The 59,586-nt window shown below is 44.8% G+C and overlaps 1 protein-coding gene across 2 annotated transcripts; it reads right to left on the bottom strand.

Moving 5' to 3' along the window:
* Positions 1–15,775: 15,775 nt before the first annotated feature.
* On the bottom strand, positions 15,776–52,659 carry LONRF3 (LON peptidase N-terminal domain and ring finger 3). 2 transcript variants are annotated; one of them, XM_081125012.1, is made up of 11 exons: positions 51,668–52,659; positions 48,917–49,035; positions 45,922–46,044; positions 39,350–39,611; positions 38,483–38,573; positions 29,458–29,572; positions 27,099–27,220; positions 24,801–24,959; positions 23,976–24,138; positions 22,547–22,696; positions 15,776–19,661 (listed from the first exon to the last, which is right to left on the bottom strand). In XM_081125012.1, the coding sequence occupies exons 1-11, from the start codon at positions 52,491–52,493 to the stop codon at positions 19,506–19,508; spliced, it is 2,286 nt and encodes a 761-aa protein (XP_080981138.1). In that variant the 5' UTR covers positions 52,494–52,659; the 3' UTR covers positions 15,776–19,505. The 2 variants fall into 2 exon arrangements, with proteins under 2 accessions (XP_080981138.1, XP_080981137.1); XM_081125011.1 differs by having other exon boundaries at positions 19,220–19,661; positions 23,976–24,141.
* Between the last annotated feature and the right edge of the window lie 6,927 nt (positions 52,660–59,586).

Raw genomic sequence — 59,586 nt, forward strand, 5'->3', positions numbered from 1 at the left:
AGCATCGACCTAGGATCCAGGCGATCGGGGTTCGATTCCCAGTCAGGGCACATGCCCGGGTTGTGGGCTCAATCAATGACTCTCATCATTGATGTTTCTATCTCTCTCTCCCTCTCCCTTCCTCTCTCTTAAATCAATAAAGGTATATTTAAAAAAAAAAGAAAGAAAGAAAATAATTAAAAAAAAATTCATACTCATTGAGTATTTGGTATGTGACTGGGACAATGAAAAATTCTTTACATGATTTATCGCATTTATACTTCATAATAATTTGAGATATGCTATGAGGTACTATTTTCTCCCCACATTTTAGATAAGGAAATTAAGCCTCAGCCAGAGGAAGTAATCTACAGGAGCTTAAAGGACAGATTTATGTGACTCCAAAGACATTATGACATTTATCATAATGATAATAGAAGGCCGAGCCCCTTACTCAAGTAACTAGGCAGAATATGGGGAGGGGATAAGGAAGAAGGCCTATAACCAGAAAACACAAGTCTCTCTTTTTCTGTCTATGACTCAGCTGCAGCTGTGACTCATAGAAGGTCACTCAGCAAGTTGGAAATGACCCTGGACTTGTATTAGAGCCAGCATATGAGTGCTATAGCTCTCGCTGTTATCCCAAACTGACCTCTCTCACCACCACTCCCTCAAAGTTAAACAATCTTCAGTCTTCCACTCCTACCTTCTCTCAGATAAATGTGATCAAAGACAACAAATAAGGTGCCTGACGTGCTATTTGGAGGGTGGGGAGGGCAGAGATGGGTTCTGAGACACAAAGGAGGTTGACAAAGAAGCAATTTCCAGGGTCTAGGAATTGGACAGCATCCCAGCATTTGTGTGGTTGGTGAGAATGGGGACTCTGGCCCCTTTGATGGGGTTGATGTTGACCAGGTGATAGGCTTTCCTCCCACAAGTCACTGAGAAAATAAAATGCATCTCTCTCTCTCTCTCTCTCTCTCTCTCTCTCTCTCTCTCTCTCTCTCTCTCTCTCTCTCTCTCTCTCTCTTTCCTTTTCATTGTATGGCCTAGACTGGAAACAAATTTCTCTACTTCAAACCCTGTTCTCATCAGCAGGTGCAAAATAAAATAGCTGCCTTATGTAATGCTCTGCAATTTCCCACATTAAATGAAAGTATGTTGATTAATCTATTTACATCTGGTTTGCAGAAGTGGTGCTGAGATAAAAGAAACTAATGGTGGGTATTCATTTCCAGCAGTCTCTGTAGTAATCATCAATTTTCTACCTGATGCTTGCAGGCATAGATAGGAATTTACGGTTGTTGTCATAAGCTGTGGAATGAGGGATAATGGGGACTGCAAGGGTTGTATCTACAGTGTAGTTTAGCCCATTATGACCTTGGTAAACCTTCAGATTCCCAGGCCTAGGTTTTTTGTTTTTTAGTGTTTGTTGTTTCTTTTTTGATATCTGCCAGCATGCCCATCCTGGTCTTCCTGTGTTTTCTTACCCACACATTGCTTTACTCTCAAATACAGCTGGCTCATCTCTCCCATCCTCCCCCCCAAAAAGGCCTGCCCACTCTTCCCAGGGTGGCAGACTAGCAGGAATCACCCAGTCTGAGTAGCACCAGGCTTTTCAGACTTAAGCCTTAGGTTTTCTGTTTTCTCAGGTTTTGTCCTTCCACTCCTCAGGGAACCCTCATCATCCTGAAGACATATACACAACATATATACTCTCAACCCCCACTCCCCACCACCAATTGAAGGCTGTAGGGAAAGCGAAAACACTTAGGCTTTCTCGCCACCTTCTCACGGCAGAAGGCTGCAGTTATGTAAACATGATATAGCATAGTCATAACAGATGCTGTGCTGGTTGACTAATGTCTGACCCATCTTTGGCTGAGAGCCACTATTGTCTTGGGTCCTGTAAGACTGGCCCAGGACTTTCAGAGGTGCGGGTTTGTGGTTTGTCCCTCAGGGTTCTGGTCTGTCCTCCACGGTGCAGGTTTGTCTCCCGTGTATGCCGAGCTGGCCGCCACCGAGAGAGAGTGTGGATTTGTCTATCTTGTACATTTGGCCTGCCCAGGCCAAATAAAGAAAATGTCTCATCTTCCTTTGGCACCATGGTCTTCTTCATATTGTCCCTGGATCTAGAGTGAACCTCCCTGGCCCTGAGTGGCCACGACGCTTGGCGCAGTCCTCTGCATTACAAAGGCCCTCGTAATGAAAGGCAGTATGAGCTTCAGACATTTGTAAATACCCACTTGTCTCCTTGATGAGCGGGCTGTAACTTTCACTTATTCCAGTTATATAACCATTGGTCAGACAATTCCCATAAGGCTCTTCTCTGACCTAGCTGCACCTCAGAATTTAATGATTTCATAGGTTACAAGAGGTGTGGCTGTCAGGTTTAGAAACCTTTGCTTTACTGGCCTTTATTTTTTACCCTAATAAAAAAGTTAAAACAAAGTTAAATAACTATTCCATGAGGGATTGAGTAAATTTAAGTATAATGTGCTCTTTCACACTGGGGAAAGCTTGAAAGCCTTCTACCTCAGACAAATTAAATTGTCTCCTGGGTTTTGTTTTGTATGGTATTTTGACATTTTCAATTAAATAATCCTATTGGGTTTCCAAAAAAAAGGGAATTACCTCTTAGTTGTGCATGCTGTTGTTAAAGGACTAACTTCATTGTCATGCTGACACTCCACAGGCTGGAATGAAGTGGCGGAGAATGGAGAGTTAATAAGGAATGGCAAAGGAAGTGTTGGTGGTACCAGAAGTCAGGCAAGTCTGAGGTCACATTAAAAAAATGATCAGCTAAGAGCTATGCTCTAGGTCCAAGGGGTGAGGCCATAAAAGCCCTGAATCCTTTGCTTGGGAGAATAGTGAGCAGAGTTAGGTGTCTGGGCAACCAGAAGTCAGGTCCCAAGCAGGTGGCTGAGGGACAGCATAAGTCCCTAAGAGCAAAAATTGAACTTGGAGCTGAACAACTGCCTTCTGATAAAAGATTGTGAGCCTAGATGCCTCCTGCCCAGGAGTGGTGGCACCAAGCAGTAGGTTGGGGGAGCTATCTCTTAAAGTTGTCCTCAAATAAAAAATAATAAAATCCTTCTTTGACAAGGACAACTTATATTTTTTAATATTAAGTCAAAAGTGAAAAAAAAAGGCATAAAGATGTTTGCTATTTTTGCTCTTCTACCACATGCCATCTAAATAGAAATAGCGTGCTTGCTATGTTAACTCACCTTCAAGATAGCTCCCTGGCCACACACAGTAGCCCTTATTCTTGACCCATCTTTCCCCCTGCCCCACTAGTAACAATTTGCTGTCCTTAATAGATATATAGATATTCTTCCTAATAGATATTACAGAGGTGCCACTGTTTCCCAGAATGACCCTTGGTTTCCAAGTAACAAAGAATAAAAGTTGACACAGTAGTAATATGGTATTATCATTATCTACAAGTCTTCATGACTGAGAGCAAAAAGGCCTGGGATGGGGTGGAGGGAGACACATTTTAAGGCAGCTTTAATTCCCAAGAGAGCTCAGATGGAGTAGGACTCACAGAGGTACCTTACTCCCAAAAGCTCCACTTAAGGCTGAGCAATGTATGTGGAGGCCAGTGGCTTAGCCAAAGCATTGGCCAAAGATGAGGAACAAAAAAGAAGGACCAAAAGAAAAAAAAAGAAGAAGAAAAAACCCCCAGAAAAACGAGAAGGAGGAGGAGAAGGAGGAGAAAGAAAGAGGGAAGGAAAAAGAAAAAAAAACACCTCAGATGAGGTACTCCTCTTGCCAGCATCTCTGATGGCTGGAGCACTGTTCAAAACTGCCTGGCTACTGAGAACCCTGAGGCCTTCATGATCCAATTTTAAATGTTTTTGACACCTGGTAACATTTGCAGTTGAGTTACTCTCAGGATACAGATGTAGACCTGAATCATAGCAGTTGGTGGCCTTAATTATAAGCCACAGAAACCATCTCTAAGTGATTTAGGGAGAAAATGCATTTATTTAAAGGTTTTTGGTAGCTCACAGTGTTTCTAGTAGAGCTAGGGAACCTAGCCCACATCTATGCAAGCCAGAACAATGACCATCATATTGCATTACTAGCTTGATCAGAATACTACTACAGTTGCCACCAATGTGCACTAGACATGGCAGCATGCCCCCTAAAACTCTCGCTATTAAACCAGGAACTTTATCTTGATGCAACCATTGCTCTGCTAGAGAAGCTCTGCCTCCCACCAACATTAATCAATGGGGACTTCCCAAATAAGGGAAGGGCATTTAGAGTCTGGGACATAAAAAAGAAGAACTGTATTAATTTGCTAGAGCTGCCATAACAAATAACACAGGTTGGGTGGCTTAAACAGCATAAATTTATTTTCTCACAGTTCTGGAGGCTAGAACTTCAAGATCAAGGTGTGGTAGGTCTGGTTTCTCTTGATGCCTCTCTCCTTGCCTTGCAGATGGTCACTCTCTCATTGTGTCCTCATATGGCTTTTTCCCTTCTTATAAGGATACCAGTCATATGGGATTGGGGTCCACCTTAATGACCTCATTTAAACTTAATTACCTCCTTAAAGGCCATATTTTCAGGTACAGTCACATTCTGAGGTACTGGGCTTGAAGAGATCAGGGCTTCAACATATGGATTTTGCAGGGAACACAATGCAGCCCACAACAGGGACAAATGTTTATTTCCCCATTTGCCTTGGGTACTACTGACTTGGGATGGCTTCCTACTCTATTCCCTCTACCCTTCTAAGGTCAAACCAGGCTAACTCCCCCCCCCCCCCCAACCAATGTTATCTAATACCAGCTAGTCCTTCTTCTCTATCAGTCCTCTATTGAAACCCCAGCATGCTTTGTGGCTGCACTTACCCAAATTAAAACATCTGGAGTTCTTAAACCTCCTGATCTGATATTTTTCTAGATGAAATATTGGAGTTCAAATTGATTCATCTAATGTAGCTAGTTCTGGTACAAGTAGCAACTCATGTCCCAAGGACCAGATGGGTGGAGATATCTAGAAACATTTGACTATCATGTTCCCCAAGCTAAGCTCTGGAGAAAATGATATAGAATGTGGTCCCACCACCCTTAAAAATATCCTATATACCACTCTTAATCTAAAAAGGCTATGTGTAGATGTAATGTTTTCACTATCAGAAACATACAACTTTGGTTTTGCCATGTAGTTTTAGGTCAATGCAAAGTGTTACCCCAAGAGTTCATCTATCTAGCTCTCATTCAGAAATTTTTCATAATCCTGTTTTGTAAATTGATAGTCATTAATTTTTTCCTAATAAATGGCTGTTAGTAGAAGTGACCTAACTAAAATTCTGTTTGAAAAGAGTAAAACGAAGTTGTTTTGTTTATGGGCCCCCACATATACATCTCTGGCCTCAATCTGATGACCTCTTTTCTTTAGCCAAATAGAATGTTCTGTTCTTTAGCCCCACAGCTAAGGGAAGAGAGGGGAGGGAAGAGATGTAATGTTACTCTTCACAAAGCAGTGGTTTTGAATGGTGGAAACCAATGAAGGATAAAAGGATAGTCAGAACTAGACTTTTAAAATATATATAAAAAAAATAAAATAAAAATACATTAGCATCGCTTCCTGAGTTGTGGGTTTTGTTTTGTTTTTGTGTTTGCAAAGCTGAAATCTATGTGAAATGTGATCAAAATGCAAATGTATATTGGGAAGCCCTAATGAAACTCTTTTGGGGAATAAGGCAAAGTCCATTTGCAGGAGATGCTGGAAACTGTCCAAGGATGACCAGGCAGGTGGTGTTCAGAGATTACTGGGGAAAAAGGGAAGCTGAGGCCAAAAGAACAGAACAGTGTAATGCAAGGCTCAAGAAAGAATAAGAGTTGAAAGAGCAAAAGAGGAAAACCCAGAGGAAATATGGCTATGGATCCAAGATGAGAGAGATCAAGTGTAGTGAGGCAAGGACAGAGACAACTAGATGAATAAAACAGGGAACAAAACTGGAAGTGAATGTCCAATTGGCTTTAGTATGGACTCTAGAGTCAGAGAAAGACTGTTGCCAAGAAGGGCCCAGGTCAGAAGCCAGAGAGCAAATAAGATGGTTCATGAATACATGTCAGGAGGTCGAAGAGCCCCCCAATATATGTGCCCATGTATATGGCCTTTAGCTGACTCTCAAAAGCAGATCAAATTATACACATTTTCTGTTTATGCAGAATGGCCCCACAGAGATTCAATGGCTATTTACATTTTCTTGTTTGCTGAGTCAATTCTAGGCTATAGCCCAATAGCCATCACTCCAGGGAAACTAAGGCAGAGGGAGGTGTTGGGGGCAGTCCTCAAACTTGTCAGACTGGAAGAGTTGGGAGTTTGGATCAATTCAAAATTTAGCATGTTTTCCTGATGTGCTGAACCACAACCAAATCACTGAAACATTAGGGAGCTCTCATGTTAACCTTGGTATCCTCAAACAATTATGTCTTGGAACTTCCTATTCAAGATTGCAGATGTTAGTGCGTAGAGAGTTCTTATACATAGAATCCATGAATGAGCTTCATTGATTCAGAGAAGGTCTGTAAACTGTATGCAATGTGTATTAAGAATTGTGTGTGTGTGCCTTTTTCTAGAAAGCAGATGCATAATGTTCCATGTTTCTGTGTGACACAATAATGGTGATAACCTCCACCAGTTTATTAAGTTCTTTAGATTCCACATATAAGCGAGATCATGTGATATTTGTCTTTCTCTGCCTGGCTTATTTCACTTAGCATAATATTCTCCAGGTCCATCCATACTGTCCCAAAGGGTATGAGATTATATACACATCCCAAGGACATGGACAATGGTGGGGAGAGGGACTGGGGAGGGGGAAGGAACGGGGTGGAATGGGTCATTGGGGAGAAAAAAGGACATCTGTAATATTTTAAACAAAAATAAAATTAAAACAAAAAATAATGGTGATAACCACTAAGACACAACGATAAAAAAGAACAATGAACTAAGGTTAAACTATCTACTCAGATGACCAAAAAGTCAGGACAAGGTTGTCTTGGCCTGGAAGGATTTTCAAGCTTGTGCTACCCTCTGGAAGCTACAGTGAAGCATCAGAGCTATGAAACTGAGTGGCACTGATGGTACTTGTGAGGGGCCCTCTGCTGTTGGGAGCCTTCTGTCAGGGCAGAACTTGGATGGGCAGCTAGGAAAGCTGTTTGATGAAAGCCTTGCATTCATGAAGGGCCTCAGTGTTTGAGGTTATCTCACAACAAGGCTACTTTTCATAGATTCACAGAGTTTCACCGATAAGTCTGTACAGACAATATTTGTTGTACAACTTAAAGCTTGTGTTCCATTTGCAGACCACACTGCATATAGTGCAGTACAAGTTAATTTTTATATAAATCCTGGATTTATCTTGTGAATAGCAAACCCATACTGTGTTAAACTGCTCTGCAATTAAATATATGAAAGTGTCACCACTAATTTTCTAATCTTATCTTTGGCATTTGTTTTTGTTTGTTTTAATACATTGGAAGGATCATAAAATGAAAATGGTCTGAGACTTTCTCAGCTTCTGTGATTTTTCTCACTTAATAACAGTCAAGTTCAGCCATACATCTGAGTCCCTAGGTGTGACATCCTGCAATGAATAGGGAGAGAAAACAGGCTGGCCAGAGAGAGCAAGGGATGAGTCCAAGCTGAGCAGAGCCATAGGAAGGGCCGTGAGGACAGCTTTGATGGAATAAAGCTCCCTGCCACGGTGAGAAGTGAGTGCTCCGGGAGCTGACTACCTGGATTCATATAGCCCTCCACTGTTTGATTGTTCTGTGCCTTTGAGCAGGGTCCTTAACCTCTCTGAGCCACAGTTTTGTCTATAAAATGGGGATGATAATGGTACTTGCCTTATAGGACTGCTGTGAGTGTTAAAAGAGCATTTTGCCTGGTACACAGTAAGCTCAATATATATTAGCTGCTGTGATAATAATAATAATAATTAGTAGTAGTAATAGTAGTAGTATTTATCCTTGTGTGGTGGTGGTAAAAGGCGACCTCTCTATTTGGGAGTTTCTGGGCTGGGGACTTGCAAATCCATTTTGTTATGATTTTAGTGGGATTAATGATGAAGGGTCAACAGCTTCATTCCACTGAAATCCTAGACAGGGGGAATAGTTTCAGTTTTGTGGTTTGAAGGGGGTGGATGTGGAGTGATGACAACCAAAACCAGAGGAAATAGTTGTCTATTATGTACATTTCAACAGCCTCTGCAGAGGCTGGCCCAAAAAATCTTTTAAAATCATACCATCACGGTGTCTCCAGAAGATTTCTGTTAAAGTACAAATTATCTAAGAGCCAAACCCCTAAATCTGGACTGCTAGCACTTCACATGTGCACATGAATTCATTGTAGGTAAGCTTAGAGACCGAGAAAGAAGAAAGACTGAGTCAGTGGTGTGACCCGTACTGATAAAAACGTAGTAATCAGTTTTCTGGGAGGGGAGTCCTGATTTCTAGTGTGGTGTAAATACTCCCACCATGGCTGATCTCGGCTACCGACCTGACATCACTGAACGTGGACTTGGAAAGAGATGCCCAGCAGCATACCATTATACATTTCCCCCTCATGGATGCAGTAGATCTAAATAACTTCAAGAGCATTGATAAGAGTAAAAAATAGTCCAATAATTAGAAAGTGACAAGCTTTGAGTATTTATTACTTTGTTTTTAATGTAATTTATTTAATTGTAAGTTTACATCATATATTTTTAAATAATGGTTAAGTTTAACAACAAATTTCTGAAATCTTAACAATTGGCTTTCATTAGCCAGTGTGAGCCAGCTCGCGCACATCATGGCCAGGGCCCTGGTTTATATTTGGTAGATCAAGGTGAGGACATTGATCTGGGTTCATTGTCCCAAAGCCTTCAAATCTTATAAATCACAAGCCCCTACTCCAGTCCTGTCAGATACTTTCTTTCCCCACTCCACCCCTGCCTTCCCCATTTCTTTGTGTGTTTCTTTAAGTAATTTTTAATTTTCCAATTACAGTTGATATACAATATTATATTAGTTTCAGGTGTGCAACCCAGTGATTAGACATTTATATAACATGTGAAATGATTCTCCCTGATATTTCCAGTACCCACCTGGCTCCATACACAGTTATTAGAATATTATTGACTATATTCCCTATGCTGTGCTTTATATCCCCATAACTATTCTGTAACTACCAATCTGTACTTCTTCTTTTTAAAAACATATATTTTTATTGATTTCAGAGAGAGTAAGGGAGAGGAAGAGATAGAGATAGAAACATCAATGATGAGAGAGTCATGGATCAGCTGCCTCCTGCAAGCCCCCTGCTGGGGATCCAGCCCACAACCCAAGCATGTGCCCTGAATCAAAAACTCAGTCTCCTGGACCATAGGTTGATGCTCAACCACTGAGCCACACAGGCTGGGCCCAATCTGTACTTCTTAACCCTTTCAGTTTTTTCACCCATCCTCCCTCCCTGGCTTCCACCTGGCAACCATCAGCATGTTCTCTGTATCTATGATAAATGGGTAAAGAAAAAATTGGTGCATATATACAATGGAATATGACTCAATCATGTAAAAGAATACAATCTTGCCATCTGCAACAACATGAATAGACCCAGAGGGTATTATGCTAAGTGAAGTAAGTCAGGCAGAGAAAGACAAATGCCATATGATTTCACTTATATGTGGAATCTTAAAACCAAAATAAGTGAACAAGCAGAACAGAAACAGACCGGCTTCCCCATTTCTGAACATTCTACTCCTCAAAATATGTCCAAACCACCAATCCCCACTCTTCTTCCTCTGGTCCAAACAGTAAGGCATCTCCTGGTCTCAGCACCAGGAGTAAGGCTGTGCCGAGAGGACTCACATGGCGGTTACTTGATGAACCTGACTTGACCAGCAGGCTGGATTTTCATACATTTGCCCTCTCCCTGGGTCCCAGAGACTGACTGGTTGTTTCCATCAGGATAAAACAAGCATGTGAGAAATCAGGCCCTGTTTTCCTGTCAGGGACTGCCATGCCTTGAGTCCTGTGCTCTGCAAAGCTGAACTGCTCACAATATTCCCTAGGTCTGGACAGGGCTCTCTCTGTGGACCACCAGATTTTTTCATGTGTTGCTTCTGCCTGGCACGTCCTTCAAACTCTCTCTAGTCTTCTCACCCTTCAGGATTCAGATCCTGTACTACCTCCTTCAGGAAGCCTTCCTTGAACACTTTCCCAAGTAAGATTAAGTGCTTTTCCTTTTTAAAAACATGTTTTATTGATTTTTTAGAGAGATAGGAAGAGAGAGGCATTGATAGATAAAAACATCAATGATGAGAGTAATTGATCGGCTGCTTCCTGCACACCCCCTCACTGGAGATCAGCCCGCAACCCGGGCATGTGCCCTGACTGGGAATTGAACCATGACCTCCTGGTTCATGGGCCAATGTTCAACCACACTGGCCAGGCAAGGTTGAATATGTCTTTATGACCTGCTGGAGAGGGCCATATTTTGACAAATCAAAATCATCTGGGATCTAGCAGATGACTAATGGTTAAGAAGTTAGCACTATTGATAAGTCTCAGCTCATATACTCCTTGCAACAATCTTATAGGGTAGATATTCTTATTACTATCATTTTATGCCTGTGGAAACTGAGACATAGAGACCTGAAGAAACTTCTTTAAGGTCACCTAGGGAGTAAGTGTTGGGGGCAAGATTCTAACCTAAATAGTTTGACTCTAAAGACGGTGTTCTCAACCAAGACACTTTACTAATATTTGATCAATGAATTAATGTAGTGGAAAGCACTGTGGGTTGCAGGGCTGTCTGTACTGGATCAGGATCCCCAAATCTAATTTTCTTCCTTGCTGGGATGTGTAGATCACCTGAATGATTGGGAGTGGACGGGTGTCAGAGCTGACAGATGTGATTCTCAAGGACTTCTCTTGCCCAGCCTAAAGTAGCCTACCTCAGAGCCATCAAACCCAAACTTCTGTGGAGAGGGTGAAGTTTGTCCCAAGCAGCAGGCTGTGTGAGAGAAAACCTCCTTGAACAGAGAAGCAATTTACATAGAAAAGGGGTGGGGTAAGGGGAGTCAGAGAAAGTAATCCCCAAGGAGGCTTTTCCAAATAGGCTGCTGCCACTTTAACAATTGGTCCTCCCAATGAGACCCCCATTTCTAAGACACCCCCCATTAGAACATTCATGCAGTGAGGAGGAGAAGCTATGAGCTCTCCCTAGTGTGTAGAGTGTGCATCAAATATTAGGCTCTGTGTTGGTCACTACTTCATGGAATACCCTAGGACATCGTTGTGCAACTACAGTTCACTTATCTGAAAAATGGGAGAACAATACCAGCCAAAAGCAGGAAGTTGGGCTCAATGACTTCTTAAGGCCTTTTCCAGCTCTGGGATGTATGACTCTAGAACTACAGGGTTGCAGCATTCTAATGTTCTCATACACTTTACCCTTTGAGTCTTCAAATCTATACTCCAAATTTTTTCAGTAACATAAGAATATTCAAAGCAGCCACAGAGGTGGGTCAGGGGAAGAGTGAGCTGGGCAAGCTGTGTTGACAACCATGAGGCCCCTGAGTTTGTAGTCATTAGAGAGAGAAGCCCTCATGGAGGAGGGCTCCAAAGACCAAAGATGGGTAAGACCTTGGGGGACTAGAATGAGAAAGACTATGCACCTGAAACCTGTATAATTTTGTTAAACAGTGTCACCCCAATAATTCAGTAAAAAGGACAAAAATTAAAAAGAGTAAGTGGGCCCGGCCCGGCGTGGCTCAGCGGTTGAGCGTAGACCTAGGATCCAGGCGATCGGGGTTCGATTCCCGGGCAGAGCACATGCCGGGGTTGCGGGCTGCAGCCGATCAATGACTCTCATCATTGATGTTTCTATCTCTCCCTCTCCTTTCCTCTCTCTGAAATCAATAAAGATATATTAAAAAAAAATTAAAAAAATTAAAAAAAATAAAAAGAGTACGTGGTCATTGAAATCAGACTACCCAGGTTTTAATCTGCATGATCACAGGCAAGTAACAACCATCCTGCACTGCAGTTTACTCACCTACAACATGGGAATTGAGATCTATTTCATAGATTAATAGTGAGGAGCTAATGGGAAGCTAAATGCTATAAAAAGACACACAAAAAAAGCACCCAGAAAAGAGTTTGGCACAAAGTGAACATTCAATGAACATTAGCTGGGCCTTTGGCTGCCTAAGAGGGTACGAATATGACATATTTCCTGAAGACATGACTACAGTCTTGTTGTGAGCATTAAGTGGCATTCCCAATCGGGATGGAAGATCAAATCCAGTCAGTACAGGAAAAGGACGCATAAAGTCCTGCCCAGAAGGTAAAAAGGAAGCCGCTTTGGTTGTCATTAGCCATTTCAATCTTTCTCTGCCTCCTTCCCTCCTTCCAACTAGAACTCATCCCTGCAGACTGCCTAAATGGAAGGGCTTAACTCCATTTGTGGACATAATGCTCTCCCACCCCTAACTACTGGTCCTGTGATGAAAGTGCTCATTTGGGCTTGTAGGAGCACGTGGCCCTGAGAATGAAGTGCAGTTGCGTGCTAGGAGTAACTGTGGGCATCTTGATGGACCAAAGGGGTAGCAACTTCCCCTGTTGCGATGACTGTGTTGAATATTCCCATAATGCACCTCTAAAACCCAAGAGAAGCAAGATTTTTAGAGCAAAACTGGACTTACGATAAGTGGACTATTTCAGGACTTAATTTTGTTGCACTCATGGCATCCAGAAATTGTTGCTATTGACTTACTGGAAGGTAGGCAGTGTTCTGCAGGCAGGTTTAGAAGGGAACACTTCAATAAGTGGAGGAAAGGGTTTTTCAGGGCTTTCTAACACAACGACATTTGTTAGTCCATGTGTCTAACTGGACAGGAAACATGGATGGCCAGTCAACCTGAGCATAGGTTGAAATAGGAAAACCAGTAGTAGAAAACTGGAAAGGGTGGGGGAAGTGGGTTCAGAGATCTAGTCAGGGCTCTTTTACTTTCTGCCTTGACCAGGGCATGCCTCTGGCTGGGAAGTTTTTGCATCACCTGGAGGAAGCCAGTACTAGGGAGTATTGCCACCAGCCCCTTTCCATTCCACCTCAGCCTCTCCTGGGGGTGAAGAAATCAAACATAAGAGCAGAAGGGAAAGTTTAAATATCTGGAAGCTTGTGGGCCCAGGGCATTTTCCCTTCCCTTCCCTTGCTCCTATCTCATTTTGAGACTGGGACTTCTTTCTAGAGAGGCATCTTTGGCTGCAGAGAACTTACATTTGCCAAAGTGGATCCCAGAGGAGAGGAAACAGAAAGTGTTGGCTTTGGCTTTGCTCAAGGTCTAGGGGACAGCTGCAAACAAGACCTTCTTTTTAGATGATCCAATCCAGTTCACCAGAGAGTTATGCCAGCATTCTGGGCAGGACTGCCTTGGAGGGAATATTGTGCCTTTGACCGGTGTACTCTATCTTATGAGAGCAGGAGTGTGGCAGACTGGGCACAGAAGGGCAACATCCAACAGAGCCAACCATTCCCTCTGGGACCTAATTGGGCAGGAGTTCTGATTTTTCTCAATTACCCAAAGATCCTGTTACCAAGAACAAGGTCCAGCCCAAGTAGAATTTCTCTATCATTTAATTTTTTAAAATTTTCCCTTCCCATGTCATCTTTTTCTTCAGTGGTAAACTAGAACTTGTATAAAAGTCATCAGTGGAACATGACTAAAATGGGTCATGTCAGTAAGATGAGTTGTTGCTGAAGCTTTCTTGCTAGACTCAGTTTGGTCAGTATCATTCACTGTCACAGTCAATGTTACCAATTTTCTTGTCAAAAGGTTCACACTTTAGGCCTTAGCTTTAGCCCACTGTTAAGAAACTGATTGAAATAAAAGCGTGTAATTTGCTTTCATGAACAGTTTATAATGCCGAAGAAACAGAGTAGGTAGTGTGCTTTGCTTTAAGCAAACCCAATATATGAACAGATTTACAAATAAACTGGGCATAGATTATCGGCGAAAAGCTTCAACATAATTCTTTAAACAACAAGTTTTTCTGGTATATTAAAAAAAAACACACAATTAATTTATGGCCAGGTTTCCAGAACATGTCACATTAATCAGTTCACGCCTTCCCCACAGTCACATACACAAAAGTGTGCTATCTCAGGTCCATTTCCTTGAAAGAGCTTCTGGTCAAAAGTATTACAACCAATAGGAACATGAACAAAATTGATGTTCCAGTAACTTTCCTTTCTATTCGGCTTCCAACAAAATGAGAATGTTTGGATAATTTTTGCCCTAAAGTACAGATGGAGCTGGGTTAGATACAAAATGAGACAATCGGAAACATTTTTTTAATGAACCAACAACTTTCACAGAGACTGTCTATATCACATTGTTATTACAACATAGATGAGCTGAAACTTTTCTTTGTACAGATTTGGAGGAAAGAAAACCCTAAAGAGAAATCAAGCACATAGAGGTAGTTGAATAGCAATATAGAGGAAAAACAGCATTATCTTAATTCCTCTTTCAGTTCATTACAGTATGAAAGTAAAATGGCTGCTCAACAAACAACTGGAATAACAAACAGACACGTTTGCCACTGTTTAAATGGCTTGCTTGATATTTTTTACTCCTGGCATTACTGAGAACTGCAGAAAGTGGTGAAACTAGTTTATTTAAGATAAGCCTATGATGCCACATTGACCTATTTGCTCTCCTTTTATTTTGTTGTTTATTGTTGTTGCTTTGACAATAGATGTATGTTAAAGAACTTTTAAAATGATGTATAAGATACAGCATTGCTTTGTAAACTTCTGTTTATCACATTTGCTGAGACAAATTTTTAAAAGGCTACAAAGTCATGAAGCAAAGCTTTAAAATGACACCAAGAACAGAGATTACAGGCACTTCTCTCTCAAGGTTAACTCAGCACATTTGCAAATACCCATTTGTTAGTGAAAATGTCATTGATTTCACCTCTGGATGTGTATAACCCAGATTATTAAATAGTTGAACATCAGGATCTATCATCCTAGGAGGAACTGAGTGCATACATTTTACATGGCTCCTTTTCCTTCTTCCTCTCTGCACTCAGGAAGGGCCACAAATTGTAACCCATGTAGCCGGCTGCTTTTCAGAATTCTTTGGTCATAAATCAAAACCTCGACCCCCCCCCAAAAAAAAATTCTGCTTGTAAAAAAAATTGAATATTCTGTTCATTACTAATTCGGGGGGGGGGGGGGAAGGCCTCAATCCACGAGCTCAAGAATGCGCTGAAAAAATCTGTCCTTTTCCATTATTTTGGCTGCTTTCCATTTACATCTTTATTACACACTTCTGCTATGATTCTGCTTCAGTAAACTAGGATGGCTGCAAAGTCAGCATGTTGGGAACTCAAGGAATGAGTCCCTGAATAAAACTCCATCTTGGAAATAGAGTCTGCATGGGGCAACATAGTCCCCAATGGATTCCAGTCCATCAGCAGTATGCACTCTGTTGATAGTAAGAGACCTCTGGGTGCTGTGAACCAGCCTAAGGAGATCCACTGCTCCAATGGCCAGTCACAGGGGATTATCTGAGCTCAGATAATCAGGCAGAGATGGAAGTGCCACATGCATAGTGACTTAACTAGCCCCGGGGGGCTAGAAGCAGTCAGCCTTCAGAAAAGGCAAAAATTGTTGAAATAGTCAGTTCCCTGCCCCGTCCCCCAAGTCAGGGGCATGTACACTTTTGTCCAAGCTGTCTACAGAAAATTAGTTTTTTGTTTCCATTTTACACATTTTGCTGGTTGTTAGCTAGCAGCAACAGTACAGTACAAAGCAGAAAGGCATAATGTCTGCTTGGTACTATATATATCTATATCTATATCTATACACACACACACACACACACACATATATACACACATACATACACACATACACAGAAAATAATCTACTAGAAAAAGACTGATTCCTGATAGACAGGAAAAGTAACCAAATAAATGACGCTGCCTACCAAGGAGAAATCTTGTCCTTCTGGCCTAGATTCAACTCTGTCTTTTCTCTGTATACTCTTCATTCTTAAGCTTTGCTGTAAAATCAATTCATAAGAAGTGAAAAGGGTCACATAAGTGATTACCCCGTTCAAGTACATCCCAAAGAAAGCCAAGGCTTAGCCTTGCATCCTGCCTCCCACCGCTACAAAAACAAAAGCTTGCTGTAAAACTACCCAAATGTGTATCTAGGCTACTGGGAGCAAAGTGCAATTCTGCCTCACCAAGATCTGCATTTGCTGGAGTTAAGTATTCACTCAACACAAAGCATTCTATGATGTGGCAGTTTATTTAAAAAATCAAACTTCCCTTTCTACCTAGATTAAGTAGAGATGTGCTGGGTAATTTAATTTTACTTAACCTATAATGTCCCACTGTGAGTTTCTGGGGTGCTTTTGAGTTGATTTGCATGCCTATTTAATAAAATTATGTATAACACAAAATATTTAAAATGTTAAAAATTTGCAAAGTCCTGGGATCAAAAACAAGCTTGGCTACTTACTGGCTGTATTACTCAGGCAAAGTATTTAACATTACAGAGCCTCAGCTTTCTTATTCAACAATATGGAGACAAATGATCTCACAGAGTGGATGTGAGAAATAAAATGATTTAACAGGTTCATGGATATGAAATCACCTGGTTCAGTGTATGGTACATAGTAGGTTCACAATACATTTTTGTTGTGAAGAAAAAGAGAGAGCAGCAGCATAAAGAAATACCATGAACTAAGCATAAAAGTCATAGATTGTAAAACTCACTCACCCTGGCATGGCCAAGATTTTCAATACATTTTGGAGAGCAGGGAGTGATGAGTTGGTTATTCTAATGGAGAAAGATCTTAAGGCTTCCATTTTTTCAGAAATTCTAGACTTGCAAATAATACTACTCTTTAGCTCTATTGAAATAAGAAAAATTTGCTGACACAGAATTCTCCTTATCTCTGACCCTTATTTGTTTTCCAGCCTTTTCACTTTCCCAAACAGACTTGACTCCAAAAGGAATTATCTGCAAAGCTTCAGGTTATGGCCTAAAACTCAGTGGTATGGATTCCCCCAACTGAGTTTCAAGGAGTTAAAAATGGGTATTTTGTGTAACGGTAGCATTTTATGCAAATGTAGGCCCCTGATGAAATTCCATGACAAGGAATAATCTAATCACAGCTATTGTTTGTTGAGTGTCTTCTATATGCTAGGTCCTGTGCGAAGTGGTTTACATATATTATCTTATTTAATGTTTATAACAACCCTATATGTGGTATTTATCATTACTATGTGTCAGATGAGAAAACTGGGGCTCAGAAAAAAATGTTAAACCACAAAAGTAACACATCTAGCAAGTGGAGAAGCTTATGACCCTTTGTGTGTGTGTGTGGGGGGGGTGTTACATTTACACTGAATAATAGGAAACTGTTATACTAGGACTGTGTTATGACCACATGGTTGTGTCCCAAGTCGGAGAGGCAGACTGTAATTTAACCCTTTGTGGTCGTTTGTCTACTCTCAGCCACCAAAGCTTTTTTACTGTTCCGGTCATATGTCTGCTCTCAGCCACCACAGCAAGGAACCGTACGAATCTTAACTCTATTCATTCATGTATCAGTTCATAATTTCTCTTGGTTATCCTTCATAATCTTGCATGTTATGTATCACTGCTCTTTCAATGGAAATTAATTCCGACCAGTATGACACCCATGTCCAAATTTAATACGACCGCAAAGGGTTAATGCTCCCGGAGTCTTGTAGAGTTTGCTTGGGCAGTAACCATGCCTATCCTTCCATTCTTCACTGGCCCAGTCTGGCTCCAAACATCAAACCTGGTAACATGATGCTCTGAAACCATAGTGTCCATTAAAAGTGCAGATCATCTCATTCTGCCTTTTCTGTTTCCAGCCACAGGTGGTGAAAGAAGCCAGAGTGACTACCTGAGGTACTAACCTCTCACCTTAACAGAGTGGACAGGCTTCAAGGAAATAACACACTACTGCTTTCCAGGATCTCAGGGTGTGGGAGGTGCTCATCTGTGTAAAGGTACAAATGGCACAATTCACTTCTTCCCTGCCCAAATCTCTTTTATTATAACGCTCCCATCCTCACGCTATTTTTCAGATTTGTCTGACACTAAAGGAATCACACTAGCTCTAAGCAAGCTAAACCAGGGCTCACTCTCACCTCCTTACCCACCATTCTTTCCCTATATTGAAATCTTTGGCCCACTGCAACTGGGAGAAAAGGCAGTGGTTAGATAAAAGAATGGATTAATTTTCTGGTTCCTTTAAAAAGATTTAAAAACCAGTATGAGAGTTTGGGTTATTTTTTTAAAAAGCATTCGACCAGCTTCTTTACACTTTACTTAATGAACAGTCCTTCACCAATGTTTCCACACATGCTGGCCAGGCTGTGATGCTCAGAACTCCGAGAAGGGGTACGGAAGCTGGTTGGGTCTAGCTGTGATGTGCCAAACTGAAAACCATTCCCTCTGAAGCGTTCAGTATTAGCTTGCCTAAAAATCTCATTCCTAACTGAACTGGGAAGAAATCCGAAACACTTAGAATTAGATTGCTGAGATAAATGTCTATAACAGACTGTAATAAAGGACACTCCTCTGATTCATCGCTTCGTTCCACAAAATTAATTCCTTCAGCTTCGCTCTGTATAACACATAGAAAATGGATTGTTTTACTTTATCCTGGCTTATTCCACAATCTATGCCAAATCCCTTAAGTATTTTATATTGTTGAATTCAAGCTGAAAACAAAATGGAATCTGTGAAGATAAATGATCTTAGCACGATTCTGAATTCCTTGGAGCATCCAATTGGACAAAAATGGTTCAAGAACTGGGATCAAATGTAGTAAAAAAAATGGTTAAAGCAAAAATGGCACATTATTACTTCCCTCTAGTTACATGGTTAACTACATCAATAAATAAAGCAACCGAATTCAGTAACGTACACTTACATAGTTATCAACATACATGTAGAAAAAAAGGATACAGTAGTGCAAAAAATAAATTATTAAAACAGAAAGGAGTATAAATATTATTTTACACAATGCTTTATAAAACCTGAACTATTTGGAATAAGACCTCAAGTCAGTGAAATAATGCAGCAACATCATTAGTATCTTTGCTTCACATTTCAATCACACAGTCATTCAGCGATGAAAGAAAGAGAATTAAAGCAAAACCACTTTAAACTTTCAGAAAATTTTATGTTAAAAGCAAATTTGTTCTGGCCTGTCAAACATCTCTGCTATGCCTATAGTTGTGTAGCATGTCAAGAAGTATTTTAACACAGTTTCTAACAGGTCACATTCTTTGGTCTTTTTACTCAATTTCTCTCTGTAATCAACAGTAGGGTAATGCCTCCGATACTTCCTTCTGTTAAGATGTTATTGCAATTAGATATATTTACAAGATGACTCCCCTAGGCAGTGGGGAGGGTGGTTGCTCCTCTTCATCAATCCCCTCTCACTAGTTTTGGTTTCTGGAAATAAAGGCCAGGATTCGCCGAATACCGTTCAATCTATCCTTTAAGGACCTCATCGCTAGGAACGGGAGCTGAGCTCGGCTTTCCAGGGGAAGAACCGCTAATGTCCACCAGCACCAGGCTGGACCATTAGGGTTAATCTGCAACAGAGAAACAAAATGGGTTCATGCTACTCCCACAGGAAGTGATATCAGTGTGTGCAGGTTTCTAAAGTAGCAAGGTCAATATCTCAGGTGAAACTGTGTGTGTGGCAGAGACTGATAATTGCCCCTGTATCTATTTCCCCTTATCTTAACTGGGTATATAGCCACCCAGAAGATTATATTCCTGAGCCTCCCTTGCAGCTAGGTGAGGCCAGGAGACAAAGTTTTGGCTAATGAGATGTAAAGGGAAGTGATATGTGCCCTCTTCCTTCCTCTTTCTCTCTCTTTCCCCTAGCTAGAACGTGGACATGATGATCAGGAGGACCAGGGCAACATTCAAAGGATGGTAGAGCTTTGTGAGGAAGAAACCTGGGTCTATGAATGATCTCATGGAACAAAGCTGCCCTAGCCCTCCAGGACACATATGCCCGCTATCTTGTTTAAAGCTAGTTATTTTTGGTAGTTGTTAAAGGAAGCAAATCAATATCCTAAAAGATTCACTATACTTCCTACCTAGCCAGTGTGATTTTACGAGCTGGAATATACACTACTCTGTCTCTTCCACTTCTAAGATTCTACTTAAGGTCCTTCGGACTGATGCATACAACTTGTGGGCCTTCAATTCCCCATGTCCCCTTAGGCTTTTCATGTCTCTTAACTCCCCCTTCATTTCCCTGCTGCTGGCTGAAGACACTATAGTCCCCATATGCTATGTCACTATATAGGGCCACGGCTAGCTTTTCCTCTGAAACTAAGCCTATGATGCACAGCCCCAAAGCCCAGCAGTCCCACTTTGCAAAAATTCCAATTAGAAAACACATTCACATGAGAAATGTATTCCAGCCTCAGGTTTCCTTTCACCGAAGAGCTTTCTTATCCCACACAAATCCTTCACCAAAATTATATTTGTCAGCAACTGCCCGGGCACACATTTTAAACATTGGTGACTTATTTCCTACTAAGCCTGAAATGAGCTTTCTGCCCCCAATTTCTTAAAGGTTGGTTTTAGGTCTATAGGGAACCACATTCTGGTCAAACCACCTACACATGTGATTATTTGCCTCCAAATTGGTTCACTTAATTCTTCCCCAAACCTCACTGCCCTCCTGGCTTCCCTGTGTCTCCAGCTTCATCTGGGTTCATTTTTATCCCTCGCTGCAGTCTATAATATGTTCTCCCCCCTGTTATCAGTCTTGAATATTAGATTGACATATTCTGAACTTTCTTTCCCAGGCTGATTAATGAAGATATTTAAGCTGATGTTAATATCTGTGGCTATTTCTAAGAAGCCTCCTCCCGAAGCTTAGAACATTCTTATTAATGGAACCACGGGGGCTGCAGCATTGAATGGATCAAACTGGATGGAATTTCGGCTTTTTGTCTGCTTGTTTGCTAGTGCTGCTGCTACCATGGCAACATGATAACAGTCCTAATAAGAAAGGAAATGAAACCCCAAATTTCGGCTTTGTGTCACTGAGCCCTTATGAATCATTCTGTGGCATCTGTGTTTTTTCTTGTGGAAGATGCTGTTACCGCTGCTGATCACTATCTTCTGCCTGACTGGGGGAGAGTGCTTTCCAGAAGGTGAAGGGGAACATTAAGCTCGATCATGAGCTTGCTCAGGGTTCTGCAGTAGTCCTGAGTCATAGTGGCGCAGAGCCAGGAGCTGGGTTATTGGGAAGCACTACTTGGCCCTCTCCCCTTCAACATTCATGACGCTTTTGCATGAGGAAAGGCAGCCACCTTTGTGGTCTGGAGAGAGCAAGACATTTCAGCCCAGTAGGAACAGACTGGTGTTTTAAAGCCTCAGAATGCAAGAGGAAGAGACTTTAGAGATCTCTTCGTCTACCTGCCTTAATTCAAAGATGGGAGAAAAGCGCAAAAAGGGGAAGGAACTTACCCAAGGTCATACAGCTAGAGAGGTAAGCAGGACTCATCTTTTGGCAGAGAAGTCGGAATATATATATTCTATTTTACTATTGTGACAGGGTCAGGAATAAGTGTGAGTAAAGAATCCAGGAAGTTCTGGAGGTGGTGAGGTAGGAGAGCCAGCTCAGAACGTGGGAAAACTGATTGTGGGGAAATATTTGGCGAGGATATCTCCAGCCTTGTCCTAGAAAGAGAGTGTCCTCTGATTTATACCAGGCAAGCAAAGCTTGCTCAAACTTAACTATCTCCACTTTCCTGGAGAGTTTCTGATCTACAGCTTGATCTTTCAAAGGGACCTGTCCCCCTAGGAAATAGACTGACCCAGTAGAACCCAATGAACTGCTTTTTAGTATAACTCAGCCAATGGCCAATGGCAAATTTAACTATTGGATCAGTTTGCTCAGGTCCTGCTCACCTGGACGACAATGACAAGGGTCTAGACGTTCAGGATTAAACATGGAGGGACCCAGGCGTGAAAAGTTTCTGTGGTCTTGTAGTTGGAATCCTTTAAGGTAGCTGGCCCTATTTCCTAGTTCCTGTAGCAATGGGGGAGAAAATTATGAAGCTCCTTGGAAGCAGGAGCCTTTGGTCTCAGCTCCCAGGATACCCTTTCTCTTAAGCCTGGCCTTTGTATGAATCTTATCACCCTAACACATGACCACAGTGTGAATCTGGACTGTCGACGGTGTCTGTGTTCCCATCTCTCACCTGACTTATCTCTCAAAACCTGTCTTGGATCCAAGCTCCTACTGCTGTGCTTTAGTTCCTCCAGTTCTGACCTGGAGTCCTTTTCCTCTTACCCTGATGCCCATTGCCCAGCCACACAATACCAGATCAGATCCATCTTGCTCTCTGCATTTGATTTACTAGATGACCACACATCCATATAATCACAAACCCTAGGCTCTCTCGTCTGCTGCGGGCAACCAATTACAAAGAGACATTTTATATACCTGGGGATCCGCATCTTTTTCTGGCATTGGACCAAAGTGATTGACTATCCGATTCTTCAGAGATGATTTGAGCGAATGAAACCACAATGATGCTTGCTCATAGACACAGTTATGTAAGCCCATGAGCTCAGCACAATCCTCTCCTTCAACCTGAAATATAAAAGTGAAGTGAAACGTTCTGTACCTTCTCCGTCACCCTTAGACCCACTGTTGGTACCTGACTCTCTGAGCATCCATCCTGTCCCCCTATGGGAAGGCTCACCCACCTAGCTTTCTTTTGTGTGGTATATGAAAGGCTCCTCAGCCAGATGATGGACTGTATGCAAATACTGCTGAGGGCGGAGGAAGGAGAAAGATTCAGCTGGGTAAACTGGCTGAAACAGCAACACATATAGAAAACCAGGAATGCAAACTGGCCTGAGTGGAGGAGTGCTCTTAAACTAGGTTATGCTGGTTTATGCCTCTCCCCTTTTCATTTTTATATCTGCTTTCTCATTGCTCACTGGGAAGAGACACGAATGTGTCTGTGTCTCATTTTATAACTCTACCTTCCAAGTGGAATACATTTTCTCGTTGATCAAATACTTATTAATAGTGTTCCATGTAGTGAACGTAAACATAAGTAAACATGAGATTATTTACCTCTTCAGCCTCTTAGTCCAGAAAACAAAGGATTAACTGGGCATGCCATCTTTCTGCCTTACGGGATGATGTATTATTGGGAAGGGCTCTTAATTAGGTTCCCATTTAAAAATACAAATGCTGCCTTGGCTAGCTGGCTCAGTGGTTAGAGTGTTGCTCTGCACACCACAGGGTTGCAGGTTTGATTTCCGGTCAAGGGCAGTACTTGGGCTGCAAATTCATCCTCACCCCAGTGGGGATGCATGCGGGTGGCAACCAATCGATAAGTCTCTCTCACATCGATGTCTCTCTCTCTCCCCCCCTCCCTCCCTTCCACTCTCTCTAAAAAAAAAAAAGCAATAAAAAAAATTATCCTTGGTGAGGATTAACAACAACAAAAAGTACAAATGCCCATGTGAATCTCCAATTATCTCAAAAGGAAATGTTTTAAAATCTAAATTAATCAATAAAAACAATACATATGTGTAAACCCCGCTCCAGATCTATCCCTTGGTAACCCTGGCAGAGACGTAACTCTTAGCTGAATGGGCCCGAGGGTTGGTCTGGCTTGGCATTTCTTATCCATAAATATAACTCAGAAACTAAGCAGGGAGAACCAGGACAGGGAGTGCTCTCACTGCCGTTCTAGAATCCAATAATAATCTGGTACCATTCAATGTTACTGTATCAATTTCATGAGAAGTCCCAAGGCCCCCAGTGGTGCTGAGAAATCTTTTTGCAACCATCTCCATCTGCCAAGCCACAGGAATAACCTGGCTTTGGGATTCTTGGCACTAGCCACCCTTACCTTTTGGTCTTCTATGTATTCAATATCGGCTGTGTTGTAACCATCCCGCTGGCCCTGATTGAGGACCCTGAAGCGCCTCTTGCCTACGCTGTCAATCACCGAACGGCCATCAGCAAAGAACTGAAGATTCCTGATCTCCAGGATGCAGCCATATTCTGCAAACCTGCTTATTGGAAATAAAGTCAAGAAATTTAAATCTTCACGAGTTGTTTCCCTGGCCTTGCCAAGCTATTTCTATAACACCATGCTATGCCTCGAGAGACTTCTGCCTGTTCACCAGTCCCAAGGTCTACAGCTATAGCTATACAACAGGCAGTGCATGTGTGAAAAAAATCTTGAGGTATTACTATAACTGCTACCATTTATTGAGCACATACTATGTGCTAGATACTGTGCTCAGTGCTTTGTGTGCATTAACTCATCAGTCCTCCCAACAAACCCAATGATGTAGGCATTCTTATTGTATCTACTTTACAGATAAGGAAACTGAGTCACAGAAAGGTTAAGGAACTTGCCCAAAGTCAAACTTGTTCCAAAGCTGAAGCCAGAATGTGTCAGGCAGTTTGACTCCAGGGCCCAAACTCAAAAGAAGTTTTATAGTATACACCACCCATTTAACAAAAGAGTAATCCTGGGGTTCCTTTAAATAGGCAGCCTCTCACATGCTAAACTAGGGGCTAGGGACACCCTGATCCTTATAAATGCTTACGGTTACGACCTGGCTAAGTATCATGAGCTGTACCTCCCAACCTCCTGGGAAAGCCCCAAGGTAAAACAAAAACCTTCTCCACCCACCTTCCTTGACTAGCACAGCTCCTCACTTACCCTTTGACGGGATCTCCAAGGCACATGCCAAACTGTCTTGTGCCTGTCTCAATGCACCTTCGAATCATCAGACGGTAACAAGGCTCAAATATGTGCAGGGGACAAGGAACGGTGGGATAAGCCATAGTGCATACAAAAATAGGCACGTTCTTATTTAAGCTGTTAGGAAGAAGAAATGACACGGTTCTCAGTGCAACGGAGCGCAACACAGAAAGGCTGGTCAGACATCACCATGTGGTCCCCCTCCCCACCAGGAAGGCAAGGAGACATCAAATTTTGATGGCTGATAAAAAATTACTGAAATGCAAGTGATACTGTGGACTAAGTCCCACAGTGGAGCTAGCCTAAGGGCTCCAAGGTGAAACTGACATTGTACGCAATCTAATTTGGCTAAAGTGTTCTAGTACATTAACATGTTAGGTGACAGTTATGTTTCATATTTTTTTCTTTCTTTCATTCTCTCCACTCAGACAATCTCTCTCGGTGTCTTGCTGGCAGTATGGGGAAGGGTACTCGTGGTGGAAGTGGATCCAGATCTCCAGAGGAATGGTGGGAAATTCTCTGCAGTCACCATGAGCATCTCAAGTTTGCAAAGCCCCTAAAAGTCCTGCATGGCAGGTCCAGCTGGGAGGAGGAGGGAGCAATGGAGAGGCAAGAGTAATTTAGCCTAGTGATGCTCAAATACACCTGTGCATCAGAATCACCGGGGGCCCTTCAATCCAGACAAGCAGGCTGCAGCACCTCAGAGACCTTGGTGTACTAGCTCTGAAGTCAGGACCCAGGAGTCTGCCCTTCAACAAAGGCCCATGAAGATTCACACAGTTTGAGTGGGTACCAACAACTGGGCCAGCTCCTCCTGGATCCCTGTTCTCTTATGTGTCTAGTACATCCAATACAGGAACAGCTGAACCTATCAATAGATATAAGGCCATTTGCCCCAAATCGCCAAAGGATTAAGTTTAGGATGCTTTAAAATAGAAACCCTTCTAGTATATTCCAGTTTTTGTTAATAAGACATTAAGTACTATTTGAGATGAGGGCTCAGAGAGATTCAAGACAAACTTAAGAATCAGAAATAAAGATAAAGCCCTGGCCAGTGTGACTCAGTGGTTAGAGTGTCGGTCTGCAGATCAAAGGGTCACGGGTTCAATTCCCAGTCAAGGGCACATACCTCAGTTTCAGGTTTGATCACCAGCCCTGGCCGGGGTATATGTGGAAGGCAACCCATCAGTGTGTCTCCCTCATGTCGATGTTTCTCTCCCTCCCCCTTCCTCTTTCTTTAAAAAAAAATCAATGGGAAAAATATCCTCTGGTGAGGAGTTAAAAAAAAGAGAGAGAGAAAAAAGGAAAAAGATAAAAGTGCCCTGAGTAGATCTAATATAAGTCAATGAGGAAAAAAAGGATTTCATTTCTAGCTTCCCAGGAAAAACATGTTCAAAGTGAGAGGGATATTCAGACAAGCTGGTGGCAGTTTAGAAATGGTTCCCTACAGGGCAGGCATAAAACCAGGACAGCTTTTGCCATCAGGAACCTCGCTCCCAGAAAGCTGTGAGGATCCCACTGGGGATGAGACCGGAGGGCAGCAATGTGAGAGGCAGAAATTAGTGATCACCTTCTGCTTTGTCCGCTAAGTGAGCTGTTCTTCCAGCCAGGCAGAGAGCCTAGAGCCCTGCTTGCACCCCCATCCCTACCTGTCACCTCTCACAACACCTGTGCATGGCAGGGGAAGCAGCACTCTTCCTATTACTGTTTATTAAGTGCTTACTAGCCACTAGCTCATTTGATCTTCACAAGTCCATGAGGTAAGGACGACTATCATCCCCAAACTACAGATGAGGAAACTAAGGGCCAGAGAGGTGAAGTGGCTTGCCTAGAGTCATGAAGCACATTCACTTTGTGGCAAAACTGGGTCATAAGCCCAGGTCCGGCCAACACCAAAGTTCTTAACCTCATAGCAACTCCTTATGTATTTGAAAACAGCATTCTGGACACTTGAGCTACTCCAACCTACTCCAGGCCAGTGACACCCAGTTACTAGTGCCTAGATCTGACCTGGTCAGTGGTTTGGCTTAAGCTTCTTCAGCAGTGTGCTGAAAAACTGACTTGCTTGGGCAGGGCGGAGGGGGGATTCCCTGGTTTATGGCATTTGCCAGTTTCCATGGTGTAAATACTCTCACCATGGCCAATTCCAAGCTACCGACATGATATCACTGAACAAGGAGTTAGGAAGAAATGTGCACATTCAGCTCTATGAGCTGGTATGAGTGAAATTGAAAACAGAAACATGCATATACATACTTAGAAAGTTCTTCCATTTCTTCTTCATAAAGCCTCCTTCGTTCTTTGAATTCTTCTGGAAGGAATTTAGCTATTAGTTCTTCCATTATGATATTTTTGCTGTACTTTTTTGATGCCAAGCACTATATGAGGAATGAGGCAATTAGATGTTATGCAGTCATCAGAAAAACACAAAGCACTTCTTATGCAACCAGCAGAACAGTCAAATGACCCACATAGTGGAGTAATTTGGGCCCACACATTAGCAGCTGATACTATCATAATGTATGTATTCTCTGGATGTTAGAGTTTTTTAAAAAAACAAACAACAGTATGGTGATTACCAGAGGGGAAGAGGGGTTGGGCGCAGGTAGAAGAGGGTAAAGGGGGGGATAAATGGTGACACAAGGAGACTTGACTTTGGGTGGTGAACACAATACAATATACAGATAGTGTATTACAGAATTATACATTGAAACATATAATTTTATTAACCAATGTCACCCCAATAAATTCAGTAAAAATGGAAAACACATGCAGTTGATTATTCTTACAATTAGAAAAAATATTCTAACAAGGGGAAAAGTCCTGTATTTATGTTTTTAAAATCTCATTGTTTTCCCAGAACACTGAAATCGAGACCATGGTCTTGTCAAAGAAGGAGAGAAATCCTTCCCTGTCCCTTTTCTGATTATCGTGTTTACAAGTTCACAGAAACGGTCTCCATCTGGGACATGCTCAGTGTCCATGGTCAAAAGGTTCAGGGAACTAAAAAGTAATTTTCAATCATTTATCTTTTCCTGCCCTGCCCCAACCTCACCCCATCCCAATATTTGGCTTCTGGATATTTCAAGTGCAAGTATTTGTTTCTTCTCTTAGAAAAAAACAGCTAAATCTGGGTGATTTTGTTCGTCTATTTGCTATTTTAATATACCATTTAGTTATCACTGAAATTATGTTATAAACCATGACTTCAGAACTGAACTCAGGCTCAGTTGTCACTATTACTCTCCTCCCAAACACCTCCACCCCATGCATATCCAGGCATCTGTAAGTAGGGGGCATTAAACTGTGTGGACCAGGCAATAGGCATCTGTGAATTGCTCACTATGGAAGCTACCCACATGGGCCCAGCAGGGGGAGCTCGTGAGTATAAAATTGCTACCTTCAGACAGTTTTTCCTTTCCCAGTATGGGGCTATGTCTGTCTATTCTGCAGTGAATATGATTGGAATAAGATATTTATCTCTCTGGGAAAAGGTGTAAGTGTGACCCTGTGTGAAAACAAAGACATCGATAAGAGTGTCTTCTAGCCTGTAAGCTGGGACCCCACAGCACCTGCCTCCAGGATGCCTTATCACCCTCCGCTACTGTGTGGCTGCAGGAAAACCAACTGCTTTGCCCAGTCCCAGTCTTGGGAAAAAGCAATGGCTCAGGAGGTAGTCAATCCAAGAAGGAGGTGACTCCTCTGCTGACGCTCAAACAAAAACCCAGGAAAGGCACATACTAAACCACTAGCGGTGGTTTTCTCCAGGGAATGAGCAGAATGATAGACTTTTGTTTTTCTGTTTATCTGAGTGTTGCAATGTTACCATAACACAAATATATTATTGAAATATAAAGGATCATGGGCATCTTGCCGACAATCAGGCCAGCAAATCCCACCCCTTTACCTAGGCAAGGTATGATGCTGACCCCCCCCCCTAATTCACACCCTCAGGATTACCACGCATGATTATTTCACTCCATTCCCTTAGTTTAAATGTTAGGGTGCTGGGAAAGCTCAACATGTGACTCCTCTGGACGTACATTCACCTACGATAGTCTCCTGGATGTTCTTGTGCTAAAGAAAATTTTATCAGGTGTGATTCATTTTAGAGGATCTAGAAGCCCCAGAGCTTTTCAAGTAGCCAAGGATCTGCTGATAAATAGAGTGGCTTCTGAGGGGCGGAACAAGGACCCCACTGAAGGTCCGTGAGGTTTCTGCAGCCTTGGGAATGATCTCTTCAAACCACAGGATAAACACTGACATCAGAGCTCGTCTAGTCCAAGCCCATAGAGGACACAAAATTCACCCAACATTACAGTGAATTGGGTGCCATGATGGGATTAGAACCAGGATCCATGTTTCTCATCAATCTAATGCTTTTGTTTTCAACAGGAATTTTCATTGGCAACAGTTCATAAAAAGCTAGATGTTGCCTCATTTTTCTGAAGGACTTTGTGCAGAGGGGAGGGGTAGCTATGAGAGGAGAAAGAGATAGAGGGTTTGAGGGGGTATTTTGCCCTAGCACAGTGCAGTGGCTTGGGATCCAACAGGAACACCCTCCTAAGTACCCAATAGCAAATAAGCAACCCAACCAAGAAAGAAACTGTTTTACCTGCGAAAGGGCGTCTTTGCACAGTGGACACTTCGCATTGTGATCTAGGCATCTTTCGAGACATTTTAAGCAAAAGGTGTGCCCACAAGGTGTTGTAACTGGCTCATAGAACAGTCTGAAATTTAGGAATCAAAATGGAAGAAAACTGCAATAAGACCAAAAATAAAAGACAGAGCTACTGAAGGTTAAGCTTTTATAGTATTATTTGGAAATTCTGCGTGTTGGGGGGAGTTCTTTTTTAAAAATCTATGCTGCTGTTGCACTTCAGGAAGGCATTTGCTTTTTATTTCTGAGCTGAATTGTAAAATAAAGCATTTATTAAAGTTGAGGACATAGGCAGTTCATTTTGTAACAGTAGTTCTAGTCAGTCTCTTCTGGAACATCCGGATTTTTTCACTGTTTAGAGATAAATACCCAGAGTGTCTGAATAGATTCTATTCTAAAATATTTAGCCAACTTATTTACCTGGGTATATGTAAACATGCAGAGAGATAAACACACACACATTTATATGTTTACTCATTTAAGTACTTTGTATCACATTACAATTTTAACCTAAGCAATGTCTACTCCCTGAAGGATTTTGAAATTGCACCTGTAAGAAACATATAAATGCCTGTGTCTACGGATGAATCATTTTCCTAGGGGTGGTATAATAATATTGTTAATGTGTTTACTGATAGGTACATACATATATATGTATGCATATACTTCAATTAAATCCTATTTTAATTGTTTTGTGGGGGCTGGATATTTTCAAAGTGATCTGGGGGTCTTTTAAAAAGCTATTCTGTACAATAGCTAAGATCTGGAAACAGCCCAAGTGCCCATCAGCAGATGAGTGGATAAAAAAGCTGTGGGACATTTACACCATGAAATACTATGCAGCTGTAAAAAAGGATCTCTTACCCTTTGGGACAGCATGGATGGAAGTGGAGAGTATTATGCTAAGCTAAATAAGCTAGTCAGAGAAAGACAAGTATCACATGATCTCACTCATATGTGGAGTATAATGAACAAAATAAACTGATGAACAAAACAGATCCAGAGACATAGAAGCATGGAAGGGACTGAGGGATCTCAGAGGGAAGGTGGGAGTGCGAGAGTGGGTGGGGAAAGATTAATCAAAGAACTTATATGTATATATGCATAACCCACGGACACAGACAATGGTATGGGGAAGGCCTGGGGGGGGAAGATGTGGGGTGCAGGGGATCAATGGGGGGGAAAGGGGGACATCTGTAATACTTTCAACAATAAAGATAAATTTTTAAAAAAAGCTATTGATGAACAGAATAGATTCAATGACATGGAAGCATAGATGAGACTCATGAATGTCAGAGGGATGGAGGAGGGCGGGTGGGTGGAGGGAGAGAGAGTAACCAAAGAATTTATGTGCATATATACACAACCCAAGGACACGGACAATGGTGGGGAGAGGGACTGGGGAAGGGGAAGGAACGGGGTGGAACGGGTCATTGGGGAGAAAAAGGGACATCTGTAATATTTTAAACAATAATAAAATTAAAAAAAAAAAAAAAGCTATTCTGTACATTGAGAGATTCATGGATTTACTTTGCTTAAAGAAAGGCTCACCTGCAGCAGAACCACTATGTTGGGGCAGCTGAAAACGATGGTTCAGAAGTGGGGATCCCACTCACCAAGAAGACAGAAAGAAGGGAAAGGCCCTGACCTGGCTATTTTGACCTCTCAGGAGTGTCAGCTGAGAGCAAAGGCCGGCCATTTGCGCAGCCCCCTCGTGTGGCCGTGGCCGGGAAGTGCATCAGCAGCCTGGCCCGCGCTGCCGGGCTGAGCAGGAGAATCAAAATATCCGAGCTGAAAAGTACTTGGGGGAAAATGAAACGCACCAACCGGAATGACGCTGAGATCTAGGGGGGATTCAGTTGCTTATCTACGTGAACACAACCAACTCTTGACAGATGACAGGCCCCCCAGCTTCCACTTCCAGTCGTGTGCTCTTTCTAGGAGGAACGGTGATTCTCAAACGGTTGCTGTGCGCGAGAATCACCTGGGGAGCTTTTTCTTTACACGGCTTCACTGATGTGTAATTGACGTGCAATAAACCGCACGTGCTTAAAGAGTACAGTTTGATAAGTTGTAACATCTGTACACACCTGTGAAATCACTTCCACAGTCAAGATTGTGAACATACCCGTCACCCCCAAATATCTCCTCATGCCCCTTTGTGAACCCTGCCTCCTGCTCCTCCCATACCCCCATTACCTGGGGGACTTTCAAAAACTACAGATGCCTGGCACCAGGGCTCTTTAAAGCTCCTCGGGTAGTTTTAATGTGCAACTAGGGTTGAGAATCACTGTACTACACACTCCTACTAATCTCTGCAGAGATTAGTCTCCAAACTTAATTGTCAATGTCACCTGTGGAGCTTTAAAAACACAGATGTGGGGAACCCCGAGGGATAAGGGGAGGGGCAGAGATATTTTTAACAAAGCAATGAAGGTCTGGAGTAGAAGACTTTTCCTACATTCACTTTTTTCTACTTTTTGAATGTTACAAGCCTGTTTTAAAAGTAGCTAACTTAACAAGGAATGCATTTTAGTCGTTAAATTGGCCAAAAAGTAAAATTAATTTTCAAAAAACCCTCTTTACTGGTGCACTAAGGCAAGAAGAAAAATAAAAGTTTGAGGACTGGGAAGAAAAAACCTAAACCTGCCATTACTCACAAATGGTATGATGGTGAACTCAGAAAAATCTAAAACAATCTACATGATGATGATTAGAATTAATAAGAATTAATAGAATTAGCAAGGATGCTAGATAAATACACATACACAATTGTGTTCTACATACCAGCAACAAACCTGAGAAAATAAATTTTTAAAGATGACCCTTACAATTGCTTTAAAAAATCAAGTACCCAAGAATAAATCTAACCAAAGTTGTATGTCTGAGACTTCTATTGGAAAATACTATAAACACTTCATTGAAAGAAAGTAAAGAAGACCTAAATAAGCACCAATACAAATCCCAACAGGTTATTTCACTTGCTCGTTTGTTTTTGTGCAACTTGACAAGTTGATTTCTACACTTTATAAGGCAAGGCAAAGGGCCAAGAAGAGCCGAGACACTTCTGAATAGCAACAATGTGGGAGGACTTGCTCTACCAGACATCAAAACTTATAAAAGTGCAGTGATTAAAACAGTATAGGATTAGCACAAAGACACACAAATAGAATAGAAAGCCTAGAAATAGACGCAGACGCAGATTCTGATTTATGACAAATGTGGCATTTCAAACCGGAAGGGGGATTTTCAGTACATAAAATAGCATTCTCAATCAATGCTATTTAGGATAGCTGGTGATCCATAGGGGGAAATGAAGTCAAACCACCTCTCATACCATACATAAAAGTCAATTCCATGTGGGCTGTAAAAATAAATGTGAAAGGCAAACAGTAAAGCTTTTAGAAGATAAACAGAATATCTTTGACCTCGAGGTTAAAAAATAAAGATTTCTTAGACAAGACACATACAATAAAGACACTAACTATAAACGAAAGGTTGGTAATTTTTACTTCATTAAATTAAGAACTTGTAAGTTCATCAAAAGATGCCATTAAGAGAGCAAAAAGGTGAGCCACAGAGTAGGAGAGGGTGCCTGCAGCATACATGACTAAGGACTTGTATCTAGAACATACACAGAATTCCTGCAAGTCAGTAAGAAAAAGAGACAACCCAATCAAAACTGGACAAAGACTTACTTGCCCAGTATACATCAAAACTGGTCAGAGCAATGTTCTTCATAATAGCCCCAAACTAGAAACTACCCAAATATCCATCTATAATAAACTAATAAATTGTGGTAGATTCATTCATACAATGGGGCACTATATGGACACTAATGAAAATAAACAAACTTCACCTACCTGCAGTAACATGAATAAATCTTAATACTGAGGGAAGGAAGCCAGAACAAAAGAATACATTCTAGATCATTCCATTAATATGAAGGTGTTTTTAAAAATAGGCAAAACTAAATCACACTGTTTAGGGATGCATACATGCTGGTAAAACTATTTTTTAGAAAAGAAGAGCCCTAGCCAGTTTAGCTCAGTGGTTAGAGAGTCGGCACTCGGACTGAAGGGTCGCGGGTTCGATTCCAGTCAAGGGCACATACCTTGGTTGCATCGATGTTTCTCTCTCTCTCCCCGCCCCCACTCTCTCTGAAAAGCAATGGAAAAAATATCCTTGGGTGAAGATTTAAAAAAAACAAAAAACAATTCAGTAAAGGAAATTTTAAAAAAAGGAGATAAAAGTCGAGATAGTGATTTCAGGAGGAGGAGGGAATTGTGATTTAGAAGTGGCATCTGGGCAGCTTCTGGGGTTCCAACGCTGTTTTATTTCTTGAGCTGAGAGGGGTTGCATGAGTATCCTCTTTAAAGTATTTTAAGAATATACATTTATATTTTTATGTACCTTCCCACTGTGTATATTTCACAATTAAAATGTTTTTCAAAAGTGTGATTTGCAGGCTGACTGGGGAACCATGCTATAATCTAACTATTAGAACAGCCAAACCGGAATATCTCACTTCCTCAGTAATGTCAGCCTCATGAAGCTGAATGCTTTTTACACATCATTCAATGACACTAATGATGAGGAGGATTCATGAATCTGCATCTGCAAAACTATTTTTCCTGAGAATTTCAAAGCTGGGCCCTTAGTTCATTTAACAATGTAATCCACATAAACTAACAATGATATAGCCAGTCAATTAATTGCAATAAATACTGACATCTAATGAGCAGATGAGTAAAACAGACTCAAAAGGATACAGCAACTCTTTCTAAGAGCTACGATTAAAATGCCCCTGATCTGAGTGGTCACAAACAAAAATGCTGCCACAGATGGTGCATAATTATTGCTTTGAAATAATTCAAGGTTCAAATGCTTAGAATATATCACCTTTCAATACTCAATTCACTTCTGTATTCAGGGTGACTCTACTACAGAGGCTGACTGAGTGAAGTGATTAGGAACAGATAAAATACATTTTTCTTGCTATTCTAATGTGTGTAATACTTTTTCACATAAATTTTCAATATTAACAGGAGGTAATTATGATTAGCTCCATTTTCCTAGTGAGGAAATTAAGACCCAGACAGGTTAAATAACTTGCCCAAGGTCACACAGCTAGTTAGGACTTGGATGTGAATTCACATCTGATTCCTGACAGACAGATAACTCACCTGAGGATATGCTTTTATTGATTTTAGAGAGAGAAACATCAATGTGAGAGTGAAACACCGATCAGTTGCCTCTCATATGCGCCCCAACCTGGGATTGGACTGGAAATTTGGGTATGTGCCCTGACCAGGAATTGAACCTGCAACCTTTTGGTGTACGGGACGATGCTCCAACCAATTGAGCTACCCAGCCAGGGCTATTTACCACTTTTGATAATGATTTCAGAAAAAAACTTCAGGGAGACATTTATAAATCAGAGTAGGGCCAGATTTTTTTTCACAAGAAAGCATTTTACATTGTCACATGAGGGATTAAACAATAGTAAGAATAAATGTTTTCAGTTAGATGTCAGCCTGGATAAAATGTTTGGCTTATCTGAAAATAGCTATCTTTTCCCACCAGTTACATCCTTGTATTGTGTTCTTTTGCCGCTATCAAATGAGAGCAGAGGGACCCAAGGGGGGGGGGGGAGATAGAGAGAGGGAGAGAGGCTAGACTAGACTAGACTAGAATGAACTGACTCCCTAAAACCCAGGTAGTTGAGTAGCGAAATCTAGGTTAAATATAAAGTTTTTTGTTTCAATTGACAAAGAGGTCACTAGGCTATTAGGTAACTGGTTCAAATATCAAGCATTCTTTGCTCCACATCTCAAAATATCCTTGTTACCCCCAAAGGTGCTTCTCCATATCAGCCCCAGAGGTGGCCCCCAATATCTAGGATATCGGTATAGGTAAATCTTGAGGGAGGACTTTCAGTCACTAAAGACTGAGGGGGCAGAGGTCTGAGGTGTTGGAATTCGGAGGAAACCTCCCTCAGCAGAGCTCCCCCAATCCAGCAAGGGAGCCTTGGAGCCTGGAAAGCTCCTCATGAATGCAGCCGCCAATTATTGCTCCATTCACTTTCCACCCTTTCCCTTGGAATTTATAAACTGCTCCTTATCTTCTTCCTAGAATCAGAACAGATAAATTCACATTCTGTCTTCTATCAATGGAGCACCACAGGACTGGAATTCATTCTAGAAACTCACATAGGAGATACAGATGTTTAGTTTATGACCCAGCAGATTGTTTAAAAATATCTGTACCCTTGCCCTGGCCAGTTTTGCTCAGTGGTTAGAGAGCTGGCCCGTGGACTGAAGGGTCCCAGGTTTGATTCCGGCCAAGGGCACATACCTTGGTTCCAGGCTCATCCCTGGCCCCCGTCGGGGTGTGAGTGGGAGGCAACCAATCAATGTGTCTCTCTTATCTCCCTCCCTCCCTCCCTCCCTCCCTCCCTCCCTCTCTCTCTCTCTCTCTCTCTCTCTCTCTCTCTCTCTCCCTCCCTCCTTCCCTCCCTTCCACTCTCTTTGAAAAGCTATGGAAAAATATCCTCAGGTGAGAATAAAAATGTCTGTACCCTTAGACCCTCTCCCCCAAAGACACATTAGGGTCATAATACAACCTAATAATAATCCTACCAACACTAAAGAGAAGAAAAAACACTAAAGAGAAGTGAAAACAGGAACTTTTTCAAGACTACAATAATTCCAGCTAAAGCCTGTATATGAAATAGCCCGTCAACATCTGATTTCTGACTTAGAGACAAACCTTGTCGGAAGGGGAACTACATGCTTCTGACCAAGGGCTACAGTTTTAAGAGCCTTGAGATCAGAAGTGCTCCCTGGACTTGGCAGCTGTCCTTTTGCCAGAAAGCAGCTCGATTCCCCTTCAAACTTCCCGGCCTGTACAATAGCTACTCCAGGCAAAGATGGCTTTTTGTTTTGAAGTCTCCCTCATAACAGAGGGGCAGGATAAGGAAATAATGGCTTTTAAAGTCAGAGCAAGCAAACTAAAAGGGGTCTTATCCTCTTGGTGTTTATTTCTTGGACGAGATTTCTAACCCTGCTCTGAAGCCCCCTGTTGAGATCAGGGACAAACAAGATGAAAGGGAGAAAGCAGAGGAAAGGCGACAAAAGAACTTCAACCTCAGGGCTCTTAGTCCTCAGGGAAAACACAAACAGGATGAGTCTGTGTGTTTGATTTTGAATCCCCTGGATGTCGAGAGAAGCGATTAAGTACACCAAGGAGCTGGGCTTTCCGAGCAAGCTGAATCAAAACTCTTAAAGTTGCCATCTGAAAGACCAAGCTCATCTCCCAGGCTGAGAGCCACCGTGGTGTTCCCTGCGGAGGCCCATTTCTCTGTCGGGAAGCGGTTTCTCTGTCCCTTTGGCTCTGGCATGACCCACCTGCCATTCTGTTGTGGAGGAGATGGTGGTGCAAGGAAACAGACTCCTGACAGTGTATGGAAGGCCTGCCTTGAGTGCTCCTACATTCCATCTATTGAACTGTTCACTATCAGGTCTGCCTGAGCTTCTGTGCAAATCTGCTAACTCTCCCTTTTTTTAAGGGAAAGAAAGGTACATGTTCAGGTAATGGCTGCCTCACTTTTATTCGGATGACAGGAAAAGTCATTCTGAACACAAATGCATGGGATCGATACGGAAGGCACACACACTTGTAAGGGGCAATACAATCTCTGAGAACCCTCTGCTGGCTGGATCCCACTGTGTGGTGGACCAGAAGATTTTTCTTCACATATCTTCTTTTTGCTCGACCATCTAAACAACTTTTGTGCAACTATCTCAGCTTCCTTTTAATGATCTTTTGGAAGAAAGACTCACCTGAGAATGTACTGAAAGCAGGGGACCTGGTCCCGGAAAAACACACACACACACACGTGAGACACTTTTACATACAATGTCAGGGAATTCATAGGTCTGTTAGAATGTATACATGGAACCTCCTCATGGACCTAAAGTAAAGAACCTCTGGTTTAGGAGAAAAAATAATTAACATTGATCAGGTACTTGCTATATGTCAGGCACTATTCTAAGTGTTTTAAGTAGATTTTCTCAATTAATCATAACCACCCCATAGGGTAGGGACTACTATTTTCTATTTTACTGATGAGAAAACAATGACAAAGTCACTTGATCTAGGTCAAGCAGCCAGTAAGTGGCAGAGTCAGGGTTCAAGCCCAGGCCATTTGGCTTTGGAGTTCCTCCTCTTAGCTACAAAGTCACAGCTGTGAAATAAAACAAATGAAAGTAATTTTTTTTCACACAGACCATGATTGTAGCAGCTTCTGTTTTTGCTTTTTGTGGGGGGTTGGGGAGGAGACATGGATAATTTGCCTCTCTAGAGATCTGAGAAAGCGGATAAGGCACTGGGTGAAGGAAAGATGCTTGACCAACTAGTACAGGCCCACTACTGATCCTCTTCATGGCACAAAACACTAGGCAGGCCCTCTACTTTGCTTCCAAATAGACCTGTGGCACTGATGTTAGCCCTTGAGCTCTGAGATCTTGATCCAATAGTTGGCATTCGTTTCAGGGTCACAAGCCTAGATACCTACAAAGGCCAGGAAAGTGATGCAAATGTGAGATGCAGGCTAATGTAAGACAGTGAGGGGCAGAGGGGCCATGACCAACTGGAGAGTGCATGTCCTGTGTAAAGACATTCACATTGAACAACAAAAACTCCCGTGAAAACCAAACACAAGACATTCAGACTGTGGGTCACCAGTTTATGACCTCTGAGTAGACCATTTCCTTCCCACTGTGTAGATATTTCCAAGTCAGGAGCAATCTGTAAACAGGGGACACAAGCTAGCCCGTGTGACAATCAACATAATTTCCATCTCGCTAGAGCCATGTTTTTATGTGCTGACCAATGGAACAGTAGGTCACTAGCAGAAAGATCCACGCACCGGAGAGGAAGACCCTTCAGGCAGTAAGTGAATGCACACATCACATACCTCATACACAGGGCGCACTCCAGGTCCGCTGCATCGAAAGATGGAAGGGGAACACTGGGAGCAGGCTTGGCCTCCAGATCAACGGGAGCATCTGCAATTTAGAAAACAGTAAGTCAGAGCTGGACCAATCTTGGTTTCACAGGCAGAACTTGTAAGGCAACAGAGCTGAATTACTTTTTCAGTTTGCCACTCTCACCCCTTTCCAGAGAGTTGATTTAGTTGCCACCACACTCACAGACAATGGGATACCCTGAAATAGTCTCTCGAGGTGTCCAGGAGCCCCAGACAAAGAGAACTGCAAGGCAGGGAATGTCCAGCAGCCCTAGGGACTTCATTCAAGTTCAACAAGCACCTCGTGTAGCAGGAGCAGCAGCGGCAACTCCAGGGACTGAGCCAGGCCTTCAAAGCTGATACTGAATCTTGGCACTGCTCACCTCTCTTGGAAAGCTATTGGGCTGCAGCTGCTGCTTCTCAGATGCCTACCTACAGAAACACAACTGGGAAGGAGCAGAGTGTGGCCTGATCACACGGCTCTGGTCCTCTGTTCCTGGAATAGGGATGGGGGTAGGGAGAGGTTGGCCTGGCAGGAAGTGACACCATCAAGGGCACTGGATATCATCACCTGAGACTCTGCTTGACCTTATGCCTTGGCTTTCCATTATAATTATTCTTGAGCACTAGCAGTACGCTGGGAACTATGCATGCTCACAGAAACTTCATAGCAGCCCCTGAGGTGCCACAGTTCAGTGCCAGAGCTGGGCCACACACCCCGAGCCCGAGGAGCCCTCAGGTGGAGAGCAAGCAACCTGCACACACTGGGGAGCCCAGGCATCTCCAAGCCCCTTTCCCGCTGGGTAGAGTCAGTACCTGGCTTAGAGACTTTATGAGGCACCTCTGGGTCTTGGGGTTCAACTTGACAATGTTTCCTTTTCTTTTCCTGGCATTTGCCAGTCTTGGAGGCAGCTTCAGGGGAGGCAGCGCACCGGCTGTCCTCCTCTTCCCCTTCCTGGTCGTCGGCGCTGCCGTCTTGCTCGCCCTCCTTTGCCTTCTCTGGGTTCCTCGGGATGGCGCAGTCCCCGCTGGCTGCTGCTTCCTCCCGTCTAGAACAATGTGGGAGCTCCTCGTTTTCCTGGAGGAACAAAGAGCTAAAACGTTGGAATCTACTAGGGACCAGTACTGTCCTCTGATATTCCCACCACAGGGGACAGAGAGAGAACTGCACAGCTCTGATCATTTAGTGGACACATGGCTTCACCAGGGGGTGGAGGGCAGTCATAAGACATTATTTCCCATTTCTGTCCACACAGCATCAGTAACAAAGGCATGCCCAGCTTGGGCAGAGTGGGGGGACTTCCCCAGGCGAGGACAGAAGGGCACGTAGGGGAGAGATTCCTTGGGAAGTGGTGAAGGGGAGAAATGTAAAATGTTGCACCAGTCCCCTCTCCTATCCAGGTTGTTCCCCAGTTACTCCATTAGGGAAACCAAGGCTAGATCCTGCCCCTCAGTGCTTCCTCTCACCTCGCTGCCATTCCAGGCCAGCGCATGCCCCACAGCCCAGCTCCGAAAGGACTTTCAGTAACGCTTTGGCACAGGTGCGTCCACAGGCCTGCGAGTTACCTCATGCTCCAGAGCTAGGACAGTGCTCCACTGAATTAGGGCCAAACCGGTCCCTTTACTAGATTTGGGAGAGGGGGGTGTCTGAAAAGGAGACAAACTCATTTGGCAAAACAACCAATAATATCTCTAGCTTTTTAAAGAATGTTCGTCCAGGAGAGGGATATTTGAAAACAGATCTAGAAATAAATCCAATGACAAGGTGTTTATGCAGATTTGCCTGGAGAACCCCTTTCTATTCTAACCCCATAGCCTACAGATCAAAATGCCCATGTTCTTGTTTCCCCTCCAACCCCTACCAAAAAAACCTGGTAGACGGATGAAAAATGAGCGCCATACAGTTGGGAGAAAACAACTAGTTGAGGAGAAAAAGGAAGTGGGTTTTCTCCATCTCCAACCTGGGGATTCAGTTTTTCAGCACCTTAACAATGCTGTGTCCTCACCTTTCCACGAGCCCCAGGTGCTGCCTACATGGGAGTACACTGCTTTGCAAAGCCAGGTTTGGATGGAAACCCTATCCCTGCTCTTCCCCAGCCGGCTCTCACTGGGAAACCAGGGGTGCTCTTTTTCTTCATTTTTGGAATGAGCTGCAATTTGGAGTCACTCCAGGCATCAGTTCAGTGTTAGGGTTCTCAATCATGTAATCGTGATCTCAAACAATTATTGAAATGCACTAGGGGCTCTCTGATTTCAGGAGATACTCTTTGAGTTCTGCCTCTCCCCCCTTTCTGAGTTGAACACACCTGCATTTTCTTCCTTTTCCTGAGCAGGGAGAGAAGCTGGGCAAATGTAAGATTTCCACCTGCCAGAGAATCCAGGAAACTACAGGGATCCCAGGGCTTACATATGGGGAAGAACACCGAGGGGACAGCAGCCCCCCCAGGGGCTGAGGTAGCCAGCTCTAAACTCTGCCTTCAGGGCTGGACTTCTGAACCTCAGCTGCTGCCCACTTGCCCTCTGCTGGGAAAGCCAGGGCCTGGAGCCCATCTCTCCATGGTTCTGTTCCCTGGTTTTCAAAGAAAGGCACAAATACCTATCTTCCTCCCAGGATTTTAACCCCTCCCCAATCGCTTCCCTCTTCTCAGCCTCCAATAGGTACGGAAAGTCTACTTCTGTGTAAGACACGGTGCAGGAGTAGGAAATTACCTCCACTTGGGGATCAAATGGAGTTGTCTTTACACAGGGAACTCAGCTGGTGCTCAAAGACCAGCAGCTTCAACAAAGGGCAGGAAAGGACGAGCTGTCAGGCCCTCTTCCCAGGCCCCACCCCTGGGCTGCTAAAGCCACTTCATTGAATGGCTCCAGTGGAAGTGGGCTGATTCCTTTCCAGTTCTGTCAAATCTCCCTCAGCTGGATTTGACCAGGAACTGAAAAATGAATGTGACAGATCATAAACCCCAGGACCATGCCTGAAACCCAGTTTTTATCGTTAAGAAAGAACTTACTAATAGAGAACATAAGCACTTCATTTCTTCTTTCTCAGGAACTGAATGAAGCAGGAAGGAGAGGGCTCACTCCCCAGATTTGCCCACAAAACAGCCAAATTTGAAGCGTCACAAACAAGCTGGGTGAGTTGAGTTTTACCTGTGACAACTTGGGTAGATTATGGCTGGCGACTTCAGAAGCCATTGACTCTACGTGTTCCTTTAATCTAGGGTGAGGTGCCAACAGCTTCAGGATATCGGGAGAATATTCCTGAGACTCCCCTGGGACTGATGGTGTAAAGAAACTAAGGAGAAGCTGTGACATAAAACAGAAGACTTCACTACTTAAGTTTCTACAGGTGCTCAGGTGAAGGGGGAGGGGGAGGAAGGGGCACAGGGCAAAGCTTTTGGGACAAAACTCCAGGGAGGAAGCCTGGAACCGGGCAGACCAGGGCAGACAGTGGCAGGAGGCCTCACTTCAATGTGCATCAGAATCACCTGGGAGCTTATTCAAAGTCCAGGTTCCCAGTTCCCATGCCTGGCTCCCCAGGTCTAAGTGTGGCCCAGGAATCTGCATTTTGAAAATGCCTCTGTCATTCTAGTCAAACTTAAGATCTATCACTCCAGTGCTATCATCCCATAGAGATACCTGCAGTAGGATTTACAAACCTATGTAGGAAGGAAGAGACAAAGAGGTGAAGTCAGGAGACAAAAACATCAGCTGGGGGACCTGGAGCCATGTCCGTAACACCCCAGTGGGTAGACATCTACAATTGTTTTTTAAGTTCTGATATTTCTTTCCTCTGCCTGCCTATTTCGCTCCCTCTTTCCCCAACCATCATTCCTGGGTCTTTAATCCCTTCTGCACTGAAGTGTTAGCGAAAGCAGAAGCCAACCTTCCTCCCTTTTCCCAGCCTCTCCTCCCCCATCTGACCTTCACTTTCCAGAGAAAAGTAACTTCAAGTACTAGTACTAGTACTGGGGCAGGCAGGTTCCAGTGTATGGCTGGTTCCCTTGCAGTTGCACATGTCCACTGAGTGAGAGGATCCAGAAAGGACTGGAGTCAACGATGGGTGTTCTAGTTCAGGCTGCACCACTGGCTGCCCACCTTCTTTCCTCAATTCACCCTGTACCAGCAGGGATTGTGAATACACATGTGTATATGTTGTATGTAACGTGTAACGCAGGACAGGTCACTTGGCTTCTAAAACATTCAAGATTTTACACTGAGAGACCCCTGCAGTGTTTGGAGACCCACTAAAGTATGTCCCACCCCTTTGCTCAGTAGGGCTGCATAGTCAGGGTATTAATTGATCAAGAGAGCCTGCCAGAAACTCTGACCAAACTCTCTCCAGTTTGATTTGTTCCCTGCTGGCTCCCCACCAGTTCCTTCCCAGTGTTCCTTCAGATGTTGGCACTTGCCACGTAGCCAAACTCTGCTCGGCCTTCAAGGCTCAGCTCCGGTGCTGCCTTCCCCTACTGCTCCAGGCTCCCTGATGTCACCTGTCCTTTCATGTTCTCCACTGCACCATAATATAGTGCCTCACACTACACCGTCTTGTGTTAGCCTCAAATTGTATTGCAGATGTAAGTCTTTCTCTCTAACCAGATGATCAGCTTCTGGAGAGCACATGACAGATGTCCAATAGATACTCATCATGCTGGATGGAGCTGAATTAACACACTTATCCACCCCAGGGCCCAGGCAGAGGCCTTGGGTTCAGGCCCAAAGTCCTCAGACAGAACCCCGTTTCCTGGAAACCTACTTCCCAGGTCTAAGTTGGTAAGAGAGTGGGGTGGGAAGGCACTCACAATTGCCCAGGGTCATAAATTCCAATTTTCAGAGGCCTCTTCTCCACAGAAGCCAAAGTTGGCTCTCTGAAGCCCAATAGGACCAACCCATTTCTGAAGCAATCTCCCTTGCATTCTCCTAAAAACAGTGGATTCACACAACATCCTAAGGTGTGAGGATAAAAGTGTAGAGCGTGGCAAGAGGTAGCAGAGGCAGAAAGGGGAAATCGAAGGAAGCAAGGCAGAAACAACAGCAGAGCTTCACTTCTTCCCTTTACTGCCTAAAATCCCCTTCTAGGCCTTCCCAATGACTTTGGAAAACAGAAGGTCGTGTCCACTTTCAGTGAGAATAATCATTCCATGTAAATGAAAGTCAAACCCACTTCAGTGTTAGCCTTTAAAAGGCCCAAATGGGTCAAGAAGGGAAAAAATAATCTGAGGTCTGTGAGTGTCTAAGGTAACTAATTAATGCCAAGTGAACCTGGACCATCTCTGTCACATCTGAAAATGGAACAATCCAGCACTCATTTAAGCACTCAGTGTCCCTAAATGGCCACCATGTCCTTGTTACACTCAGTGGAAATTTGCCTCTAAATTCTTGCGTCAACTTCTAAACTCCAAAACACTTATTACAGGCATAGGCTCCTACTGTCTGGCATTTATACTGCCTCATGTAACACATGCAGGGCTGTAAGGTCCTTGAGGACTCACACTGTGGCTTATGCCCCTTTGGGTCTCCAGAGCTTAGTACAGTGCCCTGCCCCATTCACTTAGGCAGCTATGATAAAAGCAGCTGGAAGGAAAGGTCAACCCAACTGCTGATACCAGAGCTTCTCAGGCCACCTGCGAAATGGGCAAACGAGAGTAAAGAAACCACTCACGACCCTGGCCAAGTAGCTCAGTTGGTTAGAGTGTCATCCCAATATGTCAAGGTTGCAGGTTCAATACATCCAACCGGGGCACATACAAGAATCAACCAATGAATGCATAAATAAGTGGAACAACAAATCTCTCTTTCTCTCTCTCACCCTCTCTTCCTGTCTCTAAAAATCAATCAATAATAATAATAAAAAATCTTTCAGAAACCGCTCATCCTTAGGACCTGACACCTGCCTCTGTTCGCCTTCGCACTCTGTCCACAAAGTCAAGGTTCTTCTAACCGCCTTTGTCCATCCACTGCAGAACTGGATGGTCCCAGAGCTACTCTCTACCCAGCCCCAGCAATGAGTGCTGAGACTCCTAGCATGTCCTCACAGGACAGCAGGATGGTGAGCCAGCTAGAAGGCCAACTCCAGAAGCAGGTAGAGTTGGGTTTGAATGCTCTTCCACCAATCACTAGCTGCGTAACCTCAGGAAAGTCACCAAGCCTCAGCATCTTTATCCATCTCATCTGTGACATGGAGACAAATTAATAATACCTACTTCCATAGAGATGTTGTGGGGATTAAATTATATCTTCCACAGAGAGCCCTAGCACAGTGCCTGGTGTGCATAGGAAATGCTCAATCAGTGTTAGTAGCTTTTATTATTATTATTATTATTCATGCTACGGACTACACTTAAGATTTGGGGGAGGGTCCACAGCTTGGAGGATCCACCAGTGCTTCTCTCAAGGACACCTTGTCCACATTCCCACACCAGGTCAAAGCAACTCCCCAGAAAAGAAATGTCAGAAGCAGACTATCCAGAGCTCCGCTTCCCCTAGTTCGTTGATTTTTCTAAACATTCATTTCTGAGCCGTCAGAAACCAGTCCTGTCTCGTTCCCTTTATTCATCTCCTGTTCTGCTAACCACACTGGAACAGAAGCACTTGGGGTGTGGTGGTGAATGAGGGGGCAGGGCACAAAGCAAGCAGAGGCCACCACTGACAGTCAGCAACCAACTTCAGGCCAATTAGCCAGGCACGCTGAGAGCCCATTGCAGAAGAGTGAGCAACAAAGTCTGGGAAGCGAGGATGCTTGAGCCTTCACCAATACTCTCAGCACATCATGCAGCTTTTAAAACTAACCACATTCTCCTGGGACTCAGGAGCTGGAATGATTGCTTGGATTATGTTGTAATGGTCACTGACTTATATTTGAGAGACAGTCTGTTTTATTTCTAGCAAAGGAGCTGAAGGTTGGAGTTGTACATATGGCAAGTGGGCTGGGGACCAAGCATCCTTTGAGGAGCTGGCTTCCTGATGTGGCTGGTGAGGCTGTGACTTGGTCCAAGTCAAATTCTACAACTGTAGGCAGCCCCACACCCCTGACCTCTTGTCAGCAGTCAGAATCTCCTCAGTGCACCTCCATCCCAATGTTAACTTGTTTGCATTTATTTTGTCTTGTTTTTTGTCTGATTGACAACCCAGACCCTGTGTCAAAGCAGCAAGAACATTCCTCACAGGTTCCCACAGAAATGCAGCAACTGCTCAATCTGATTGTACACACCAAGAAGATGGTGATTTGGGGGCAATTGGAACTTGTGTCTCCCTCCAGTCCCCTTAGCCCAGGGAGTCACCCACTCAAGACCTCAAATGCCCTGGAAGGCAGTTCCCCCACTCCCCTCGCTGGAGAAGAGAGCAAGGCGGGAGCCCACTGGGCAGCTGGACCTGATGTCATCTCAACTCACCCTTTGGGCTTCAGATCTTGCTCTTTTGTTCTTTCCATCCAGTGACACGCAGTACAGAAACTCTCTTAGTGCTTCCTCCACCTTGCCTAGTGTGGCTAAGGCTTGCGCCTTTCTGAAGTGCGCCTGGAAGAAAACGTTAGCAGTCAATCCCACTCTTACCTACCTTCCTGACAATGCTTTTCCCAACACTAGCTGAACACTTCATGGATATTCACTGTCACCTGAAGTGTTTCAAAGAATTATCTTTTTTTAAAGTATGTTTTTATTGATTTCAGAGAGAGGAAGGAAGAGGGATAGATAGAGACATCGATGAGAGAGTCATTGATCAGCTGCCTCCTGCACGCCCCCTACTGGGGATCAAGCCTGCAACCCGGGCATGTGCCCTGACCAGGAGTCAAACCGTGACCTCCTGGTTCATAGGTCGATGCTCAACCACTGAGCCACACCAACCAGGCAAGGATTATCTTATATACAGCCCTATAATGTAGGCAACTTTTCTGAAACCCAGTTTAAAGAAAACACAACTAAGACTCAGAAAAGTGATTTGCCCAAAGTAACACAGCTGATAAGTTCTGAAATCAGGGTTTGAGCCTGGGACTGACTGATACCAAAGTCCAAGTTCTTAACCACTGGGCAGTACTACCTCCTCCTCCCCACTGCTCCACCATTGTTTTGGAGGGATCACCAAGTAGCAAGAAATCCCACTTGAACACATACTCACCAGCTTTTAGGACCTGCCTTCCTACTAATTAGTCTGTCAAGCAGAGGCCTAGTCCACATTACTGGCTTGAGCGACCACTTGCACTTACTGATCATTTTTCAGAAGAGGCCCAAGAGGAGGGATGTGACCTCTCCAGGACCTTGACAGCAAAACTAGAACTAGAACTTTGGTCTAGTCTAAGATCTCCAGAAAGTTCTTTCCCACAAAGCAGACTGCCTCTCCACTTACCTGTGGGGAATGGAAACTCCTATATAATTCTCCCATCAACCCTTTCTTCACTGGGGAAGACACTTTTCCCATTTCATCCAAAAGGGTCCACTGCTTACTCAGGCCTGTGTCCCACTGCACTATCAAGGCCCCCAGTCTTAGGCCTTAGGTTAAGGGTGGGAGCAGAAAAAGTCGCAAGAGAGGTCCTCCTACCCCCCAGGGCAGCTCCCTGACTTGCACTGCTACAAGGCCTGAAATGCTCCCACTGGAGCTCCTTTGGGTTGACACTGGTGACTTTCATTTTTTATTTATCTTTATTGTTGAAAGTATTACAGACCCCCCCATTGATCCCCCCAACTGCCCCACCCTCAGGCCTTCCCCATTCTATTGTCTGTGGACACTGGTGACTTTTAATAAACTGTAAGTGTGTTCCTTGGGAAAGAGAACATACTAACCCATCATCACCCATGGAAACCTTCTCATGAAAGAACACATAAGATTCACTTCAACATCAGTGGCCCAGTATGCAGGTCCACAATGCTTTATCTGAAGTTCCCAGATAAAAAAAAAAAAAAAAAAGTCTGATAATCCGATATTTTCATAAGCCTGAAATCAAAAGTCATGAGGTGGCAAAACCTGACCTAAAATGATATAAAGTGTATCATTGTCTTTATCTCAGTGTGAATTTTCATGTAATACGGTGCAGAAATATTAGTGTTTGATTATGGGACACTGTCCAAAACTCACTGACAGTGTTACTTCATATAAGGTCTTTTTGAAATTGGAAACATTCTGGATTCTGATCACATCTGGCCCAATGAAATTCATAAAGGGATCATGGACCTGGACTTGGGTAAGTTGGGTGTCCGAGGACGGCATCCTGGGGTTGTGTAGAGTGAGCACTACACCAAGTCCCAGCAAGTGTTAGAGCTCACAGAACGGCTTTGCTCACCTGTGACCCTCACTGCATCCCTGTGAGGCGATCAGGACAGATAGCAATAGCTTGATTTTACAAACAAGGACACTTGGGGTCCAGAAAGTGAAGTCACTTCCCCATGGTTACTTAGTTGGCAAGTAGTAGAGCCCAGGCTCAAATCTAATCTTCTAAACCAAATATTGACATGTGGCTGAGGGCCAGTCCTGAGGCCAGAGATGCACAAAGTGACACTTTGCATCCTAGCATCCTGAGAGATGCCTAGCCTGTCTTTCTCCCCACCCCTCTGTGTGACCTAGATGTTTGTGGATACTGGCAGGCTGACTGATGACTATATTAAATACTTGAAATGGCAAAACGAGCCAGCATTCCTTCTCCTACCCTCCCTTTTCTACTGTCCCTGGAAAATAATGGTGATGATGATGGCACCAAACACTTATACAATGCTATGTGCCCAGGCATTGTTCTAAGCATCTTACATGTTTTAACTGATGTAATCCCCACAAAAAACCCTATTTGAATATCCCCACTTTATAGATGAGAAGATAAAGCACAGGGAGGTTAAGTAATTTGCCCAAGGTCACACAGATTCTAAAAGTTGAAGAGCTGGGCACGGCCGGGCATGGCTCAGCGGTTGAGCATCGACCTGGGATCCAGGCGATCAGGGTTCGATTCCTGGTCAGGGCACATGCCCGGGTTGCGGGCTCGATCCCCAGTCGGCGGCGTGCAGGAGGCAGCCAATCAATGACTCTCTCATCATTGATGTTTCTGTCTCTCTTTCCCTCTCTCCTTTCCTCTCTCTGAAATCAATAAAGATATATTAAATAAATAAATAAATAAATAAATAAATAAATAAGTAGAAGAGCTGGGACATATACTCAGGCAGTTCAGGCTTCCAAGTCCATGTTCTGGAGTGACAAAGCCCAGGCTGCTGTTCAGGTCATCAACGGAAGATCAAATTGGGGAAGAATCCAATTCCCTTGAAGACCCCTAAGTCACCCTTTGTCAAGGGACCCCAGCTCCTTTGCAAAGCCTGCTTGAGCTCTAGTGCCCCTACCCCCCCACCCCAGGCAGCAGCCCTTCAGTTCCTTCTACAGTATAACTCCTGCCCATACCTCCCATCCCATACTCACCTTAAAACCCATTGGGCGGAGCTTACATGCTATTTCTGCATCATGCAGTGCGTCCTCATGAAACTCCAAGGTGAAATAAATTTGAGACCGGTTGCTATAAAGCAAGTGGTCATTTGGAGCTGCCAAAATGAGGAAAAAAAAAAAGCCCTCATTAATGGCCCCCAGCAGAACACGGGATAAGTCCTGTATGAGGATGGATCTTGAGCAGATGGCAAGTTTTCTAGGACTTTTCTCCTGGGGACCCAAAAGGTCAGGCTCAAATTCTAGCCCTAATATTGCCTTACTGACCACAACCCACCCCCCACCCCCCAGCTGTAAAGAAGGAGTTTTTGCTTCTCTCTCAAGCAGTTCCTTAGAGGGCCTGTGGTGTCAGTGGTGCATCAGTGACTCTGACAAAGAAAACCTTGGCACCCTGCATCGTAGCTATGCAGGGATAGTAACTGGTACCTGGCTTCTGAGTGAGGTATCACCCTCAAGGAAACAGGCCAGAGAGTGGGGAGAGGGAGCTGGCCAGGTGTGACCCCCATCCTGGCCACCGGGAAGACAAGTTTAAGTTATTCTTCTGATGGCAACAGCAACATCTATCTAGAAATCCAGCACGTATGAAGTTTCTCTAAGAAAATGGAAATGTATTAGCAATGCTCCAGCCTCTCATTACAGAGGGCCAAGTGGGAATGAACCCAGACAAGGCTTCTGAGGATAGTGAGGCTGGTTCTCACTAACACTCTGAATCACTAGATGCCAGGGATGGACAGACCTTCAGAAATCATCTGGCTCAACCAAACAACCCATTCTTCAGATGAGGAAAATCAAGCCCAGAAAAGGGAAGGCATCTGCTGAAAGTCACACAGCTAGCTGGTCAGACTCTTTGTTAACTAGCTAGACTTTGTATCTGGGGTGAGGGGCAGGTTTCTTTTTTCTGAAGGAGGGTAAAGTATTTACAATAATGAGGAAGAGAGCCTGGCCATCTTCCAGCACAAAGATAGTGTTTGCTGGGGAGGCTCCTTTCCTCCTAGAATGGTGAAATATTGACATTTTCACCCTGGCTATTCTGACTGTGAAAGGAAAAACCCCCAGGGAAAACTGGCCCTCCTGGGATGGTTGAAAGGAATGGAATCTCCCTTGGAGAACTGGGTTTAAGTGGTCTCCACCTGTCTCCTTCATATTGCCCTGCTCCTCCCCAGGGACCCAGCTCCAGCTTGCGTTGAGGAAACAGGCTTTTTTTTTCCCCCCTGGGGGGTGTGCCAAGGGTTTGCCTGGGTGCCCATTACTTGCTCTTAAGACATTAGTAAAGAGTTTAGTTTTCTGTCCCTTCTTTTCTGCAGCACATGCCAGCCCAGTGGCAGTTCAGTGTGTTTGTGTAGGCACAGGGTGTGTGGAGGGAGTCCCCACCTCCTTGAAGTGCCAGTCTTGCCCAGTCCTCCCTAGTTCCTCCCCTTTCCCCAACACCTGTTGCCAGTTCTGGTTCAGGTTCAACTCCTGGAGCCTCCAGGCCCCCCCCCCCTCCTCCACCCATTAGAGTCAGGCTCGGGGCACCCTAGAGTTCCAGAGCCCTGTCTGCCCAGCTCTGCTGCCTCCCTCCCCTGCACACTTTGTCAGACACTACGCCCCACCGGCTGAGCTCCTGGCAGTCAGCCAAACTGGGCGACACAGGCCAGTGGGTCTGCGGTCACTTCCTGGGTCCAGCTGTGGGGAGGAGAGGTTAGGGGAGCTTTTCTTGCGGGAACTCCGGCACCCTAGTAGGTCCGCAGGCACGGTGCTGCCCACGTTGCCCTTGAACCCACCAAGCCCACCCATCGTGTCCAGGCAACAGAGAAAGCGGGACAGAGGCTTGTTCCCTTCGCAGCCAGCCCACAGCCCCTGGGATCCCGGAGCAGTCTCTAGGCCAGGGCGCATGCAGCAGGCTGGAGGGGGGGGGCATCTATTTCAGCCGCGGATCCTGTGATAGGAAGCGGTGACAATGAGTCACAGGGCAGCGGGGCGCGAGCGCTTCCCCCCCCCCCCCCCCCCCCCCCGCCGCCCAGGCTCTCGGGATGGTTTCCGAGGCGAGCGTGGCCCACTTCGGTTACCTCAGCCGTTACACAATCCCGCCCGCCCGCCGGCCCGCCCGCCGGCCCGCCCGTGCGAGGGAGGGGCCGCCCGGCCCGGGCCGCTCGCGGCCCTTATGCAACCAGTGCTCTCCTGACCTAATTCCACGCCGGACCCACCCCACCCACAGCCGCGGCCCCGGAAGGGACACCTCCCGGCCGCAACAGCGGCCCGGGCCGGGCGGGACAGCAGACGCAGGCGCCTAGGGAACACACCTCGGGCTGGCAGGAACCCAGCGGAGCCGGTGCGAGGGTGGGAAGGGTGCGAAGTTCCCCTCCCGGCAGGGAAGCTGCAGGCAGGTGTAAGAGGGAGCCCAGGCGTGCAGAGGCAGAAAGAGGGGGAGACAGAGGGAAAGAGAGTCGGTGACACCGAGCAACAAACGGAGTGACAAAGGTGCGAAAGACAGAAAAGGAGAGAAACACGAGTGCCACAAACAGAAACAGATGCAGAAACACAGAAAAACGCAAAGAGCAATAGAGATAGAAAAGCACAGACAGAGAAAGAAAAAGAAATTGGTAGGGGCAGAGAAAAAGTCAGACTGAACTCCAGAAACCCCTCCCCCACTCTGGTCCTGGTCCGCCCCACGGTCCCCCGCGCGCTCCTCGCCCCGGTCCATCCCCCACCTCCCTGCGGGTTCATTGCCCGGAGGTGCGGTGGGCTCACCTAGTTTGACTGCCTCGTTGTACTTGAGCAGCGCTGCCTCCACCTGGCGCTCTCGGTACAGCCGGTTGCCCTCGTGCCGGAGTTGCGACGCCCGTGCCGGACCAGGGAACAACTTGCTGAGGAGACCGCTGAGCACCACGTTGACACGCAGCGGCGGCGGCGCCTGCTGCCCAGCCCGCCGGGCTCCGCGTGCCCGCCCGGCGGCCACCATCAACGCGGAGAGCTTCACTCCGCACAACGCACAGCGCCGGTCGGCTGCCCTCCCGCGTTCCAAGCACAGTTTACAAAAAGTGTGGCCGCACGATAGGGACACGGGGTCCGACAGAAACCCATGGCACTTCCGGCACTTGAAGCCATCCCACACCTCCGTGGCCTCGGCGGCTGTTGCCACCCCTACCTCTTCCGCCGCCACCACGCAGCTCGTTGCGCTGCTCCGGTCCGCAGGCACTGGCGCCAGCGCCTCTCCTCGCGGGATGTTCTCGGCCAGGCAGCGCACCAGCTGCTCCAGTTGCTCGGCCACCAGCTGCTGCCGCTCCGACAGCTGTCTATACATCTCAAGGGCTTCCCGGAGGCGCCCCTCGGACGCCAGGGCGTCGGCCTGCGTGAGCAGGACTTTGCACTCCGGCGTCGAGGCCGTGGGAGGCTGCTGCTGCTCCGGCTCTGGCTGCGACTCCGGCGTCGGTAGAGGTGCCGGACCTTCTGTAGTCGCCTCCGGATTATCCGTATCTACTCGGGTCACTGATGCCTCCGGCTCCGCCAGCTCTAAGTTGTTGCTGGCGAGCTCGGCAGGCAAGCTCAGCATCTGCCTAATTTGTAAAGAATCCATTGAGGGAGGGACAAGCGCGGGAAGAGGCGTCTAGGGGCCGGGGACCCGGAGCAGGGAGCGGCAGCTGGAGAGAATTGGGGCTGCCACCGTGGCCGTGCGGCCGCACACCGGTCCCAGCCGCGCCTCCAAAAGCTCCATGCCGGCTGCTCCGCGCCGCCTAATAACTGTCTTGTCTCAGCAAAGCGTTATATAAAACGGCACCACGTGACACACCGCCACACTGCTCATTGGCCGGTGGCGGGGAAATTGTTACAAAACCAGACAGTTTTGTAACAGTGTTGCGCTTACTTCTTAGGGCTTAGCTTTTCTTGGCTTCTTTTTGAGGTTGTTTGTGTTTACTCTCTGTCTTATTTCCCCCAGGAAATGTGGTTCCATTTCGGACGAGGGGGAGAGAAAAAAACCCCAGTGTTCGCTCTTCGGGCTCTTCCGTCTCTAAACCCAACCCCATCCCACCTCCAAACTCGGCAGCAAACAGGTCTGTTCGCTACTTGCCCTCTCCCCCCCACCCCCCACCCCCCGGGGAGGCTGGTACCTCGAGGAACAGTCCGACGGGTCTTTTGGGAAGCCCAAGTCTCATCCTTCTAGGGGCGACTACAGCTGTTTGCGAAGGGAAGTGCGTTGGGAGGATCTCGGCGAAGCCCTCTCACCCCGGTCCCGGCCTCTGCCCGCCTTCCTCCAGGAGTCCTCCAAAAGTAGCGAACACAGTTATCCAAAGGCGTGCGTTTGGTCTCCCAGGAAGCCACGTAGAACGCGGGTGGTGTAAAAGTTCGGCGGAGCCAGTTGAGTGGTGGGGGTCGCGCGAAGATGCGCTCACCAGCTCGGCCGGGGGAGGAGCCCCGCCTGCCCCATTCTTCACCTCTCCCTCCCCCAACGCGGGAACCTGCCCCGGGCGGGCGCCGCACTGGAGACGCACCCTGCCCTGGGGGCCACCGGCCGGATGGGCGCAGCCAAGAGAACTTGGCCTGAGGGGGTCAGTGGGTACTGGGAGGGGGGGAGCGTGGAAGAATGGCTAGGGGAGAAGGACCTGAGAGCTCTACTCTGGAGAAAGCCTGCGAATCCCCGCGCACTCCAGCGGCCGGCCAAGCTGCCTCCAGGTGCACCACTTCAGAGCCCTGAGTTCAGACATCCTCGAGTCACAAACGGCGGTTGTGCGGGAGGGGTAGGGTTGCGCACAAGCTGCGAGGGCTTGGCTAGCGATGGCTAGGGGCCCTCAAGGGTGCCTGGATTATATACAGAAGGCCAGCGTGAACCGCCTACACTGTCTTTCCAACTCCCACACTTTAGACGGGAGCCACACGCACAAGTAAGCAGGCGATGCTTAGAGACCTAAAGGAATAACGCACTTCCCCCGGCGTCACGCTGCGTGGCTCCCGGCAGTACCTGGAGCAGTGCCCAGGGCAGAGCGCCGCCCCTGGGGCCTGAGGACCTGCAGTTGGCTCCTGCTGTGGCCACTTCTTAACCGAGTGACCTTGGGCAAGTGACCTAAATTCTGGGAGCCATCATTTGGGCTTCCGAACCAATGCCAAGGATGGTCTTAGTTGGGATCGAGTCATGTTTCAGAGCCGGGGACCACAGCCTCTGTCTGGGCTCTTTGTTGTTTAGATCGTTAATTCCTCCTTGAGTCAACACTAAGGTCACAAAGAACAAGTACTGTGCAGCAAAGGGGAAAGAGACCAAGAAAAAGAGGAACTCAGGATGTAGCCAGGAAGGCATAAGGGACACATAGGAAAACTTGTGGGTTTTTTTCTTAACCTTGGGCAAGACCTCTGGGGAGGCCTTAGTTTCCCCTAATCTCCACTGTTCCCTCCAGTTCTAACCTTGAGTGGCTTCTATACGAAGACCAGATTTAATGATTCGAACTCAACTACTTAAGTACGAAAGACTAGGCTATATGTTGTGGGTGGGGGCTTGGACAAGGGGTGAAGTCTGCAGTAGTATTTGAAGGGCAGGGGTGGATAGATGGCTGTCACCGCCGGGCCAGATTTTGAAGAGAAGAAAGTCATGGGGCTGGCCAAGACGTGGAAGAGATGGCTATGCCTGGCATAGAGGAGAAGCTGAGGGTCCTGGTGACTTGCTGTCTAAAGTGAGCTCCTTTCACCCTTCAGTTTCCCCTGCTGTTGAGTGAGGTGTCTTAGTTTATTTAGGCTGCTATAACAAAATAACATAGACTGAATGGATTGTAAAAAGCCCAGAAATTTATTTCTCAGAGAAATTTATTTCTGGATGTTGGGAAGTCCAAGATCATTGCTCTGACCGATTCAGTGTCTGGCCTGAACCTGCTTCCTGGCTCAGATGGCTGTCTTTTTTATATAACTTCACGTGGCAGAAAAGGGCAAGGGATGTCTCCGGGGTCTCTTTTATAAGGACACAGATGTCATTTGTGAGGGAGCCCTCATAACCTAATCACCTCCCAAAAGCCCCACCTCCAAATAACATCTCATTGGGGATTAGCTTTCAATTTATGAATTTAGGGGGACACATTCAGTCTATAGCAGGGTCCCCAGCATTATCTGCCTGCCCCTTCTGGCACCTGTATGGAGGGATAGTCTATGGCACAGGTAAAGAGATTTATATGAAAGAGCCATGAGATGGATAATTGTGAAAATCTCTTAATTCAAGAGCCTTTTCCATTTGACAAGTTTTTAAAAATAGATGTCAGTTACCCAAAACTGTCTTCTAGATGCAGATCTGGGATGTGCCTTCCTCCCCGGATCACCCTGACAGATATGCATCCCCTGGGTTGATTTCCCTCCCTTGCCGGTCAGAGGTGGATAGGCAAGGGGAAGGCCAAGTTGGGCAGTGGGTCTCAGTCCTGCAAGCATAGAGTAGAGATTTCTCATCAGGTAGCCTCTCTAGCAGCTGCATATGCCCCAGGGTTACCATGAACTTGGTCAGGAATGTTAGTAGCTGCCAGGGTGATGCAGGGTGCGCTGTGCAAAAGACAGCACCATCTATTCACTGAACAGACTTCATGAGAGTTTTACATTGTACTTTCAAACCATTTGGAAGACAACACCAAATGGCTTTCTGTTGAATACTGGCAAACATTACCACAGTGGTTTTCTTTCCTTCTTTCTTTATTTTTTAAAACACATTTTTATTGATTTCAGAGAGAGGAAGGAAGAGGGAGAGATAGAAACATCAATGATGAAAGAATCATTGATTGGCTGTCTCCTGCACACCCCCTGCTGGGGATTGAGCCTACCCGAAACCCAGGCATGTGCCCTGACCTGGAATTGAACCACAATCTCCTGGATCATAGGTCAATGCTCAGCTGCTGAGCCATGTCAGCCGGGCTTTTCTTCTTTATTTAAAGTTAACAAACATTACATTGATATACATTCTTAGACCAACTCAGAAGTCTCCTACTCAAAACTTCTTCCCCTTGGCCTTACTAATTGGAGCTCCCCAGAAGGAGAGGAGAGAAGAGATTGACAACGCTTTTTCAGATGGCAGATATTCCCTTTGGAGGGCCAGGTTCTTCAGACCTCCATTTATTTTGCTAAGGTTAACCAGGAAAAACAGCAAGTTGATCTCTGACTCCTTTCCAACTGAGCGCAGTAAGTGACTGGGCTCTGAAGAACCTCTCTGGTGCCCAGAGGAGACCTGAGCAGGCAGGCTCCACCTAGCTCCTCTTAACAGAGCAGCCTTACATCCATCTGTTTCATTGAAGAAAAGCTTTCCCTTCTTTGAACTAAAAGGTTTGAAAACCAATGCAATTTCACCTATTTTTAATGTATCTGTTGAGCATTTTCTATGTATCAGGCACTGTTCTAGGTACTGGCACTGTATCAAAGCAGCACTTAACTCCTAGATCCTCCCTTCCATATGGTAACACATCTTTTCCCATATGTTCTTGCCCCCACTTCCCAGGCAGACTAGAAGTTACATGAGGGCAAAGATTAGTGTCTTGTGTCTTTCATCTCCTTCTCAGAGGATAGTATGTGAACAGATTGTACTGAACATGGAAGTGGACATTATGGCCTTGGGCGGAAAAGTGCAGAGGGACAAGACGAAACCCAGCTGGAATGTCATACCTTTATCTTGTGTCATTCACAGAGCAGAGGGGCATGCATATAATTAAGGGTTTACAGTCCTATACTTGGGAAGGGCTACTAAACAGCTCTGGGCTTGAAGAATCCAGTCAAAGCCAGGGGCCTGGGATGAGGAGTGAGCAACCCCCCCCCCCACATACACACATGCATGCATGCTAGGCATGGAAGCCTGACCAAAGCACTTACTATCTCTCGAGTTTTAATATACACTGCAGGTGACCCATCAATTAGGCAGTCCTTACAGGGAAAAAGAAGTCACTTTCTGCATTAATAGCATTGACATGAAAAAGGCTGCCCCTTGTTGTCTAGAGCACCTCAAACCCAGAGCTAAAAGAAACTTTACAGATCAACCCTGGTTTCCCAAATGAGGGAAGTGACAGCAAGAGAAGGAAAGTGATTGGCTGTAGGTCACAGTGGGAGTTTGTAACACAGTCACGATTGGAAGCGGAAGCTCCTGTCTCTTTGTTTAATGTTCTTTCCATGTGATCAGAAAGTTTCCAAAGGACACAGAACACCTCCCTCAATGAGTAAGAAATTATTCCAGATTTCCTAATCCCAAGATTTGCAAGTCAACAAATATTCATTAAACATATTTTAGGGGCTAATGGAGCTGGCATTTGTGGGAGCAATATGAGAAGGATATGACGTAGTTCTTAGCCTCCAGTAGCTAACTGAGGACACTAGAGGCAAAGATTTGAAAGAGTTAAGTAAAAATAACAGGCAGTATGTGAGAAATGCCAAAAGTGGGGATGAGTGAGTCCAAGGGGGAGCTCAAAGGAGACAGACTGCATTGCTTCCCATCTCATAGAGAAGGCACCTTTAAAGTAGGTTGGAAAGGATTTAAATAGAAAAGTTAAAGACTACCCCAATTGTCAACTCAAGGGGCTTCCTTTCACATTGGGGGCCACATGGCTGGGAGAATGGAGGAGGAGTCCAAGTGAGCTAGGCTGATCAAGGCCCAGGAATTTGTATTTTTTAAGGCTACTCATGTGATGATGATGTTCTGCCAAGTTTGGGGTTCATCCGTGTAAGGGATAATGCAGAATAGATTGAATAAGAGCTTCCTAGCTCATCCACAGTTTCTCTGGGGGTAGGCATCAGTAATTCTTGTCCACATTTTCCTGAAGGGACAACTGATCCAGAGACTCTTAATGATGTGTTCAAGGTCATTCGGCGAGGTGTGGGGACTCTGGTTTACTGCCAACCAGTAGAAACAGAAAGATCAGAAGATATGATCCCAAGGAAGATTTTTGCTTATTTCTCTGCAAGACAAGTCAGACCCGCTTGGTTAGCCAGAGAGTTTGTTGCCCAGAGTACAAAAAGCAAGTCTCTGGAGCTGCCAGGTGTGTGGGACAGAGCCCAGGGCGAGGTTAGTGGCTGGGAGCTTGGAGTTCTAACTTTGCTGTGTGACTCAGCCCAAGCCACTTCCCCTCTCTTTTTGTGTGTCCTTAGCCTATTAATAACGATGCCCAGCGTCACTGTTGGGATTAGCTACCAGTGATGGAAAATGCACAGTGCAATTAGTCCCGATGTGATTCCTGGGAACAGAAGGGATCCACAGCCATCTGCCAACTGTTTTGAGTAAAATATGTGCTGGCTGCTTTGGGAGTGGAGGCATTTTCTTCCCAGGAGGAGAGTGAGCTAGAGCCCGAGGCTGGGTCCTGCCCTCATCAGGGGCTTTGAGCAATGTGAAGGCTCTAACGATCCTGGCAGAGAGCAAGTCTGGTCCTAGGAGGAAAAAGAAATAAAGGACAGGTTATCTGGAGGGAAAGCAACAAAATTTCATCAAAGGAAATTATCTGGAGACTTTAGCAGGACTGGGAAATGGTTAAAACCTTGGATCTTTAGTAAATTGTAATAAAATACACAAAACATAAAATTTACCATTTTAACCATTTTTAGGTGTAAGGTTTAGTGGTATTAAGTACATTCACATTATTATGCAATCACTACCACCATTCATCTCCAGAACTTTTTTTCATCTTACAAAACCAAAACTCTGGCCCTGGCCAATTTGGCTCAGTGGTTAGAGTGTCAGCCCTTGGACCAGAGGGTCCCAAGTTCAAAATACATTTAGGATAAAACGAAGCAGGTATGGGGACTGATTGGATGATCTCAGTTGACTCTATGGGAATAACTCAGGTACTGGAATCATTCTATCATTTCAGATGAGCAATGGAGGCTGAAGAAGGTTAAATGATTTGTATGATTTCAGAGCCAGAAAGAATCCAATCAAGAGTCTGACTTTCCACCCTGACATCTCTTGTTCACTCCTCCATAATATGCTGTTAGATGAGTTTCTAGGTCTTTATGTGTAAATCCTCTTTAAGGAACTGAAGTGCTATCTCCCTTTCAACTGCTTTGCAGCATATAATCATTTCAGAGGTACTTTACCTTATTTTAGTTGGTTGTTAATATATTATGGCTTCACATCCTTGATCTTCAAGACATTTTTTTCCTTCCAGTGTACTTGGTGTTTAATGAGTAGCCTGGATGCAAACCCTTCCATCACAGGGAGGCTCAAATGATGAGTCTGGGGCTCAGAGAGAGTAACCCCAAGTCCTAGGCTTGGCCACTAGTTAGCTATGGGGTAAAATGAATCTCTTTCTTTCTATAAACTAACTGAAAACCCAGAGAAATAGAATAAATGCATACGCACTCAAATTCGGTAACTTTATGAATGTCTTTTAAAATAAGTATACCTTCATGATCTGTTGGTAAATTGGGTTTCTGACCCCATAATACACTCATAGATGTCAGAGATTTTCCCTGAAACTCTACTATTGACTCACTAGGGAGTATGTTCTTGCTCAGTAATTGCTGAGTATGGTGTTATCAGACAAACTGTCAACCAAGATGCATGGCTTATGTTTGTTTTCTTTCTCAGACACTTTCACTGCTAAGAAATTTTTTTGGTGGGGGTATTACAATTCACTGAGTTATAAAACCAGCAGGACAAGAAAAATGGAGGAGGAAGAAAGTGAATTTACAGTTTATGAAACTCCCCCTAATATGGCTGTCCTGAGGCATCAGTGAAA

The sequence above is a fragment of the Miniopterus schreibersii genome (assembly GCF_964146895.1).
Source record: "Miniopterus schreibersii genome assembly, chromosome: X".
In the NCBI taxonomy this organism is placed as follows: domain Eukaryota; kingdom Metazoa; phylum Chordata; class Mammalia; order Chiroptera; family Miniopteridae; genus Miniopterus; species Miniopterus schreibersii.

Bases quoted from the DNA above. Each gene is read 5' to 3' on its own strand.
- LONRF3 (XM_081125011.1), bottom strand. From the start codon at position 52,493: ATGGATTCTTTACAAATTAGGCAGATGCTGAGCTTGCCTGCCGAGCTC. The intron at 38,574-39,349 runs GTACTGACTCTA...TCTAAATTGCAG, and splicing joins TCATAAAGTCTCTAAGCCAG to ATGCTCCCGTTGATCTGGAG. The intron at 22,697-23,975 runs GTAAGGGTGGCT...TTTATATTTCAG, and splicing joins AATACATAGAAGACCAAAAG to GTTGAAGGAGAGGATTGTGC.